General features: G+C 39.1%; 1 protein-coding gene across 1 annotated transcript; it reads right to left on the bottom strand.

Moving 5' to 3' along the window:
• Nucleotides 1-23,371: 23,371 nt before the first annotated feature.
• On the bottom strand, nucleotides 23,372-56,731 carry LOC127104090 (uncharacterized). The gene is made up of 4 exons (XM_051041303.1): nucleotides 56,552-56,731; nucleotides 25,060-25,093; nucleotides 24,762-24,872; nucleotides 23,372-24,678 (listed from the first exon to the last, which is right to left on the bottom strand). The coding sequence occupies exons 1-4, from the start codon at nucleotides 56,729-56,731 to the stop codon at nucleotides 23,372-23,374; spliced, it is 1,632 nt and encodes a 543-aa protein (XP_050897260.1).
• Between the last annotated feature and the right edge of the window lie 15,358 nt (nucleotides 56,732-72,089).

Below are 72,089 nucleotides of genomic sequence, written 5' to 3'. Positions count from 1 at the left end.
TATTTGGGTCAAAGAATAGGTATATCACATGAAGTGAAGGAAGGTAGTATACGAACGTATCATGGGATGAATGGGGTGAAGTGACCAAAGTCACAAAATTTGTATATTTGGTGACAAGTGACTGGAGAAGTATTGTTTGAAATCGAAAGGTGAAAGTGTATTGGAATCCATAAGAGAAATGAGATTTCTACCATAGAGGGAATCATCGTAAATCAATACGTGGACTAGCAGGCCGCCACTATAGAGTTTTGGCTAAAAAGGAAGGAATTAAGTGTTTGGGGTTGTTTTCCCAAACAACTCTAGGTAGAAAGGCGGACTATATCAGGTGTCCTAAAAGGGTGTATATGGAATCCTAAATAAAGTGTATTTCGATGTCAAAGAGACATTATGTCATTGGGTGAACGATTTATGATCGAAGGTAGATAATGGATAGTGAAAGATATGGATGATGTCCTAAGGCGAGGGAGGAATAATTAAAAAAATATGCTCGCCAAGGATTCACATCCTCGTGCCTACGTATTCTCATTGTGTAATGAGAAAGTCAGAGCAGTCGTAGTTCTGAACTACGAGAATAGAGAGGAAGAGAGATGTTTGTCTAAGCAACAAGGTCTCACAAGAAAAACACCAGGTCTAGGAATGATTGTGGTATTGGAGTGCAAGGAGTTGTGTGTCACTTGATGGGGAATCGACAATTCGAGATCAAATTAGGATAGTAGCTTGGATCCAAGAGAAGGATAGACTCTTAATCAAAGAGCAAAGTAGACATTTACAAATATGTGGACTAGCATGCCGCCACTATAAGGTAAAGCCAAAAATAAAGACTGAATTAAGTGTTTGGGGTTGTTTGCCCAAACAACTCTCGATTGAAGAGATGGACTGTCATTAGGACGTCCTAAAAGGATGGACAAGGAGTCCAAGGAGAATTATGATTGAACTAAAAAAAATGGTATAGTTGAGTGAATAGAGATTGATAAATAAGATAGCTCGCAAAGAAACTGGGTTCTCCTGCCTACATACCCTCATTGTGCAATGAGGAAATCAGAGCTTTCATAGTTCAACCCACTAGGGCTGAAAAGAAATTGATAAGAGGCAAGAATAAATGGATGATTGAGATTGAAATGATTAGAATTAGAGATTGAGAATAAAATAGAGTGAAGGATGGATAGACTTGATAGTTACTGGATGTTGAAAATCAGACTAACTTTCAAGTAGAGGGAGAAGACTATTTGTAGTTGTTTCTTATAGTGATGACGAAGACCTTATCGATCGTTTGATTCTAATTGCACTAAAGTCTATGAATGAAGGTGAATACAATGAGCACTGGGTCATACGTCCCACACCCAAAGATACTCAAAATATGGGTAGGAATACTCCAGTCCCACTCCTTCTCCATTACTTAAGGCTTGTATCATACAACTAGATTCATGATTGATAAGTTGTTAAAGTCCTTGCTTTTTGTGGGTTTTGCTTTGTGAATATAGACTTGTCAATTGTATTATTATAATTGTGCTAAAGTCTATGAATAGAGGTGAATACAATGAGCGCTTGGTCATACGTCCCATACCCAAAGATACTCAGAATGGGGGTAAGAATACTCCAGTCCCACTCCTTCTCTATTGCTTAAGGCTCGTGTCACACTCTTCTAACTTTGATTTAACAAGAGTTGAACATGACACCTTGATGTGCTTGAAAGTTGAAGACGCCATCTTTGATGTGCTTGAATAATCCACTGCTTGATATAACTGAGGATGCCTTGATTGAAGATCTTGTCTCGAGGCCTTGAGCTCCATAGCTTGAAAGAAAAGTCCTACTAAGTGACCACGGGTCTTTTGGTCACTCAATTAGACTGGGGGATTATACAAGTTCAAAGGATTTAATTAACCAAAATTGCTTTTGATCAATTTAATCGGGGGTTTTGTTTTAGTTTTGAAGGGATTTAATCCTGGATCTAATTGAAGTTTGTATTTGTCACAAACTATCCTAAGGGATCATGCATTAGAAGTTGATTGAATATTCTAAGTTAGAAGTTAGAAATCCTAAGGGAGCATGTACATATTGATCAAAATCATGATTAAAATTCTATTTTAAGTCCTACAATTATTAGGAAATGATCGAATTCTAATCCTAAGGGGAACATACAATTTTGACACAAAAATACCAAAATAAGCCCATCTGAAAAAGTGAACTGAAAAAAATGGAAGAATGAACTTCAATTCACAAGGCCCATGGAAAATCTCCACCTCATAGATGGGTGGTAGTAGTGAAAGGTGGGTGAGCCAGCGAAAACATCAATGGGCCTAATGAAGCCCGTTTTCAAATCTTTTTCTTAAAAGAACATGGGTGTATCAAGAACATGGGGCGTGGATAGCCATCTCACATGGGCCCTAATACTTAAGCCCACTTCTCACTTCTGTTGACTTGTCTAAGTCAACAGAACCAAAACAAATTCCAAAACGCGCGCTAATTTCTTCTAAGGGGTCACCGTCCGTCCGCCTTGAAGCACCGCGCCGGCGTCCGTCGTCGGTGTTGACAATGTGTAAATTCCTTAGGATTGGCATTAATTTTTTAAAACAAATAATGTAATCATCTTTGTTGTTTTAATATGTTGGGTTGAAGAAGTTCAACATCTGGACCAACATGTCATGTACGATGTCACGACATCATGCCTGTGACATCGTACATGTTTAGAAAACTGAATTAATTAATTCAGTATTTATTCTGGGATCAGCAAGGATATCTGGTGAATATCCTAACTCCCATGTGGAGGTCTTGAAGACTCAATCAGAATATATATAGGCTCTAAATATGGAGATATATATGGAGAGAGTTTAGGAACTTGAAGACCTTGTTTGTAGTAGAATTTTTCTGCTGAAGTTGTAACAGCAAAGAACAAGTCTGTTGCGACTTCTGAAGGCCCAAATCCAGTTGGGTGATTAGGTTATAAATAGCTGATTGTAATCTAGTCTTTGTAAGCCTCTTAGAATGAATTTTAGGGGTGTGTGTGAGGTAAACCTCCCAACCTGTGGGAAGGTTACCATGTGTTTCTCAGTGGTAAAAGCTGAGAGTATTTGTAACTCAAAGCCTGTAGGCAAGAGTGATTTTGTTCTTGAATGAAGCTGTGAAGCAAGTTCAAGGTGTGTTAACATTACAGTGTATTTGTAGTGATAGGAATGGAAACTGGAGGTTTCTATCTAGGAGTTCCTAGGAATAGATTGCATTGGGTAGGGATTAAGTGAAGAGTTGTAAACGGGGGAGTTTAACTCTGAATTAATACTGCTGATAGTGGATCTTCTTCCTGGCTTGGTATGCCCCCAGATGTAGGTCATGTTGGACTGAACTGGGTTAACAATTTCCTGTGTTTGTTTTCCTTCTGCATGTGTTTTTATTACTGTCATAACTCAGCAGGTATTCCAGTCAGCTTATCAAGATGATAACAGACCTGGTATATAGCCTTCTGTTTGAATGTCAATCAGAATGTTGTAACATTCATCAGTGACAGCGTATACTGAATAATAAGCAGGTTAAGTTCAGTTCAGTATTTATTTAAGTCTGTTCTTTTCAAGGATAACAGACCTGGCTGAAGGATCATTGTGAAACTGTCAAACTGGATGTTTTGACAGTTGATACTGAAGGCTGATACTGAAGTAGAGACTAGTTGGTCTTTTACAGTACAACATACTTAGCACAGTATGTTTCCAGGAACATAACCGAATCAGCATATGTTCTGGATGTCGAACTGAATGTTGTGACATTCATTCCCAACAGCAGGAGCTAAAGTGTAGGATGATTGGTTTTTCTGGTTCAATATTTTTCTCAGGCTATTCTTCATGGATTCAACAGCTGAGCTAAAATCCAGGAAACCAACTACTAACCTACAATTAATGAACCTAACAAATAGCCTAGTTGTTAGCAATCTAATAAGTGGAAATTAGATTAACGTGTTCAACCTTTAATTCAGGAAATACAAGTAAAAGACAAACACACTGGAACAATGTAACAGATGATGTCCAACATCAACAGGAGGACATCATGCTGTTAACTGTGTAAGAAAACAACAGAAGTGAGTGCTAGGATTGATCTCTGTTGAGTCTTTCTTCCTGATGCATAGAACCAGATGTTCATCCATTCTAGGGTGACATAGAATGAGATGTCGTGACATCTGTGAACGTGTGCATATTAGTACAGTGGTTAATAACTATCTTGATGTATTAGTTACAATGTTGGATCAGATGTCATGAATTGGAATAGAACATCTGAATTCTGACTACACCAGAAGTTCAATTGGTATCAGAGCAGGCATCCTGTTCTGCTTCTGGATGAGATCCATGGGTGATACTTTCTGGTATATTGCAAGAAGTTATGTTGGAACCAGTGGAAGGTTCTGTAATTTCCCTGAATGGTCCCTTGAAGTAGGTGGATGGACTGTTCATGACAGGAATGATGTGTACCTGTATCTGGAGGTTGGCAATTGGCCTTTGGATGGGACATCTGTGCCAGTATTGAATCACATTCAAAGTTGGTATGGACTTGGAGGCTGATCTGGTGAAAAGGGTGCTCTTAGGTTGAGTTGTATTATGATTTCCGCTGCATAATACCTGGCAAAACTCAAACTCTGATGTAGTTTTCCCTCAAGTGGATGAAAGAATGCTGAATTCAAGATTCCATCATACTCGAGTGAACATGTCAAAGATACTTGAGTCTCATCAAGTCCACTCTTCTTGGTAAGAATCACCTGATCACTGATTCTTGTACTCTCCTGGTCAGTGGATATGAAAACCTTGAAGACTTTCAAGGAGGGCCTGCTTCAAGGAGGTTAAACTGATGTTCTATGTGATGTTAGAACATGTTGTTCAACAAGTATGCAGCTACTGGTTGAAGAGCAGATGGTTTTAGGAGTCAGACAAAGGAATACCTTGGTTTGAAACCTACTCCTGACCTGGAAGAGGAGACATCTGTGTGAGCTTAGTTGACTAGGATAGGGTCAACTGTGTGTATGCTCAAGAAGGTCACTTTTAGAAGTTGGATCTCTAGAAGTGGAGCTGGTTGAAAAGTGACACTGTGTAATCCCTGCTGTGTGCCTTATCCCTGTAGATTGATCAGGGTTGGGCAGTTGGTTTCTGAAGTACTATAGTGTACCAGAAGACATGTCACCTGGATGATAGAAGTCAATAATAGGGCAACCTGACTGACTGCTATTCCATTCAAGAGGATTGGGACCAGGAATCTTGTTATTCAAACACCACGATCAGAAGTGGTCGTTCTTACAAGGAGTGAGAATATGAAGATTCAGAGGTTGGTTGAGGTAGTATGCTCTGGCAATGCATATCTACTATTGACTGGTGCTGTGTGTCTCACTAGTACTTACGGTTAGTTGGAGTCTGATTGGGGGAGTTAGTTGCCATTGGTAGGATAGTGCATGTCATGTTGAGACATTTGTGTACAATACATGGATATTGGTGTGGAGTTTCCATGATTGTTAATTTGAGGGGGAGTTTTGGTTAACCTCCTCAAGTTTGGTCAGCCTAGGGTCTGGTTGGCTGCTGACCTGTGTCACATGGGGTCTGGTGGTTGTGTGACACATTTGCAAGGAAGAATTCATCTCTCTCATTCCTAAGGGTGAATTTAATCTGAGAAGATTTTCAACACTGTTGAGGTGCTTGCAAGCAGAAGATGTTGACACTAGAAGAGTATGTTCAAAGTAGTCTTATGGTGGAAGTATCTGAAAGGAATACTGGGAAAGGATTTAAGATCAATGTCAGCTTGTACCAAGTACAAGTATTTAATTGATTATCCTTGGAGCTCAAGATATCTGATGTTCTTAAAGATGTTGGAACATCTCTTCTTCAAGACCCTGTGTAGAATCACAGGAAGGATAGTACATTGGTTGATGATCTATCTCTTTGGTGGCAGCAAAAGCATATGATCTCTGAAAAGGTTTCCTGGCAAGAAACATGTTCAACCTGGGTGTGTACAAGAAGAAGAAGACATCATAGTCTTGATGGTGGTCACTTGGATCAGTTTATCTCTGATCTAAGTAAGGAAGTGCATTGGCTAATGCACACTATGAAGTTAAGAACAAGTGGCAGCATTCTTAACATCATGAAGGGTTAGTTTCTAACTGGTCCTTCTGAAGACTCATGCATCAGAGTGTCTGATGTCTTTGGAGAAGAAGCAGTAATTCATCAAGGTGTGAGCTTGGATGACTTAACTGCAAACCTGCAGGATGGAGGTTGTTTACTCAAACTTGGTTCCACAATCAAGTCTATGAGAACATTGAACTCTTGTTCTGTGAAGGGAGGAAGTTCTTTCAAGTGGCAGAAGAAGGAGTTGAGTTCAACAGCTAGATGTCTAAACACAATGTTGTGACATTTGGTTTAACATCAGATTCTTAGTTGGTGAAGTGGCACATCAACTTAAGATAGAAGGGTCTACAGAGTTGTAGATTGGGTACTTCAAAAGGATCGTTCTCATTGCAGTTCTTAGGAGTTGCTGGTTGGAGAAGATGTTACATGTTCATGTCTTAGAGACCCTAAGCTTTGTTTAACATGTAACTTGAAGTTCAAATCTCACTTGGAAGGTTAGAATATCTTTGGGAGAAGTCTGATAAACTTGGGAAGGTCAAAAAGCAGCATTTGACCTTTTCATATGAGGATTCATGAAGGAGGTAATCAACCAGTGGCATTTGGTCTATCTCAGAAGTGAGTTCGAAGAATCAAGATAATCCATATATGGCAGCTGATTATTCTTGAGGAAAGTCTGAGACAAATTACTTTTGAGCAGAAAAGTAGTAAGTTGAAGACTAAAGGAGGTGTTTTCTATTCATCTCTTGGAGCTTGTGGTAGGAGTTCTGAGCTATCTATGGAAGAGTATCTCTTGTAATGGGATGACAATGTATATGTCCCAATGTATGTCTGGGTTCTTCTTGATCAACCCGGTGACTCAGTGATATCTGAAGACTATCAGATGGTGTGCCTTGTCTTGTTATGAAGGATGTCCCAGCTGATGTTAGGACTTCTTGTGAAGTGGTCTTCTGTTCTGGTTAGAAGAGAGATTGACACAGAGTGTGAATGTGTTCAGCTAAGAGGGCTGAACAGAGGGTGTGCTCTTGAAGACATGAAGATGCGTCTTATGTTTTCCATTCATCAAGTGGTCTGGATTCTCTTTGAATCAGGAAGTATGTGAAGGTCCAACTTTGGGGTGTTGGATATGCTCATGTGTGACCTCCAAGTGTTAAGAGGAGAGTAGGGTGTCCATGACAGGGGGAGTTCTGTCTTTGAAGCTGCAAGTAATTATCAAGCTTGTGGTCTTTGTGTACTCAGATAACTAGGTATGGCACCTTGTCAGTTATCAGGATGCTGTGATGTATGTCAAGGCTGAGTGAGCAGAAGAATGTCTGACCGGATGTCATGACATTGCCCTGGACAATGCTGCTAATTCCTTCTGAAATCTTAAAGTCAGTAGGAATTATGAAGGTGATGTGTCAAATTCTGATAAATCAGAATAAGCCTGGTGGCTACAGCTGTGTGGTACAGGGGGAGTAACCATCTGCTGAAGTGTGGGAATTTGACTGTAGCAGTACCAGATGTCAAGTCTCTACTGGAGGTATGACAGGAACCTTGGGAAATGTTGAATACTGGAAGAATGCAGGAAAAAGCCGCGTGGAATGTTAAGACATCGCGTGCAACGTGTCTGACTGCATATATGGAATAGTCTCCGTGCACTGGAACTGCTGTTTTGAAAAAGAAACAGTCAAGAGCTATAAAAGGTATTCAAAGATAGTCTGAGATTTTGTTGGTGATTCCCTGACTGTTTCTCAGCAAACATTAATGAATCTTGACCAAACATTAATTCCTACCTTTAATTCCTAAGCACGGGCTGGACTATTTAAAGGATGTAATAGCCATCTTCTTCTCACAGGAGAAACACTCCATTCCCTCAGAATCATGGGGTATGTTAGGGTTTGGGCAAGCTGCGCCTGGATCTGGTTTTGTGAGGGGTGCCTTTACAAATGTTTAGCTAAAAAGGGGGAGAGAAATACAGTCCTGGGGTTGAGAATGTACCAGAAGCAAGCTAACTGTGGTAGCAAACAGAAGTTGGTGTCAGGCACAAAATCCACCAACTGGGTATATCACTTGTGTCTTGTGATTTGAGTTAAGAGGACAGTTGTGTCTTGTGATCTGAGTTACATTATCTATGTACTCAGTATTACATATTCTTCCGGAAGCTCCCCTGTTGAGGGGAAGGGTTCTGGTACAACTGATCTGTGTACCTCTTCTTCCTCATGTACACCAACCTTGGTGTTTGTGGTGGTGGAGCCAATGACAGAGATGAAGAACATTCCCAAATTGGGATGTTTTGTCCAATGTATTGTTTATTTGTTTTAGCTAAAATTTGCCAAAGGGGGAGATTGTTAATTCCTTAGGATTGGCATTAATTTTGTAAAACAAATAATGTAATCATCTCTGTTGTTTTAATATGTTGGGTTGAAGAAGTTCAACATCTGGACCAACATGTCATGTACGATGTCACGACACCATGCCTGTGACATCGTACATGTTTAGAAAACTGAATTAATTAATTCAGTATTTATTCTGGGATCAGCAAGGATATCTGGTGAATATCCTAACTCCCATGTGGAGGTCTTGAAGACTCAATCAGAATATATATAGGCTCTAAATATGGAGATATATATGGAGAGAGTTTAGGAACTTGAAGACCTTGTTTGTAGCAGAATTTTTCTGCTGAAGTTGTAACGGCAAAGAACAAGTCTGCTGCGACTTCTGAAGGCCCAAATCCAGTTGCGTGATTAGGTTATAAATAGTTGATTGTAATCTAGTCTTTGTAAGCCTCTTAGAATGAATTTTAGGGGTGTGTGTGAGGTAAACCTCCCAACCTGTGGGAAGGTTACCATGTGTTTCTCAGTGGTAAAAGCTGAGAGTATTTGTAACTCAAAGCCTGTAGGCAAGAGTCATTTTGTTCTTGAATGAAGCTGTGAATCAAGTTCAAGGTGTGTTAACATTACAGTGTATTTGTAGTGATAGGAATGGAAACTGGAGGTTTCTATCTAGGAGTTCCTAGGTATAGATTGCATTGGGTAGGGATTAAGTGAAGAGCTGTAAACGGGGGAGTTTAACTCTGAATTAATACTGCTGATAGTGGATCTTCTTCCTGGCTTGGTATGCCCCCAGATGTAGGTCATGTTGGACTGAACTGGGTTAACAATTTCCTGTGTTTGTTTTCCTTCTGCATGTGTTTTTATTACTGTCATAACTCAGCAGGTATTCCAGTCAGCTTATCAAGATGATAACAGACCTGGTATATAGCCTTCTGTTTGAATGTCAATCAGAATGTTGTAACATTCATCAATGACAGCGTATACTGAATAATAAGCAGGTTAAGTTCAATTCAGTATTTATTTAAGTCTGTTCTTTTAAAGGATAACAGACCTGGCTGAAGGATCATTATGAAACTGTCAAACTGGATGTTTTGACAGTTGATACTGAAGGCTGATACTGAAGTAGAGACTAGTTGGTCTTTTACAGTACAACATACTTAGCACAGTATGTTTCCAGGAACATAACCGAATCAGCATATGTTCTGGATGTCGAACTGAATGTTGTGACATTCATTCCCAACAGCAGGAGCTAAAGTGTAGGATGATTGGTTTTTCTGGTTCAATATTTTTCTCAGGCTATTCTTCAGGGATTCAACAGCTGAGCTAAAATCCAGGAAACCAACTACTAACCTACAATTAATGAACCTAACAAATAGCCTAGTTGTTAGCAATCTAATAAGTGGAAATTAGATTAACGTGTTCAACCTTTAATTCAGGAAATACAAGTAAAAGACAAACACACTGGAACAATGTAACAGATGATGTCCAACATCAACAGGAAGACATCATGCTGTTAACTGTGTAAGAAAACAACAGAAGTGAGTGCTAGGATTGATCTCTGTTGAGTCTTTCTTCCTGATGCACAGAACCAGATGTTCATCCATTCTAGGGTGACATAGAATGAGATGTCGTTACATCTGTGAACGTGTGCATATTAGTATAGTGGTTAATAACTATCTTGATGTATTAGTTACAATGTTGGATCAGATGTCATGACTTGGAATAGAACATCTGAATTCTGACTACACCAGAATTTCACAATGGCCTAACCCTAAGATGTTACCACCAATGGACGCCCTAAGATGAGCTAAACACGGATATGGCGAAAGGATTGGGAGATGGTCTTTCAGGTGGTCGAATCGAGTAGATAAAGGGAAGAACCCTAACTATCTACCGGTTTAATTACATGGCTCATGGTGTGAATCAAACCTTAGTACCATGGGGATTCTACTTCCTATCATGGATACTACACCTTGGCGTGCTCAGAGCAAGAAAAGGACATGAAATGGAAAATGACATACCGGAGAAGATGATCAGAGAATTTGCCGGTAAGTTCCCTGAATCTGGTTCCTTTGTCTTCTTCTTCCTTCGTCTTCTTCTTCCTTTCTTTGGCTCCGAATGATGGAAGTGATGAAAAGTGTGGCTTAGCTCAAGAAAAGTTGGAGCATTAATGTGAAGCTTCAAATGCTTTTGGAAGGGAATAGAGCTCTGGTAAGGGTGAGGTAATAGGTTGCAGAGAGATTCAGTTCGTACAAATGGCCGAGGTGTTCAAATGATGATGATGAATGTGATTAAATAGGCATTAGGTTTGGATTGAGATAGGTTTGGAATTAGGATTGGATTCAGTTGGATTTAGGTTAGGAGTTAGTTAGACTCAACTCACTGGGTTAATTGTAAAACTCAGTTAGTTAGAACCGGCTCAGTTAGTTACGCTGGTTAGTGAATGACTTGAGGCTTGTGACTGGTTGTGCAAGTTGTTTACTTAAATGGAATTGGCCTTGAAGTTTGATTCTTGACCTGTTGAAAAAGTTTTTATCTATTGCCAGTTGTTAGTGATTTTAATTAGGAAGTGTTATGTTATGACTGATATGCTTTGCTTGGTTATGAACTAAAACAGGTTGGTGTTGTTGGGATGCAGGTGGACCAATGGCTTGGTGAATTGAGTTATGAACTCTGCATTTCCAATGGACAGGTACTGCTATGCTTGGGTGATTGTAGTATTTTGAGCATGGATGCATGAATACCTTATGCAAGTTTGGTATGATACAAGTATGTGACCTGCCTCTACTTTATGTATATCCAATCCCTCCAATGTCCTCAAAAGGACCTGTCTCTACAAAGTTAGTTTATGTATATCCAATCCAACACAACAAAGCATAAACAAACAATGGCATGAGATGAATTGAATCCCAAATCAAGGATTAAACCAATGTAAAAGAGGCAAAGGCACACACCATAAAGAAGACCCCAAACCAAGTCAAAGAATGGACCAAGAACAAACCCTAAAACTGGGTCATACTCTAGTACAAAGACAAGACTCAAAACCTAACCAAATGACCAATCCAAGACCCATCCTTTTGCATATCACACCTTCAAACACTCCCTCCAATGTCCTCAAAAGGACCAGCATCAAATCAATAATCAAGTATCTCAACTTGCTTATGTAATGTAATGACCAAAAATATGCACAAAATGAACTTCCAATTTAGAAAATTCATATCAAATAAGAAATGCATGCAATGACTTTGGGATTTTTTGTATGATTTCCTTACGCCATGAATGTCCAATATGCAAAAGATCAAGTCAAAAATGATGCAAATGCCATGTGAACAAAAATGCACCAATTCAATGTCAAAAATGTGACAATAACAGGTGAGAAAAAATCCAAACCAGTGACCAATAACTCATGTCATGTATGAATGTCATGTATGCAAAAGAGTGGATCAAAAAGCTCAAAATTGAGGATTTCACAATGCATTGAATGCACTAGGTCAATTTGGCACAATATTGATTCAAAAATTTCCACCTAAAAATCCAGACATCAAAAATTCTTGAATTCAACACCATAAAAAAGTAGACACAAATACAAAACTGTGAAAAAAGAATTTGGACTCAATTGGACAACTTTTGTATTTTTTATGAATTAAACAAAATGACCAAAGTAAATGAAATATGAAATGGAAATGGAGAGAAATAAAATATTTGAATTAAATCAGAAAAACAGAAACAATTGGATCTGGCGCGCATCTGAGATCAACGCTCCACATTCAAACAATGAAACACACCGTTTCATTAATTGATGTCATCACCCAGTCACCAATCAATGCTCGCGCGGCCTTGGTCAAAGGAATCTCACCCAATCACTCGTTCACGCATGAATCCACATGGCACACACATCAGCTAAACCCTAACATAACACAGACGCCGGAGCTCCGCTCCGGTCGTCTTCTCCGACGAGCCCCTGGTGGCTCCCACGGCGGCGCCACCCAAATTTTTTCCAAAAATTCACCAGACCACCACCATTCCACTCAGTTTTCAACGCTGATTCCAAATATCACCTTAGTTTCTCCTAATTCTCCATAGGTTTTGCAAATCGAAGAAGAGAAGTTTCTAGATCCAAACTTCCAGTCACAACTACGTCCTCAATTCTCACTCAATCTCAATTCTAATCATATATTCATGATCTACACAACAAGATCTATAATTCTATAACCTAAAATCAGCAAAAGGAGAGAGTGAAAGTGAAGTCACCTGGAAATGGAGACCTCTAAAATCACGATCTCACGAGCTCAGCTGCTCCAGATCAACTCCTATGAACTTCCTTTGAATTTTTATGCAAAAATGAATGGATGAAACCTCTTGAATGTGCCTCAATTTCCAAATCTGTTCATCATGATAATGCACTTGAGCTGCTCGATTTCTTGAGGAATTGCACCAAACGATGGATGATTCTTGATCAGTGAAGTATGAGGATCAAGAATATACAATGATCTTTGAGGTTTGTGTGAAGGAAATGAAAATTCGAAGAGAGATATTTTGAGATAATTTCTTAAATTCTAGATCTGAAAATGCAGTTATGGCAGTTATGATTAGGGTTTCTCTATTTATACTCCTTGCTAATGACACTGATAATCATATTATCCCTTTGCTAATCATGATTAGTGAGTTATCATGCCAATTGCAAAAATGCAAATTGAGCTCCCATGGCCATAATGCACGTGCTCAGCCCCATGCTAAGATTGGAATCCACTCAAGAACAACCAAGGGTCGTGATGGGAAGATTATTTTGCTTGCATCTTAAGCCAAGAATGAATGGTGAAGATTTGCTTCATTTTGAACATGTGTGAAACAATGAATATACATGCCTCCTTCATGCATGGAAAGGGCTCATTTTTACTCCAACATGGTCCATGAAGAAAGCTGAATTGAAGCCTTGCCTTGGTTCTTTGTAAATTTTGGTTTGTAGCATGATATCATCCTTAGAACAAATGTGAAATAATGTGACTTTTGACCATGATTCCTCTTGCACAATTGAGCCAATTGAAGCATTATATCAAAAGTTATGCCATTTTGAATTTCCATGCACACTTTGTGATCAAATGACCATAACTTCTCAACCATACATCATATGTACATGAATTAAGACTTTTTTTGGAAAGGGGAGACAAAGATCTACAACTTTCATGTTCACAAAAAATCCATTTGAAACTTCTTTGATATTGAAAAGTAAAGTTGAAGGTGGACCAAAAACATGCCAAATTTGGAAACTTAGAATTATAGGTCATTTTCCATTTTTAGTAACTTTTTCCATGACCTTTGAATCTTCAAGATGGATGTTTAGAATGATTAATAGACCCCATTTGAACATGATTGAGGTGTCTTAACTCATTTCCCCACCTTATAGCCCTCAGTTGACTTCATAGTTGACTTTTGATCCTCAGATGACCTTGAGATGTCTTGATCCACTTGAGCCCCTACCACTTGGTGAAATTGCTTCAAAATGAAACCCTAGCTCATGCAAGCTCCTTATAATAATAATATGCTCCTCATCCCAAGAAAATACCTCATCTCTTTGAGAAACCCTGATTGGAAGAACTGCATTGATTAGGGTTGACCAAAGGTCACAACCCTAATCCAGAGGAACTTGAGGATAAACTCTGAAACTCTTGATAATGATAGAACCATGATGATGGTGATATATCCTTGCAGATAAGATGATGCTCAAGACCTTTGAAGAATCAAGAAACCCTAATTGGAGCCCATACCCTCAGATGGTTGATGATCAATTCAAAGTGACCCTCAGGCTTGAATCACCTAACTTCTCCATCTTTTGAAAAGACTTTGGAGGATGATCCTCTTATTTTCATATGAGATTCAAAATGCAATGCCTAATTCCCTAAAACATGAAAAGCAATGCCCTAAACTAGTCTCAAGAAGAGGAGGGCAAATTTTGAGGTGTTACAGTAAGTGCTTGCATTGTTGATTGGTTGTGAACTGGTTCAATGTTACTGTTTGGAGGTTTTTTTATGTTAGTCATTACATGTCCATGTTTTCCATTGTCTGCACACGCCTATTGGATATGTTGCAGCTCCTGCTCATGATTCTGCTACATTATCATTGATGATTGTTTGATGCAATATTCGATTGATGTATGTTATTCTACAATCTTTAACTAACTTCCTTATTCTTTTGTACACGATGCTAATGCAAGAGGTTGGTTTATGTTGGTGATGATGCAGATGTGGTGCCCATGGTGGTTGATTACTGGTTGTTGAAATGCAAGCTTGGTGTATGAAGTGAAGTAAGTCCAAGTTTTGGTTTTGCTGTTGCATTTGATCTGTAGATTTGTTCTCAATTATGTTGGTGACATGCTTGACTGTTTGCTGTTCCATGGTGCACCATGTCTTATTTCTATTTAAGATCCATTACATAGTACTAACTGGTTTTGTAGGTTTTGTGCAAAGCTGTTGTGGTTTGGTGTAGTGGTGTGCTGCAGGTGCAACTATGGTTCTTAGTTGGCTCAAAAACATGCAATTGTATCTAGTAGGTTTGCTATATGTCTCCATTCATTTTTTTATGGTTCAGTTTGTGTTTAATGAAGCTTTGAACCAATGTATACTGCAGGGGAAGGTCTATCATGGCATTTTGATTAATAGCAATAACAGCAAGGTAATGGTATGTTAATGCGCAAGATGGTTCAAATGGTTTGCAACCTCTTCATTTCCATTTATGGTTTTGCAACAAGGTTCCTAACATCGATCATGCACCTAGAGGATGGTTGAACAAGGACTTACAATATGATGACCAAGAGTGGAGTTTGAAGCATTCATGACAAATGGCAAAGATTCAAAGGTTAAGGATCAAAATTTGCCCTTGGGATTAGAATTAGAAGTAGGACTTAGGGTTTTAGGATGAAGAGGGCTTGGGTTGAATTTTGTCAAAATTGACCAAAAAGTCAACTGTTGACCAAAGTCAACATTTGGTCAACATGTAATTTTTGTTCTTTTTGGGATGTAATGAGCATTGCAATGGGCTATGGGTGGTTATTTAAATGGAAATTGGTGTTTATGAATGAAATGAATTGAATTTGGCATTTGAATTGACATGAACCTTGAATGTATTGCCTTGTAAATGGATTGTAATGGATTGAAATTGGCTTTGACTTGATCTTGAATGGACATGATTTAAATGAACCAAGAATATGACTTTGGGTGAACATGAATGACTTGAATAAACCAATAACATGAATCAACTTGACTTGCATAGACAGTGATGAACACGAACCAAAGATCCATGAACCAAACACTAGGCATTAAAGATGTCATGAAACGGACTTGGATGGACTCCACTAGATGAAACCAAACAAATCAAGGGCTAGGCCCTTGAAATGTACAAATGAAATGCCATGGGATATAAGTAGAGGATGGAGATTCATAGGACCCGAGACTTGGGCTAGGACCAATGTCCTTAAGCACAGATGGATAGAACCAAGCCAAAATCAATATGAATGAGCCCAATATAAGGGTTTATGAGGGACAATGACCAAGCCAGAGTGTCAAACACACAATGGATGATGAATTGGGTGGAATTAGGGTTTTTAAGACCATCTAGATGAAAAGTCAGATTACAAGATTCCTGTATACCAAATCCTCCTTGATTGGGATTACTTGAAGCATGTTGAAGCTTTGAATCAATCAAGATGCTTCACAAACAAACCCAAAGCTTCAAGACCAAATATTTAAGCATTAGGGTTAGAGAGCTTTGACGATTTCTTGGCTACCCATACCTCCATCATCAAGAGATTAGGGTTCTGGAGGCCCATGAGCCTTGGTTCAAGTCCAAGTCACACCTTTCAAGTTGATACACAAGCCAATCCTAGCTCCACATGCCAAACATTTGGAATCCATGGTAATCCCTTGAAGGAATGAATGGTGTTTATGCATGAGTTATTAATGTATGCAACTGAACCCTAGCCAAGTGGTTGGATGAAGACATGAAAAAAAAATGGGGAGGCAAATTTAGGGGTACAACAGCTGCCCCTATTTAATCTTCTTGGACCTAAATACAAGAATTGCGGAAGATTTTCGGGTATTCAAGGTAGAAGAGGATTCAATACCTACGTGCCCGAAGTTTGTCGGACCAGGTGATTGGGTTTATTACCAGTGTGGAGAAGATGTTTTATGTAGTGCATGATGTATGCTTATTTTTTATGATGCATGTTTTTTCTTGCTTGTTGTATGTAGGGATAAGTCTTTATCGTGGTGTGAACTCCGACTCGTCATCAAGAATTAGAACATGATTTCCTAGAAGTTTTAATTGGTGCCAATGCTGCCATCACAAAATCCCCTGCCTATTAAGGAACACTGAAAGGCTAGAGTCCCCAGGTGCCCCAGTCGATTGACTGTCACAGGTATTCAAGTAAAATTATTGTTGAGTCACCGATCACTTACTAGGTTTACCGAGTTTCAACAGTAATGCAAATTGTTTCTCTTTAATGTAGCTTTTTATTGTCCCCCCGAATTTTAAAGTATAATGTGAGTAAGACAAGTCAATTATTTTGCATACAAAATATAGAACAAACACATTTGATGGAATAAACTGAATTTTATTGATATGGAATTCATACATATGTTGAGTACAAGGATGCAGACGCCCTTAATGAGGACGTTCCAAAAATTGGAAAAATAAATTGAAATGGAAATGGGAAATATTTTGTATGATTTTCTCCATTGATTACAACATTGGCTTTAGTCTACCATATAATCTGAATCCCAAGACCTTGCTTCAGCTGACGGTGATTGGATCGGTCCTCGACCCTCTAATATCTAGCTTGTAACGTGTAGACTCAGGGATCATAGTCAATGCCTTTATCCCTAATTTTTTCCTGGATCTTTTGATTCTTTTTGTCCACCGGGATGCTCCTTTTTGCCTAAGCCGCCCTTTCGGGTTTTCGGCTTAGCGAGCTTAATATGTGTTCCCTAACTTTTGCATGGACAAATCATTTTTTGGTCCATTGGGATATTCGTTTCTGCCTAGATTCACCTTGCGGAGGTTAATCTAGCGGGCTTTCATCATTTCTTTTTAGGCATAATACTTTTTGACTATGTCGGAATTCACTAGCGAGGGTAAATCTTCCCCATCCATTGTTGTGAGGATTACAGACCCACCTGAGAAGGCCTTTTTTACTATGAAAGTTCCCTCATAGTTGGGAGTCCATTTGCCTCGCGGGTCTGAGTGAATAGCAAAATACCTCTTGAGCACGAGGTCTCCAACGTGGTATGCACGAGGAAGAACCTTCTTATCAAACGCTTGTTTGAGACGTCTTTGGTAGAACTGACCATGACAGATGGCCGTCAAACGCTTCTCTTCCATTAGATTCAGTTGGTCATACTGAGATTTAACCTATTCAGCTTCATCAGGATTCGCTTCCATTATGACCCTGAGTGAAGGAATCTCATCTTCGATCGGTAGGACGACCTTCATTCCATAAACTAGAGAGTATGGGGTTGCCCCAGTGGATGTGCGGACTGAGGCTCTATAACCATGCAAAGAGAAAGATAACATCTCATGCCAGTCCTTGTAGGTTTTGACCATCTTCTGGATGATTCTCTTGATGTTCTTGTTAGCCGCTTCTACGACGCCATTCATCTTGGGCCGGTATGGAAAAGAGTTGTGGTGCTCAATTTGAAATTCTTCGCACAACTACCTCATCATAGTGTTATTCAGGTTACTAGCATTGTCAATGATGATCTTGCTAGGTATTCCATAACGACAAATTATCTCTTTCTTGATAAACCGGGTAACCACCTGTCGAGTGACATTAGCATATGAAGCAGCCTCGACCCATTTCGTGAAGTAATCAATAACGACTAGGATGAATCGATGTCCATTGGAAGCTTTGGGTTCTATCATCCCAATCATATCGATGCCCACATAGAAAAGGGCCATGGAGAAATTAGAACATTCAACGGAGTTGGTGGCACAAAGATCTTATCACCATATATCTGGAACTTATGGCATCTTTTCACAAAGTTGTAGCAATCAACCTCCATTGTCGTCCAATAATAACCAGCCCGGAGAATCGTTTTTGCCATAGCGGGACCCTTCGCATGTAAATCATTGCAGCCCTCGTGTATGGACCTTACGATTGTACTAGCTTCGTGTTTATCCATGCATCCAAGCAGTACAGAATCATAATTCCTCTTGTATAGTACATCACCGTTTAGGAAGAACTTAGAAGAGAGTCTTCTTAGAGATTTCTTATCGGTAATGGATTCACCCTCGGGATATTGTTGTTTCTCCAGAAACGTCTTTATGTCGTGGAACCAAGGCTTATCGTCAGGATCGGCCTCAATTGGTAGACAATGTGCTGGTTCATCTAAGTGGTCAATCTATATGAATGGTGCTACATTCTTCCATTTAACTTTGAACATAGATGCCAGCGTGGCTAGAGCGTCTGCTAACTGATTTTCTTCCCTAGAAATATGGTGAAAAGAGATTTCATCAAAAAAGGGTATCAGTTTCCAGATGTGCTCTTTATAGGGTATCAATTTCCTATCCCGAGTCTCCCAATCGCCCTTAATCATATGCATTTCTTGTCCAAATTGAGTGAATTTGATCTATTTGGAAAGGTGAGATCAAGAGGAACAACTTTCATGTTCAACACTTTTTCATTTGGAGCTTGGAACTTGGAGAAATATTTGGTGGAAGTTTGGAAATTTTTGACATCTCAAATTTTTTCTAAATGTCAAGCCATATGTCTCAATATTCCACCTTGCTTAACTTTTTATATGAGCTTCAAATGAGAACAGTGTCTTTATCAAAGTTGTATCTCTTTGAAATACATTCAAAATGGTCATCAATTTTATGTCATTTGGATTTGAAATGATAGAGTTATGCATTTTTTAAGTTTGGAAAAATCACTTAATCAATGGTATAGGTCAAAAGTGACCTATAATGTAACCTCATATCACATGCTCAAAAAAGTTGAATTAGCTCCCACTCCAAACATCAAAGTTGAAGTAGACCCATTTAATTTGATTGGGCATATTGGAAATATTTCATCTCATAAAAATTGAGCAAGTTATGGCCTTGGGAAGTTGACTTTCAAATTAGGGTTTAGACAAAATGACCTATAATGTTTCAACATAGAAAATGATTTTCCAAGAAAAAGTAGCTCTAGGTCTCAACATGAAAGTTGTTTGGAGTGTCATTTAGAGTACGTTTGCTCTTGGAACCATTTTCATATGGTAAAAATTATAGGAGATAGGGTCTAGGGAGACCCAGTTTTGATCAGATGAATTCGTCTGGCCAACCACCATCAACCAACATGCTAACTTCCAATTATCTTGACTTTCTTGGCTCATGGTAGATAATATATGCATAAGATGATGAATTTTGAAGTGTCCCTTGAGAAATTTGATAAATTGGTGAGATAGCTTGTTGGAGAAGTTACTCAAGATACCCAGTCAAACTAGGGTTTCCAAGGCAAATCACCCTCAAACTTTTGAAGATAACTTGATCAATATAACATGTAGAGAACATTAGGATTCATATATGACCCTCATAACCATTCTTGAATCAATTCTTGGGTTGTGCTCTTTGTTGATGAGGGTCTCAAACCTTATATGTGAACTTGATGAATCAATGGAATCATGCCCTTCCTACAAAAGAGTTAGACAAATGCAAAGACATATTTTTGGTATTTTGGTTAGTGAAATGATAAAATACAAGTATGATATAATCATAAAGTGCTTGGTGATTTCTCCCAAAACAAACCAAATGAATGAGGGGTAAGGAGGATGCCAAGGTATGATCCCAATGCTAATGCTTATGATGAAATTGCCTGAGGGATCTTAGGGTCAAAATTGAGGTATTACAGCTGCCCCTATTTAAGGACATTTTAACTGAGGAGGCGAAGGTTAAAATCTTCATGTCGACTCAGTAGAATGGGCTTAAATAACAACATATAGAAACATATTTGGTCCCTAAGAGACTTCATGATGCATATGATATGAATGTAAAAGTAAATTCTTTGTGGGGAAATATTGCCACAAAGGAAAAGAAATCAGAGAGACCGAACATCCGCAGGAGCATAATGCATTCCATAAGGAAAACTCATTGGAGAGACAGAGACTCTAGGGGGATAAAAAGGATTTATGCGTAGGCCAGGCTTCGACTTAAAACTACTGGGGGACTCGAGGAAATCCATATAAAAATGGAAAGACTCAGTCGGGAAAAACAACATCTCGAGGGGATACAAATAAGTCAGGATAAAACTGAAATATTTGACTCATGCAGGGAAAAACGATTTCACTAAGGAAATGCACACTCAACTCAACTGGGGAAGAAATAAACTTCAACACAAGAGGAGCAGAAATCTATTATCTATTACCTGTTACTGGGTAAGGAAATAATAAAGATATGACAGAGAGAACACCCGTTATCGGTTAGAATGAACATATCATTGATGGCTCGCTGAGGATTACCAGGAGGGAGTATTCATTACCGGTTACTGGGTAAGAGTAACCTTGCTAGGCAAAACTGCAGAAATTAGGATTTACAACTACCAGTTATTGGGAAGAAGACCAAGGGTGAGAGTATCCCTCATCGGTTAGAATGAGCATATCAAGGATAAACTCGACAGGGAAGAAAATACCTCATCGGTTAAGATTAAGATATCAAGGATAGACTTTCCTAGAAATGTCAATGAGGATACCCATCATCGGTTAGGATGAACATATCAAGGATATACCAACTGAACAAAAAGGGAGGAATTACATCTATCAAAAGCAGGATAGAAAACCTTCAGAGAGAAAATCTGTCACCGGTTACGATGAACATATCAAGGATTATCTCTACGAGGGGACAAAGAAGGATTTATAACTACCGGTTACTGGGTAGAAAATCAATCAAAGAGAAAATCTGTCACCGGTTAAGATGAACATATCAAGGATAGACTCTGAAAAGGGGAGTAAAAATAGGGATTACATCTATCAATTACTGGATAGAATACCAAAGGAGAGAAAATCTATCACTGGTTAAAGTGAACATATCAAGGATAGACTCCGCATAGGGGGAAAGTAGGATTTACAACTACCGGTTACTGGGTAGAAAACCAAAAGTGAGAATATCAGTCACAGGTTAAAGTGAACAAATCAAGGATAGCCTCTTGCAGGGGAAGAAAAGATATCCGTCACCGGTTAAGGTGAACATATCAAGGATATACTTCTTAGGGCCTCCACTGAAGAGAAAAAGGGTACTTTTGTCGGGTATTGGGCAAGAAGTAACAAACTGCAAACTAAGAAGAATATTACCAGTTACTAGGTAATAGACTCTTAGGGGACCAAAATATCTATCTAGGTAAGATCTAGAAAGAAAACGGTTAATCAAGACTCAACCCAATAAGGACATAACTCAAGGGGAGTAATTCCATCCATAAAATCTGTTGGAGAGGAAATTGAAATAATAGTCATCCACGAGAAAAGAAACTTGGTTGGGAAACAGAGAAAGGTTCAAGTCTTTCTGCTTAAGGGGCTGACACTCTACAACTGAAGAAGGACAGACACTAGCTTTGGTATGGGGATAAAGTACCGCCATAACAAAGAATAAGAATCTCAAACAAATGAGATATGAAGATGCATAATATGCAAATTATGAAATTATATGAACGTATATGTATATATGATGATTATGCTGACAAAATGATCACAAAGGATACAAAGGTGTCGCAAAGAATTTGAACCATCGGTACAATCCTCAGTCAATCCACACAAAATATGGAGACAACAGTCGAAGAACAGCGAGATCACCATCCCAAAGGCTCAACCCTAGCTGAGTACGGAGGAGATCTGCTAAGGATAGAACATCCAATATGTGGGGAATTTTAGGTCAACACCATAAAAATGGGAGACAACCCTTCAGAGAAACAAACATAACAAAGGCTGCTCAGAAACCAGGAGGAAATTCTGAATGGGAGCAAGTTGAGTGGTTATTGGTGGGGACACCAAAGAGATCTACTCCCTCCTTTTTTAATTATATGTCGTTTTGGAAAAAAAAATTGTGCCAAAATATAAGTCGTTTTGTAATTTCTATGTAGAATTAATTTTTTTCTTCCTAAAATACCCCTAATTCATCTCTTTTTTCTATAATTTTCATAATTCAGTGAATCTTGTATTCCAATGCAGAGTGACATTATGAATATTGTTTTTCAATGCATTAGTTCAACTTCTTATAGAAAAAGTCTTCCTCTCATAAAACTCTATATTAATTTGTGATTTTTTCAAAATTCCTCTCTCTTAAGAATATACTAACTCCCAATTAAAACTCATAAATATCTCTCCTCAACGTGAATTCTCAAGTTTTATATATTGTGAGTTTTTTAGTCCTTCTTCCTATCATAACAAAAAAATCCTTCAAAAAATTGGCAATGGAATATCCCAAAAATCCATCGATAGAAATAGTAGAAGATTCTATAGTTTCTGATAATGTTACCGATAAAGAAAATGATGAAGATCCAATTTTTCAAGAAATCATACAAGACTCCGAGGATGAACAAGACGAAGAAGATCCCATTGATTTAAATATCCTTCCGGATAATGGATTGATAGATTTAAACAAATTTCCAGACGAGGAAGATGAAACTTCAGATGAAGCAGAACACAAAGAAGAATGGAAGAAGTTACGCAAGATTTATCTTTCAAGATTTTATTAAAATTTAATATTGTTATAATTATCTTTGATTTGAAATGATTATTTTCATTTGAAGAGATTTTTAAAATCCTTATTTACTATAGTTACATTTCTGTAAGTCTTTATTCCATTGTTTTAGTTAATCAAGTGAATTAGAAGTACGTAATAATTTACTGTTCGGTTTAAAATATCCCATTATAAAGAAATTTTATAAGGAAAGAACATAACCCTTTACTTACTTTTTTTTCTGAATAACCAATTACAAATAGAGAAATTTTAAAATGGTTAATCATCAGCAACAATATCTAAATATCCCATAACATCTTGCACTAATTGGTTATCACATTTTAACCGTGATGGCAATTGATTTCTAGCTTCCAACATTTTTTTCTTCATATGTGGAATTTTATAGTTGTGGGAACCTCTTGCTTTCATAATTTCAATCATACATGATTGAAGTGTTAAAAATATATGATTTGATTTGGTAACTTCAAATTCTTGAAAAGACTTATCAACTGCACTCACAAGTTCATCAATAGAATTAGGAGACTCTCTATGTTGTAAGGCTTGTATTGAACTGAAAAAACCAAGATCTAAAACATTTAAATCAGGTGAATTTGGAGGTTGACACATTAATCGAATGTCAAATCCATCTTGTGTGGCGGCTAGACGAAATTCTTCATCTTCACAATGAAGGTGTGTTCTTGCGTTATCTTGCTGAATGAATATCGGATGACCGATTTCTTCCCTTGGCCATTTTTCTTTAATAGCGGGTAACACTTTCTGAATCAAAAATGTTCTCATGACATCTTTAGTAATTGACGTCATTGCTTTGGTCTCAAGTGTACCTGCAGGTCTATTTACACTAGATCTTCTAGCAGGCTTTTGTATGACAAAAGGATATACACCAATTAATCCGCTGAATGTTACGTTTTGTTGCAAATTAAATCTTGGCCTAGCTATGGCAACTAGAAACATAACTTTTGGTATAAAATTTTTACTTTTATAAGTACGAATGGGATCTTCTTCATCCTGTACCAAATAAAAATTTCTTGACTTTTCTTTCATATAAAACCATTTTTCGTCAATGTGAACAATGTTATACATTCCTTTAAAACGAGGATCATTATTATGTATGCTATCACTATCTAGCATATCAACGCAAAACTGTAATCTAGCTCTCTTATTTTCTTCTGTTAAATAAGGTTTGATAGCATTTGAATGTCTTCTTATTTCTCTCAACTTTAAAGATCTTACCAATGTGCTTGTACTTACTTCTAATGCGTGAGAAAGAGACCGAATAGAGGTTCTTTGCTTTAAAGGAATGTCACGCACTAGATTAAGGTCTATATGGACTCTTTTGCGTCCACAATTTCCTACCTTTTTATGAGTCACATCAGCATGCACTCCTCTGTTCTTAGCTAGTTTCCAAATACGTTGTACTGTGCGTATGTTAACTGAAAACAGTGAAGACACTAATTTGGTCACCCCTTTTTTTAATTTTCCATCAACACTTTTCTCTAATAAAGCCTCATATATAATCCTTCTCTCAGAATTCGACAACATCCTTCTCTGTGTGATTACTTCTGAATCTGTACATATGAGAAAACTAACATATTAATTACATTGATTAAAAAGAATAAATTTAAAAATATTAAAAGAGAAATTATGATACCAAATTCAGATTCAATGTTGACATGAATGTTATTTTCCACATCATTTTCTTCATTTTGTACGTTGTTGTTTTCCACATCATCATCATCATCATTTTGTATGTTGTTGTTTTCTATAATAACACAGAGAAAGTAGAAAACCCATATACCATTAGAAAAAAATGAAAAGGGTGAAAAAACACACAAAACTGACATGATAAGTAAGGAAAAAATAAACCAATTAAATTCTAGAGATTTTTTTAAGGGTCATGAAGAAACAAACAAATAAGGTGTAAAGAGCGTGATAATTTTGTTACTTACCAATGGGGTCATTAGTATCTTCTTCCAAAGATATCTGAGATATGTGCATATTTGGAATGGTATTAAGATCAATACTTTCTCCAATGTTGATATTTAAATCGGGTATGTCATACGGTGAACTGACTTTTTGTGTTTTTTAATCGCAATGTCGCGGTTAGCAAGAGTCGCCACCGACTTTTCTTTTATCCAATAAGGAAAGGTGGAAAAGAACAGGAAAGACCTTAATTTAGATTCTTAGGTTCGGGAGGTACATTATACAAAGGGAAGGTATTAACACCCTTTGTATCCATGGTTATCCATGGGCTCTTAATTGCTGAATCATTTATGTTTTTCTAGTCTGAAAAAGTGGTTGAGAAATGTGTAGGAAATGTTTTGAAAGGGAGAATTTAACTTTGTAATGATTCTCGTATGAATGTATACAAAGTGGTTATCTCGTTTAGTTTTGAAAATAGTTTAGAAAAATATAACTCGGCAATGATTCTAGTGCGAATGTATGCCAAGTGGTGATTTTCTAATGGAGGTTTTGAAAGGTGTAAGGTGTGAAAGGTAGTTTTAAATTGTGAATAAGCAATTAAGAGTTATACCTATCCGAGGTCTTTCCGGGCATTTCCTATCCTTATGAGGGTAAAATTGTCCTTACTGTTGAGAAGTAAGTAGTTTTATCCTTTGGATGTAGAAGGGTCATCGAAGGGTCATTGATTGGTCATTGAAGGCAACAGTTGTGAGGATACCTTAGCATCCGAAGGGACGATCATCATTTAACCGTAGGCTACACCGAAGGGTCATCGAGGGACAAAGGCAACATTCGAGGGACTATGATGATTTAACCGAAGGGTCTTGCTAAGTGTATCCCCATATTCGCGGGACATGACCGTAATACCGTAATCGCAGGGTAACAAAGAGAGGTCCAAGATCACTTATTTAAAGGCAATGTGTTATAATTAATTAGGTAGCCGTAATCAAGTAGGTAATTAGGTCCATATTAAAATCAATACATTAAGATCAATTAAGCCATTAAGGTGGATCTTCGCCATGAAATGACTACATTAAAATCAATTGAGTAATTCAGGATGAATCTCCATAAGGGTATCCCATACTTAAGGTGGAATACCTAGCCGGCCGTTTCTTCGAGAATATGTAAGCCTTTACACCATTTAACACACGGGTTAGAGCATTGAGATAAAGTATGATTTGACAATTGCACCATAAAATAAACATAACAGTCATGAACTCAGGCCAAATGATGCAGAACTATAATAAATCATGATTAGATAAATATAAGACAGAACAACAAAGAGACAAAGCAGCCACTGTCCCGTTCGCCTCTGCTTCGCCTAGCGAAGGCTCAGCGAATGCTCGCTACAGGCTCGCTTAGCGATGTGCTAGCGAGCGGCCACGGGTTTGGATTTTGACAGCAGCATGACCTCCGAAAACCTGAACTTTTATGGCATTTGATTACAGGAACAGCATGGACAAACATTCATGATATTCAAGCATATTTAAATTCGCATGTGAAATCAAATTACATATTCGAAACTTCAATCATGATGCTTTATGTATATATAGATTACCGATTAAAAGCATAAAACAATAGTGATGCGCAAACCTGCTTGCAACTAAGCTGCTATGTTGCAGAGACTGATCGCTTTTGGTATCGGATGGAGTTGGGCGGCGGTAGCATCGGAGCGGAGGAGCGGCCTTCAGGGTTCTTCACTCGGAACTCTCTAAAGTAGCCTCTAGGGTTTCTGTGCCAGGGTTTCCGTCCGTCTTCCCTCTGTTTTTCCGTCCTTCTTCGTCCGTTTTCGTCCCCCCCTTCCTTCGTGACTGAAGGCTTGGCTATTTATAGTGCTCTTGTTATGACCTAATGGGCTCAGAATGAAGCCCAGAAATTCTGATATTCGCAAGCTTCGCTAGGCGAAGGAGTTGCTCGCCTAGCGAGCAAGCTATTTTGGGCTTTTACTGGACCTGGTGCTTCGCTGGGGCGAGTGTCATAACGAAGTGTTCGCTAGGCGAAGGAATTGCTCGCCTAGCGAGCAGGCCAGTTTGGGCCATCTTCTGGATTGGGCCTGTTGTGAGTTGGGCTTTTGTTCCTTTGAGGTCAGTGTCTTGCATAACAAGTCGGAGTGTCTTGAAAAATGCCTTGGGCAAATTTTGGGGTATGACAGCTGCCCCTGTTCAATATTCTTGAACCGAGAGAGTAGAATGGTATGTGCACCATTCGTGGTCTGGAGGTGGAAGATTATTGAACACTAGAATGCCCAAAAATTTGCACTTGTCAATCAGGAGCTAGTCTTGATGGAGATAGGCTTAAAGATGCCATCCAGGGAATTTGATGATGAGAGCTTCAGAGTGCGTCGTACATTAGACGATATCTGAAGACATGGATGTCGTACCGGGTCATACGCTAGCCCGTATAGTGAGTTATCCATTATGCTGTCGACTTCGTTGGGGAGTCAGAGTGTGTTATACGCTGCTGGGGATAAGGGATTAGAATGGATCATACGCTAGATCGTATCTGAATACCAGAGTGAGTTGTTCATTGGGCGGATGACTTCGCTGAGGATGAAAAATTAGAATGGATCGTACGCTAGATCGTCTCTGAGTTGCAGAACGAAACCTCCATTAAGCGGGTGATTTCACTGGGGATAGAAGATCAGCCCGAATCGTATGCTAGATCGTATTTGAGTTGAAGATCCAAATGGGTCTTATGCTAGACCGTATTGGAGTTGCAGGATGAGTCGTTCGTTAGGTTGTGTCTGATGATGAAAGAGGGTAGTCGTACGCTAGACTACACTTCAGAAACGTACCGTACACTAGGTAGCATCTGAGGAGATAAAGGTCTAACTGGGTCGTACATTAAACCGTGTCTGAGCAGAATGAGCCGTCCATTAGGCTGAATCTGATTATAAAAGGGGGTAGTCGTACGCTAGACTACAATTCAGAAATGTACCTGTCACTAGGTAGCATCTGAGTAGATGAAGGTCTAACTGGGTCGTACATTAAACCATATCTGAGCAGAGTGAGCCGTCCATTAGGCTGAATCAGCTTATAAAAGGGGTAGTCGTACACTAGACTACAATTCAGAAATGTACCTGTCACTAGGTAGCATCTGAGCAGATGAAGGTCTAACTGGGTCGTACATTAAACCGTATCTGAGCAGAATGAGCCGTCCATTAGGCTGAATCTGCTTATAAAAGGGGTAGTCGTACACTAGACTACAATTCAGAAATGTACCTGTCACTAGGTAGCATCTGAGTAGATGAAGGTCTAACTTGGTCGTACATTAGACTGTATTTGAGCAGCATGAGGATGTCTAACTTGGTCGTACATTAGACTGTATTTGAGCAGCATTTGAAGGTCTAACTTGGTCGTACATTAGACTGTATTTGAGCAGCATTTGAAGGTCTAACTTGGTCGTACATTAGACTGTATTTGAGCAGCATCTGAAGGTCTTGAAGGTCTAACTTGGTCGTACATTAGACTGTATTTGAGCAGAATCTGAGGACTTGAAGGTCTAACTTGGTCGTACATTAGACTGTCACTGAGCAGAATCTGAGGACTTGTAGGTCTAACTTGGTCGTACATTAGACTGTCACTGAGCAGAATCTGAGGACTTGAAGGTCTAACTTGGTCGTACATTAGACTGTCACTGAGCAGAATCTGAGGACTTGAAGGTCTAACTTGGTCGTACATTAGACTGTCACTGAGCAGAATCTGAGGACTTGAAGGTCTAACTTGGTCGTACATTAGACTGTCACTGAGCAGAATCTGAGGACTTGAAGGTCTAACTTGGTCGTACATTAGACTGTCACTGAGCAGAATCTGAGGACTCGAAGGTCTAACTTGGTCGTACATTAGACTGTCACTAAGCAGAATCTGAGGACTTGAAGGTCTAACTTGGTCGTACATTAGACTGTATTTGAGTGGTTGAAGGTCAGAATGGATCGTACGCTAGATCGTATCTGAGTTGTTGAAGGTCGGAATGGATCGTACGCTAGATCGTATCTGAGTTGAAGGAGTCATATGTTGAGATGAATCAGGATGAACCGTACGCTAGGCTATATTTGATAGTATTTGTGTATGCTGTATCTGCGATAAATGTCTGGGATGAGCTTATAGATGCCTTCGTTAGGAAGATGTCAGAATGAATGTTGACACGGAGTATATCTGAAAGATGTATCTGAAGAAGAAAGTAGTCGTACGCTAGACTGCACCTCGGAATATACCGTACGCTAGGCAGTATCTGAGGGATATAGTTGAATCTTGAATGTAATTGATAAAGATGTTCGTCTGAATGGACCTTTGTTTTGACTGTATCAAGAGGATAATTAACCTGAAAAATAAAGTTAGCTTCATGCCATGTCATGATGCATGAGATGCAAATGTTGTATGCATGCGTGTGCTGTAAAATGATGTAATGAGTGAATTATGCGGCTGGAATAAATGAGAGCATTGTATACATGTATATGTTATGAAATGATGTAATGTATATGATGCGGAATGAAAATTGTATGTAGGTATGTGATGTGAAATGATGTAATGAATGCACTATGTGTCTGAAACGTTCTTCCAGGGGACTCTACTGGGGAAATAAATCTCAGTCTTCTGGTCGGAGATATTTGTATTGATGACCCTTCCTTAGCTAGGGGTATTTGACTTTTATCTGATGGCAGAGATGTTCAACAGAGCCTGGCTGGGGGTAGAAGAGATGACCAGTCTAGTGATGCCAATTTCTTCTGGGGAATAACTGGCGTTGCCGGGGAATCGAATTAGCAATGGATTCATTGGGAAGCGTGATTAGACCTTCTCCTCGATCCTGAAGTCGTGTAGTAACTGCTATTACTATTCTAGGCATGCATTTTTGGTAAACATTGATCATATTCAAATGCATAAATGAATTCAAAGTAAATCCATGGACGTTTACGCAAACAAAACAGAAAAGGTAAAACAAAAGCATCTTTTTGGAAATGAAATTGTATTGATTTTGAAAGAGGGCCTGTAAACAGGCAATTTGTGTACAAGGAGACAGAAATCCTAGTAAGAGGAAATTGTCAGGCAAACAAAGAGAAAGCTATGCAGAAAAAGTCCTATCGATTCTAATTCCACTACTGTCATTATGTCTTCAAGCATCTCATCTCCTGTTGTCGGATAGAAGTGATTGGCTTGTTCAGTCCCTTGAACTTGGTTAAAGCTGACTGAGAACGGGACATAGTCTTACGCTTTAATCCCTAATTTTTGCCTGGACCGCCTTTTCAGGTTTTCAGTCCATCAGGATACCCTTTTTTGCCCAAACCGCCTTTTCAGGTTTTCGACTTGCCGGGTGTATGTTTTTATATGTTTATCCCTAATTTTGCCCGAACCCTTTTGGTTCGCCGGGATGCCCTTACTTTTGCCTAGGTACGTCGACCTAGCGGGTCTCTTTTATGCGTAGTATTAACTATGTCCGCGTTCACAGGATGCGGGAACTCTTCGCCATCCGTTGTAGCAAGCATCATGGCTCCACCAGAGAATACCTTCTTAACTACAAATGGCCCTTCGTATGTGGGAATCCATTTACCTCTGGGATCACCTTGCGGTAGAATGATACGCTTGATCACCAAGTCGCCAATTTGATATACCTGTCTATTGACCTTTTTGTTAAATACATGGATCATGTGCTTCTGATATATCTGCCTATGACAAACAGCCGCAAGTCTCTTCAATCAAATTTATCTGATCGAGTCGAGCCTGAATCTGTTCATCTTCATCTAAGCCCGCCTCTTTCATGATTCTTAGAGAGGGAATCTGAACTTCCACTGGTAAGATGGCTTCCATTCCATAGACTAAAGAGAACGGAGTTGCCCCTGTCGAAGTGCGCACTGAAGTGCGATAACCGTGGAGAGCGAATGGTAACATCTCATGCCAGTCTTTGTACGTTACTGCCATCTTTTGTATGATCTTCTTGTTACTCTTATTAGCAGCCTCCACGGCGCCGTTCATCTTCGGCCGGTACGGAGAAGAGTTATGGTGTTTTATTTTGAACTGCATGCAGAGTTCAGTAATCATCTTGTTGTTCAAATTAGTACCATTGTCAGTGATAACTCTTTCAGGAGACAGCAGGTTTCTCAAATAGATATTTGATAGAATCCATCTTAGAAGTCAATAAAGTGGTATGATTCAACATATACTGTCTTAGTCGGCGAGCAGCCCAAGCCAAAGCACAACAAGCTTTCTCGAGCTGTGAGTATCTTGTTTCACAGTCGGTACCTTTTGCTAAGGCAATATATGGCATGCCCTTTTCGACCAGACTCGTCATGTTGCCCCAACACACACCTCATTGAATTTTCTAACCCGGTCAAATACATGATGAGAGGTCTTTCTTCAACTGGTGGTATCAGGATTGGAGGTTCTTGGAGATACTTCTTGATTTTGTCATTCATCATTCCATACCATCTCTTGATTTTTCTTTTTTAGTAATTTGAAGATGGTTTGCAGGTAGCAGTCAAGTGTGGAATGAATCGGGCAATGTAATTCGAGTGCCCCAAGAAACCTCTGACTTCTTTCTTGTTTATTTCAGTACCCAGATTTACAATTTCAATTGATTCCTCATGCGGCTGTATAGTCTTTTCTTCTTGCAGTAGTCGGGCAAGTTCTCCAGGGACTTCACAATCCTCCTCGCTTCCATCCTCGGCTTGGTAGATCGGATTTGCAAAGTCATAATGAACAGTAGCAGAGTCATTACCAACAGGATCCAGAGTGGATATGGATCGGCAAATTGTTACGTGAGTGTGTGCAAGAAACATAGCTTGTTTGAAAAATGACAGGAAAGATAAAGAGCGCAATATTTGAATGCAAAAAGTCCATTAATTTATTGAATATGAATATGCTTATGAAAATGACAAACCCTTGAAAAATTAGCTATTATGCCCCGGGTATAGACACAATGCTTTGAAATACTAAAATAGCAATAACAATTACTCTCGACTAAAAGAAATCGGGATAGTGTCTTCAGCCTTCCAATTATTGAGTCCGTCACCAATTGTTGGGTAGACCCAGCTATCCAGGTCGCAATCGCTGTCAGCATCCTCTATAGCATTAAGAGTTTTGTCATGATTAGGCAGAGGAGCAGTGATGACCTTAGGAGTCTCAGGCGGATCCAATTCAAATTTTCCGGCGTCGATCATATCCTGAATTTTATTCTTCAACGACCAACAATCGTTCGTATTATGCCCGGGGCTATCGGAGTGATACGCGCACCTGGCGTCGGGATTATAACTAGGAGAAGTAGTGTTGGGTTTTGCAGGAGGATCTCTGAGGGTAATTAAATTTGCTTTTAGCATACCCTGCAGTGCTTGTGCTAAAGTCATATTGATCTTCGTAAACTGCCTTCTTCCCGGGTTAATGTGCCTCACAAATTTCTTTTCTTTTTTCTTCTCGAGCAAGAGAGCCTTCAGTTCTTCCTGCCCCTTGGATAAGTTCAAGATCATCTCCTGGAGTTGAGCGTTCTGAGCATGGAGATCTTTGACAGTTTGTTCGAGGTCCATTTTTCTGTTTGCATGAAAACCATGAGAACATTGATCCCTTTAGAACACCTGTTGTGCAATGTTATGCTATGCAATGTATGAAATGTTTTCAAAGGACTTTTGGAATCTAACTTTGCATAAACTATCAAAAAAGGAAACTTTTTTTTTTTTTTTTTTTTTTTACAAAATAGAGCAAAGTTAAATCCCTAAGTCCTCGAAATGGTTAGTTCAATGCCATGATGTTATGATGATGTTATGATGTTATGATGTTATGATGTTAAATAAGTAACAAGCAAGTCACACAACAATCATTCCTAAGTTTTAAGGCTTGCATGAGTTCCATAGGTAAGTACCCTCCCCACTGAAGTTTGGTTGGTTCAACCTGTCCTAGAATAGTAACCGGGTTCTAGAAGGATCTCAAATCATCGACCTTTCTTTAAGTCCACTTCAGTGCAACACCAAGTGGTTGACCAAAGCTTCCCTAAAGTCCAATCTCAAAGAGTGTAGTATCGAGTCTCAACCAACCCCAGTCGGAACCGAAGCCAGTTATCTCACTACTTTCTAATGGCTAGGATGAGTCAATTAGGGTTCTAAAGGTCTGGTTAATGCTTTAATGACACCACGCGGAAGCCAAATTTTTCCTCAAGTGAACATGAGGAACATCAGGACATCCAAAGTGTCACATTAACCGTAGCCATCATTTTAACCATTCCAGTATACGCCGGATAGTCGCGATGATCTATTGCTACTTACCTAAGGTACACTAGATCCGGGTGTAGGATCTTTCACTCAAGCATAAAATACCCTCAAAAGAAGGAACAGTTTAAAACATAAATGATTTTTAAGGTGACCTCTCTTTGTAGTCCCCAGCAGAGTCGCCAGTTCTGTCATACGGTGAACTAACTTTTTGTGTTTTTTAATCGCAATGTCACGGTTAGCAAGAGTCGCCACCGACTTTTCTTTTATCCAATAAGGAAAGGTGGAAAAGAACAGGAAATACCTTAATTTAGATTCTTAGGTTCGGGAGGTACATTATACAAAGGGAAGGTATTAGCACCCTTTGTATCCATGGTTATCCAGGGGCTCTTAATTGCTCAATCATTTATGTTTTTCTAGTTTGAAAAAGTGGTTGAGAAATGTGTAGGAAATGTTTTGAAAGGGAGAATTTAACTTTGTAATGATTCTCGTATGAATGTATACAAAGTGGTTATCTCGTTTAGTTTTGAAAATAGTTTAGAAAAATATAACTCGACAATGATTCTAGTGCGAATGTATGCCAAGTGTGATTTTCTAATGGAGGTTTTGAAAGGTGTAAGGTGTGAAAAGTAGTTTTAAATTGTGAATAAGCAATTAAGAGTTATACCTATCCGAGGTCTTTCCGGGCATTTCCTATCCTTATGAGGGTAAAACTGTCCTTACTATTGAGAAGTAAGTAGTTTTATCCTTTGGATGTAGAAGGGTCATCGAAGGGTCATTGATTGGTCATTGAAGGCAACAGTTGTGAGGATACCTTAGCATCCGAAGGGACGATCATCATTTAACCGTAGGCTACACCGAAGGGTCATCGATGGACAAAGGCAACATTCGAGGGACTATGATGATTTAACCGAAGGGTCTTGCTAAGTGTATCCCCATATTCGCGGGACATGACCGTAATACCGTAATCGCAGGGTAACAAAGAGAGGTCCAAGATCACTTATTTAAAGGCAATGTGTTATAATTAATTAGGTAGCCGTAATCAAGTAGGTAATTAGGTCCATATTAAAATCAATACATTAAGATCAATTAAGCCATTAGGGTGGATCTTCGCCATGAAATGAATACATTAAAATCAATTGAGTAATTCAGGATGAATCTCCATAAGGGTATCCCATACTTAAGGTGGAATACCTAGCCGGCCGTTTCTTCGAGAATATGTAAGCCTTTACACCATTTAACACACGGGTTAGAGCATTGAGATAAAGTAGGATTTGACAATTGCACCATAAAATAAACATAACAGTCATGAACTCAGGCCAAATGAGGCAGAACTATAATAAATCATGATTAGATAAACATAAGACAGAACAGCAAAGAGACAAAGCAGCCACTGTCCCGTTCACCTCTGCTTCGCCTAGCGAAGGCTCAGCGAATGCTCGCTACAGGCTCGCTTAGCGATGTACAAACATTCATGATATTCATAAGACAGAACAGCAAAGAGACAAAGCAGCCACTGTCCCGTTTATGGCATTTGATTACAGGAACAGCATGGACAAACATTCATGATATTCAAGCATATTTAAATTCGCATGTGAAATCAAATTACATATTCGAAACTTCAATCATGATGCTTTATGTATATATAGATTACCGATTAAAAGCATAAAACAATAGTGATGCGCAAACCTGCTTGCAACTAAGCTGCTATGTTGAAGAGACTGATCGCTTTTGGTATCGGATGGAGTTGGGCGGCGGTAGCTTCGGAGCGGAGGAGCAGCCTTCAGGGTTCTTCACTCGGAACTCTCTAAAGTAGCCTCCAGGGTTTCTGTGCCAGGGTTTCCGTCCGTCTTCCCTCTGTTTTTCCGTCCGTCTTCGTCCGTTTTCGTCCGTTTTCGTCCCCCCCCCCCCTTCCTTCGTGACTGAAGGCTTGGCTATTTATAGTGCTCTTGTTATGACCTAATGGGCTCAGAATGAAGCCCAGAAAATCTGATATTCGCAAGCTTCGCTAGGCGAAGGAGTTGCTCGCCTAGCGAGCAAGCTATTTTGGGCTTTTACTGGACCTGGTGCTTCGCTAGGGCGAGTGTCATAACGAAGTGTTCGCTAGGCGAAGGAATTGCTCGCCTAGCGAGCAGGCCAGTTTGGGCCATCTTCTGGATTGGGCCTGTTGTGAGCTGGGCTTTTGTTCCTTTGAGGTCAGTGTCTTGCATAACAAGTCGGAGTGTCTTGAAAAATGCCTTGGGCAAATTTTGGGGTATGACAGGGTAGATTAGGCGCTATATTTGCATTTTGTTGATAAACATATTCTTCCTCTTCCATTGGAATAATATTGAGATCAATGTGATTTAAAGCCATTTTAATATCATAATACAGGGTGAGTTAGTCTAAATTTATAGAAAATGGATAATACAAAAAAGAAGTACAATGAAATATTTAGAGGGAAATTTGAAAAAAAAATAATGAAGAGCCATAAGAATTTGGAGGGAAAAATTTAACAAAAAAAAATCTTAATTTTTTCTCCCAGAGTGCTCTAGCGTATGTTTTGGTGAGTGATGGAAAATTTGGGAGGGAGAAAAATAAGGAATTAGTGTAGGATAGAAAAAGACACGTATAAATTTAATTAATTTAATGTTTTATTCATGGAATATATTGGAATAAATGCAATCTAGATATTCCATCAACAAATCATAATGATTAATCTGGTATATTTTGAAACAAGAGATTTTGAGTGTTTTTAAAAAGGATAATATTGGAATACCCTATAATATATTTACAAAATTAGCAAAAGTTAATAACTTCTTTGGTATCTGTAAAAAGTCTAAAACGACTTATAAAAAAAAACAGAGGGAGTACTAGGGAAGATCAAACATCTCTGAAGATGAACCTTACTGAGGAGATACAAGCTTCACTGGAGAAGGCAGAAACTACGTTGGGGACAGTAGAAATTCTGTCGGGAAAAACAACATGCCGCAAGGTATCTGAATCAGCCAAATCAGCTGAGGATAAAGAAATTCCACCGAGGATCAAACACTCTACCGAGGAATTTAATCAACACTAATGTCTAGGGATACCCAAAGGGTTAACTACTTGGGGAACCTCTTATGCTTTACACTTAAGGACTTGCTATCCATTAAGATGATGTTGGTATTCCTTTTACTTGCTTTGGAAAAATTCTTTCTTTTATATATTAACGAAAACTTGACTTTGATTTAAAAATTTAATTTCAAAATGATCATAATAAAATTTAAAACTATTGGCTGAAGTAAATAAGAGTAGAAACAATTGGATAAAAGCTCAACAATATTTAATATGATGGTAGTCTGTAAATGAAAAGACTCCATAGATTTTACAAAGTTGAAAATGGTAATTTACATGGAAAAGGGTTACATTGAATACAAATGATCCTTAATACTTCTATCAACTCTTGAGATCCACTATGCTCTTGACCGCTGCTGGAGATGAATTAATGTCAACCCTTATTCTCAACCAAGTCTTCAAAACACTGAAGATCAACAGAATGCAGTTACTGGCCATAATCCCTAATTTTTTCATAAGTTGCCCCGAGATGGGGTACTTAACTTATCGGGAAATTCTTTCTGTTTTATGTCTATAATTTTTGCCCTGATCGCCCTTTCGGGTTTTCAATCCACCGAGACGCTCATTTTTGCCTAAGCCACCCTTTCGGGTTTTCAACTTAGTGAGCTGTTCTTTTATTTTTTAGGCGAAGTATTTCTTGACTACATTTGCATTCACAGGACGAGTGAACTCTTCACCATCCATAGTTCTAAGAATCAATGCACCACCTGAAATGGCTCTCTTAACAACATATGGGCCTTCATAATTAGGAGTCCATTTTCCTCTGGAATCTGGCTTGAACGTCAAAATCTTCTTGAGCACAAGGTCACCTTCTCTGAATACATGAGGTTTGACCTTCTTATCAAAAGATTTCTTCATCCTTTGCTGATATAAATGACCATGACACATGGTAGTCAATCTCTTCTCTTCAATTAAATTTAAATGGTTAAACCTAGTCTGGCACCATTCAACTTCAGTCAACTTGGCTTCCATGAGCACACACAACGAAGGAAACTCTACCTCTACGGGGAGCACTGCTTCCATGCCATACATAAGAGAGAAAGGGGTTGCCCCTGTTGAAGTGCGGATGGATGTACGATACCCATGCAAAGCAAATGGGAGCATTTCATATCAATCCTTTTACGTGACAACCATCTTCTGGATAATCTTCTTCATGTTCTTATTCGCAGCTTCAACATCCTCATTCATCTTGGGTCTGTAGGGAGAAGAATTATGATGTGCAATCTTGAAGTCTTTACAAAAAGCTTCCACCATATTATTATTCAAGTTCAATCCATTATCAGTAATGATCTTACTTGGCACACCATAACATCATATGATCTGATTCTTGATAAACCTTACAACAACTTGCTTGGTCACATTTGCATATGATGCCGCTTCAACCCATTTTGTGAAGTAGTCAATTACCACTAAAATGAAACGATGTCCATTCGAAGCTTTCGGCTCAATCATCCCAATCATATCAATTCCCCACATGGAGAAAGGCCATGGAGAAGAGATAACATTCAATAGTGTCGGAAGAACATGAATCTTATCGGCATAAATTTAACACTTGTGGCATTTCTTCATAAACCTACCACAGTCAGATTCCATTGTCATCCAATAGTAACCTGCTCGCAACATTTTCTTCGCCATTGCATGTCCATTGGAATGAGTACCAAAGGAACCTTTGTGCACTTTAGTCATCAACAAGTCTGCTTCGTGTCTATCCACGCATCTGAGAAAAACCATGTCGAAGTTTCTCTTGTACAGTATATCACCATTCAGGTAGAAATTACCGGATAATCTTCTCAAAGTCTTCTTATCTTTCAAAGATACCCCAGGCGGGTAAATCTGACTTTGGAGGAAACTTTTGATGTCATAATACCACAGCTTCTCGTCTTTGATCTCTTGAATAACAAACACATGAGCTGGCCTATCAAGATGCATCACAGATAAATTGGGAACTTCATTCCAATACTTCACTACAATCATTAATGCCAATGTTGCAAGAGCATCTGCCATTCGGCTCTCATCTCGAGGGATATGATGAAACTCAACCTTTGTAAAGAAAGTTGAAATCCTCCTCGCATAATCTCTATATGGTACCAAACCGGGTTGATTTGTTTCCCATTCACCTTTGATTTGATTCACAACCAAAACGGAATCACCGAAGACATCCAAATATTTGATTTTGATATTCATGGCCTCTTCAAGCCCCATAATGAAAGCTTCATATTCTGCCATGTTATTCGTACACTTGAAAGTCAATCTAGCTGTAAATGGTAGATGCGTGCCTTGAGGAGTAATAATCACTGCCCCAATGCCATTTCCATATTAGTTAACAACTCCATCAAATATCATGCCCCAACGGGAACCAGGTTCTAGCCCTTCTTCAAGCAATGGTTCATCACAATCTTTCATATTTAAGTACAAAATCTCTTCATCCGGAAAATCATACTGTACTGACTGGTAATCTTCAATTGGATGGTGAGCCAAATGGTCAGCCAAGATACTACCTTTGATCGCTTTCAGAGGTCGGTATTCAATATCATACTCTGATAACAACATCTGCCAACGGGCAATTCTCCCAGTTAAAGCAGGCTTCTCAAATATATACTTGATTGGATCCATTTTGGATATCAACCAAGTGGTATGATTAAACATATACTGACGCAGACGCTTAGCAGCCTAAGCCAATACGCAACAAGTTTTCTCAAGCATAGAATACTGAGTCTCACAGTCGGTGAACTTCTTACTGAGGTAGTAGATTGCAAATTCTTTATTTCTAGTCTCATCTTGCTGACCAAGAACACAACCCATACTATCTTCGAGCACAGTCAAATACATGATCAACGGTCTTCCTTCAACAGGTGGAGACAAAATCGGAGGCTCAAGCAGATATTCCTTGATACTGTCAAAAGCTTTCTGGCAGTCTTCGGTCCAATCACAAGACTGATCCTTCCGAAGAAGCTCGAATATAGGCGCGCATATGGCAGTCATGTGGGAAATGATTCTGGAAATGTAATTCAAGCGGCCGAGGAAACCTCTGACTTGCTTCTCAGTTTTGGGCGCAGGCATCTCTTGTATTGCTTTGACCTTGGCAGGATCATCTTAAATACCCTTCTCGCTGACAATAAAGCCCAACAACTTACTAGAACAAACACCAAAAGTACACTTATTGGGATTCAAGTGGAGTTTATACTTCCTCAAACGCTAGAATAACTTTAACAAATGTCCAACATGTTACTCTTCATCAATTGATTTAGCAATCATGTCATCGACATAAACTTCGATCTCTTTATGCATCATATCATGAAAAAGCATAGTCATTTCTCTCTTGTAAGTTGCACCAGCATTCTTTAGACAAAAAGGCATCACTCTATAACAGAATATTCCCAGGGTGTAATGAATATGGTTTTCTCCATATCTTCGGGTGCCATCTTGATCTGGTTATATCCGGAAAATCCATCCATAAATGAAAAGACTTTGAACTTAGCAGTATTATCTACCAACATATCAATGTGTGGCAGAGGGAAATCATCTTTCAGACTGACTTTATTCAAATCTCTATAGTCAACACACATGCAGACTTTTCCATCTTTCTTCGGCACAGGCACAATATTGGCCACCCATTGCGGTTACTCAGCGGTCACAAGGAAACCGGCGTCAATCTACTTCTGAACTTCCTCTTTGATTTTCACAGCCATATCAGGATGCGTTCTTCTCAATTTCTGCTTGACTGGCGGGCATTCTGGCTTCAACGACAGTCTATGCTCTACAATCTCAGAATCCAACCCAGACATGTCTTGATAGGACCAAGCAAACACATCTGAATATTTTCAAAGAAGATCAATCAACCCCTTATTAGCATCTTGACACAGTCGAGACCCAATCTTGACTTCCTTCGCATCATCCTCGGAACCCAAGTTGGCTAGTTCAATCTGTTCTTCAAACAACTGAATAACCCTTTCATCTTGCTCAAGAAGACGAGATAATTCCTCACTTACTTATACATCACTTTCCTCCTCGGCCTCAAACACATGGAATTCAAAATTTGGAGAAGGAGAAGGATCATTGTGTTCAATGGGGTTAGGAACCATCCTGCATAATGATTTAATATTTTGATTTTAGAGAAGTGAAGTTGTGACCAAATATTATGCAGATGGATAATTATATTGTTTATTTATGTTTTTTATGATTACCATTTTCAGAATAAAGCAAAAACTAAAACAAACATCAAAGATGTGGATGAATAGAATTAATTTTATTGATGATCAATTTAAAATGCCCAAACAATGTTCACTTCTCCCTTAGGCATAGGAGAAGGATTTTAAATATAAAAGCAATTACTTAGATCGATGCAAAATAACAGGAATATCAACAGTAGTCCAATTGTTGCATGTCTTTCTATGCATTACAAAGTTGGTGCAGTCTTCCTCTTCGTTATCTTTTAGCACATCAGCTAAGTGTTGTTCAATGCCATGAATGAACCCTCCGCTACAGAAGCTGAGTTACATATCTTTAGATCTAACAGTTGATGAGCCTTTCTGGAACCCCAAACTGGTTCTGCCTTTGTTTTCGGAGACCTCTACCATGCGCCCCCACTGATCAACAACACCCTCTTCAACAATCTTCTGAGCATCTTTCAGAAAGGACATAGGTGCCCTAACTCTCTTCTCAGCAGCAATAGATAAGGCTTGGAACGGAGTTCCAACCTCATCCTTAGCTTCTAATACGAGAAAGATGACAGATGGCTAACCAATAGCGCTTTCTCTCCTCCGACAATCACAACTTTGCCATTCTTGACAAAATTGAGCTTGTGGTGCAGAGTGGAGGTAACAGCCCCTGCCTCATGAATCCATGGCCTTCCTAATAAATAGTTGTAGGTCGGGTGGATATCCATTACTTGAAAAGTAATCTGAAAATCACTCGGACCTATCTTAACTAGAAGGTCCACTTCACCAATTACCGTTTTGCGCGAGCCATCAAAGGATTTGACAATTACCCCACTATACCTCATGGGCGCTCCTTGGTAAGATAGCTTTGACAAAGTTGACTTCAGAAGGACATTGAGTGACGAACCGGTGTCAACAAGCACAGTTGACAGAGCATCTTCCTTACAGTTTATCGAAATATGCAAAGCCAAATTATGATTTCTTCCCTCCTTAGTGAGTTCTTCATCGCAGAAGCTCAAATTATTGCATGAAGTGATGTTAGCCACAATATGATCGAACTGATCCACAGTAACATCATGCTCTATGTATGCCTGTTCAAGAACTCTCTGCAGTGCTTCTCTGTGTGCTTTGGAATTCAAAACAGAGACAACAATGAGATCTTTGAGGGATTCTGGAGCAGCTGCTCAACCACATTAAATTTGCTTCTTTTTATAAATTGGAGTACCTCATCATCATCATTGGCTTTCAAGTTGTTGGATTCACCAGGCTTATTCTTTGAACAACCAACCAGATCTACATTAGGTACCTCCACCTTCTTACCAACAATCGTTTCCTCTTTATTTTCTGGGACCACCGACCCAAACACTCGACCACTACGGGTCACCTTTGTTACATCAGCAATGCTCACTACTGAACTAGTCGTAGGTAATGGGACCTCTTGACCATTCTTTATCATTGTAGCATTGTAATGGTACAGTACAACCTTATCAGATGAATATGGGACTGGGCTCGCTAATCATATTACCAACGACGATATTGATCTTTGAATGACATTATTAATGTTGCTGCTATCATACTGAATTACCAACCGCTCTTATTGCTTGAAAACGGGCACTATGACATTAACATCGTTATCTACATGACAGGATTGAACAATCTGAATCATGCCTTCATCCATTAGACGTTGGATGTCCCTTTTCACTACATCACACCCTCTTGGGTTCACGCTACAAACAACACAACCATCATGGTCATGTTCACAGTCACTCACCAAACAGATATCTTTGTGCATCTACACCAAAGATCTTCGGATAAACCGGACATCAAAAACCTTGAATTCTCTAGCATAACCGTCTACCATATTCACTGAAGAGTTCCCACGAGCGGGAAAATGGGTAGCTTTCAGATTTGGCGCGCGGTCCTCAAAGGAAACCATACCACTCTTCATAAGCTTTTGAACCTCATACTTCAATGGATAATAGTTTTCAATATCATGCCCGGGTGCACCCTGATGAAAGCCCAACGACGCTCCGGTTTATACCACCAGGGGAGTGGTTCTGGGATCTACGGTGGGTTCCTCGGTTGAATCAAGTTCTTGAGAACTAACGAGGGATATAGCTCTGCATACGACATAGGAATCGGGTCAAAAGAGACCTTTTTCCTCTCGAAATTCTGCTGATGATGATTGTTGTTGGTATTTTTGTTGTTGTAGGTGTTCGTTCTTTGTTGCGGTTGTTGTTGTTGTTGAATTGGTGTTGCTTGTTGATTAGAAAATACCAGAATTACTGATGATACTTGATGATGATGATGTTGACGGGTTGATGGATTTCTTCTGATCTAAGGCCTCCTCTGCCTCCCACTGGAAATTGCATTTGTCTCATTATCCTTCTTCTTGCTGAAACTACTACCATACCTCTTACTTGTTGACGCCTCATCTTTTGACAAACGTCCTTCACGGACTCCTTCTTCAAGTCTCATCCCCATATTTACCATTTCGGTAAAATCACTGGGGGCACTAGCGATCATGCATTCATAATAAAATGAACTAAGGGTTTTCAAGAAGATCTTTGTCATCTCTTTCTCCTCCAAAGGAGGAGTGATCTGGGCAGCCAACTCCCTCCATCTTTGCGCGTACTCCTTGAATGTCTCTTTGTCCTTCTTAGACATAGACCTTAACTGGTCTCTATTCGGCGCCATGTCCACATTATACTTGTATTGCTTCACAAAAACCTCTCCCAAGTCGTTGAAAGTGCGGATGCTTGCACTATCCAACCCCATATACCAACGGAGTGCAGCATCAGTCAGGCTATCCTAAAAGTAGTGAATAAGCAATTGGTCATTATCTGTCTGAGTTGAAATCTTGCGGGCATACATCAAAAGATGACTAAGCGGACAGGAGTTCCCCTTATATTTTTCAAAGTCAGGCACTTTGAATTTCACCGGGATTTTAACATTGGGTACCAAACACAATTCAGCAACACTCTTCCTAAACAGATCTTTACCTCTCAGCGTCTTTAATTCCTTGCGCAACTCAAGAAATTGATCTTTCATTTCGTCCATCTTCTCATAAACATCCGGACCCTCAGATGGCTCAGAATGATAGATGGATTCCTCTACGCGAGGCAATGTATGCACAACGGGAGGTGGCACAGACATGATTAGGATAGATGCCGGCATGGAAGCAAATGTAGACGCAAAGCTGTAAGACCCCAATTTTGTCCCTAAGATCCCTCATGGCATCATATCATATCATTCATTGACTCAAGGATCATTGTACACCTTGCTTGCTTTCCTGTGGATGGGTTATCTTTTGAGTGTGGTTCTTGATCACCAAGCATGTTTGGCATATGTATATCATTGCTTTTCATTTGTTTACTAACCAAAAGTACAAAAATGTGTCATTTAACCTTTGCCTTGCAGATGAAGCAATCTTAGGTCAAAGTAGTCAAAAGCAGTCAAAGGCAGTCATTGAGTAGGAGATGGTGGCCATTCTTGATAATTTGGGCACCATAATCATTATCAAGAGTTCATATGAGTTATGACATTATTTTGAATCAAAATCTCAAGTGGTAGAGGCTTGAATCTCATCAAGGCATTCTTCAGTCAACTGAAGCCCTAGCCAGTCAACTGCAAAGTCAATTGTGATTTTTGGAGGTGGGAAGAGCCTAGAAATACTTCATTCATGTTCAAACAAGTCTCATTTGACATTTCAAACATCAATATTGAAGAAAATAAAGTCAGGTCAAAATTTGCCAAAAATAGAAAGTGACCTATAATTTGAACTTTCCAAAAATGGAAAGGTTTTCTCCTCAAGATTACATCACCAAAAAAGCTTCAAATGAAATTTTGTTGAACATGAAAGTTGTAGATATTTCTCTCCCATTTCCAAAATGTCCAAGAACATCAATTTCTCATTTGTGGTTGAAGAGATATGATCAAAACATGGCCAAGTGTGGATTGAACTTCAAAAGTGCATAACTTTCAAACCATTGCTCCAAATCATGTGGCTCTTTTTGATAAATTCTTGTCATGACCTATAATTTCATAATCTTGCATAACATTGCATCAATTCCCATTTCATGAACATTTGCAAAATTTTGGATTTTTGGAGGGGATTTCTAAAATTTGAAATTGGTGCATAATTCAAACATTTTGCCATTTCCAATAATTTTTAAATTGCATTTTGAGTGAAATTAAGTAATTTTCGTGCACTGTTCATGCACCATTTTCATGCAAAGGTGAAAATCCCAAATTTGTCCAAACACCTCCATTCTCCCTAATTTTTCATTAAGCATTTGTTAATCTTAATTAAACATGACTAATTAGGAGTATATAACCTCAAACCCTAACAGAAAATGCTAACCACAACTCACAAATTCAGATCTAGAATTTTTCTCTCAAATTTCTCTCAAATTTTTCTCTCATTTCTTCAAAGAAATTGCATAATTCTTGATTCATTCATCATCTAGCATCATCACTGATCATTATTCAAGCAAGGTTCAAGTGGATTCGTCCAAATTCAAGTTGCTCAAAGCAAGAACATCAACAATGGTGGATTCTTCAATCTGTTGAATCGTGCTCAATTGGACATTAAGAACTCCTCCAATCCACTCCACAAGCTTGCTAGAGGAAGATCTAAGCACTACAAGGCCAGGAACTCGTGGATTTGAAAGCTGCTCTTCAAGAGGTGTGGAAATCGATCCTCTCTTTTCTTAATTTTATTATGCGATACTTGTAGAGCTTGCTTTTGTGATCATGCTGAGCTTCGTTTCACTTAATTCCATGCTATATTGAGAGAGAATCGAAGATTTAAAGTTTCATGATGATTTTTTCTTTCATTCGATTCATGCATGTTGTGATGTTTTTTGGATGAAATGCGTGTTGATTCTTATTATATGATGTTAGATCTACACGTTGCCATGCTTAATTGTTGATTCTGGAATTTTTATTCATCATGATTCTTGCTCTGTTTACTGTTCCTTGGCTGTCGCGCGAAGAAGATGATGCAGGTGCTATGGCAACGGTTTTCCACTTGTTTTACGCAACACTTTTCTGTTTCCAAATGTTCCTGAAAACCGTTGCCAAAATTGCTAGGGTTTCACGCTATTGGTGCATGGCGCTCTCATGCTCGCGCGCTGATTGGCTGATGCGTTTCTAAGTGAAACGCTGCGCTTTGGCTCTTGGCGCCAAACTCTCCATTCAAATTAATCCCATATATTTCATTTAATTCTATTTCCATTCAATTTTTATTTCATTTTTATTTTGCATCTTCAAAAAATCATAATAAATCAAAAAATGATCCAAATGACATGGGGATTTTTGCTATGGTTTCCTTTTTCTCTCTACTTTTTTATCAGCATGATAATCAAAGTTGTGCCTGGCCTGGATTTATTTTTGTCTAAGGTTCTTGTTCATGTATGCTATTTTGACATTGCTTGCCTTTTCCTTTGTGAAATAATGTGTGTTGATCCAATGCTTCTGGAATTTTTCATGATGAAATTACACTCTTTGATTGATATTTTGGTGTTGAGTTTGCATTTTTATCATTTGTGGTTTCTGGTTTGTGAATTTTTTAAGTAGGTGTGACAATTTGTGTCACACCTTTGCATGTTCATCTTGTGCTATGTGATTACCCTATCAAATGATGCTCAATTATTCTGATTTTTTGCATGCTGATCATATGAGATGTCTTGAATATGCATGATTTTTTCCAGACTTTTGTGAATCATTTCTGATTTAATTGAGATTTATCTTTCTGGTTGATCACATGTGGACTTTAAAATTGTCTTGAACTTAGATTGATCATGAGATACATTTGGTAAATGATATTGATGTGAGACTTTCTGCTATGTGTCAATAATTGTTTGAAGTTTCATCATGTCAAATTTCAGCTTTTGTTTTAATTTTTTTCTTATCTTTGACCCTAGGCTTTGACCTAGTGGTTTGCCTATCATGTTTGAAGCTTTGTTTCAGGTTACACATTCAAGTTACACAATTGATGATGCCTCATCTTGAGAGCATTTGATATTTGATTTTGATTACTAATATGTGTTTTGTGGGTTGATGTTGACTCTCTTGAGCTTGACTTGTGGCTTATGCCTTTGCCTATATTGGTTATCTGTTGCATTAACTGTTGGTTGATTGTCTGAGTTGTATACTGATTTGTTTGATGTTTCCACAGGTACATTAGTTGCTTGAGTTCATTTTGAACTTGCTTTTGCTTGGTTGCTTAACCACTTTAGGTATAAGCTCTCTTCTTCATGTAGTCTGGAAGACCTGGCCTGTTATGTGGCCAGGCACCTGTCTGAAGTCCTCCTTAAGAGGCAATGCTTGTGATTGTTTACTCTTTGTGCCAAGCAGGAAAAGTCCTTTGATAAGGCAATTAATAGATAAAAGAAATGTGTAGTCCATCTCCTACTAGTCAGTGTGTCATCCCCTTGCTCACATAACATGTTGATGCATTGTGGATACTAACCCAAGATCTATAGAGTCATTCATTTGTGGAGAGAGTTCCAACTTTCTGAACTCCCACACCTTCTATTATTCATTGCTCTCCCTGACCAGGGTTAGGAGCTATGAGGCACACCCCTCATCTCCATTTCATCTGCTTCACCTTAACTCTCAATGTTAAGGTTAAGAGCACAACTTACCCCATTCCAGTTGACTTTAAAGTCTAACCTTGCTTGAGCCAAATTGCTTGTATATAGTGTGTGCTAATTGACTTGTGTGTTTGCTTACTTAATTCACCTGTGCATATTTGTTTGAGTATGCCTTAGTGCATTTATCATCATCAATTGTATGTCATTTCATAAACTTTGTCTTATAGCATTTTTGCTTTGTCCATGGAGGAGACCACCATAAGTCCATTACTTGGCAGTTGTTCCTATGATATGGTGTGAGACTAGTATAAGTCCATTGATTGGCATCTGGTATCATTTGTTTTATTTTAGGAGATTGGTGTAAATCCATTGATTGGTATCCGGTATCCATGTTTGTTTTGTGAGACTAGTATAAGTCCATTGATTGGCATCTGGTATCATTGTTTTGTTTTAGGAGATTGGTGTAAATCCATTGATTGGTATTCGGTATCCATGTTTGTTTGTGAGATTGGTATAAGTCCATTGATTGGCATCCGGTATCATTGTTTTGTTTTAGGAGATTGGTGTAAATCCATTGATTGGTATCCTGTATCCATGTTTGTTTATGAGATTGGTATAAGTCCATTGATTGGCATCCGATATCATTGTTTTGTTTTAGGAGATTGGTGTAAATCCATTGATTGGTATCCGGTATCCAGTTTTGTTTTGTGAGATTGGTATAAGTCCATTGCTTGGCATCCGGTATCACCTTGCTTTGTTCATTTGCTTATTTGCTTGTTGCCTCATTCCAAAGGACACACTTGAATCATCTTCCATATGATTTCAAGAGGTGAACATCTAAGAAGTTTTACTTCCTCACCCTTCCATTTTTGTGTGTGTTTTGAAAACTCCCTTTTCACATGTTAATTCAAAAACTTTGAAATATTGTGCAAACATTGTCATCTCTTTTTCAAATTAGAAACCTAGGCTTTAGGCCTTTGATTTTTTCAAACTCCATTTCATAATACTTCTTTGAATTGAATTCTAATCATACTTTGACCATCTTTTTGTGAATAAATCCTAATTGATTAATCCAACTCATACAATTGTTTTGTGGCTTTGTCCATTCTTGATAAGTTTTCATGCATTAGCCATAGGTTTGATTTATCCTAGTTGGTTGATATTAATCTCACCTTCTTGTCCTTAGTGATTGAATTGTAAGACTTCCTTGCTTATTATAGGGTTAACCCCTTACTAGCAAGTTGAAGCTTTTCTCACGTGGTGGACTCGTTGTTTGTGTAAGGTTGAGTTTTCTCCCGTGGATAACGAAAGACCTTAGGGCTTTTGTTTTAAAATGAACCCACTCATATTTTGGAATTTTTTTAGCCGAACTACGGCGTTTTGATCCTTACCTTCCATGGAAAGGTACGTAGGCAACGGGTTCATCCGTTCAAACACAAAAATAATAACTTGTATATTCTTTTCTCATCTTCCCAATCATGTTTGCACAATATGTCATAAACAAATAAACTTTTTTATACAACAAGTGTGAAAAGGGCTCCCTAGGAGTACCTAGGACGTTTTGGGTTCCTAACACCTTCCCATTGCGTAATTAACCCCTTACCCAGATTCTCTGATCTTTTCATTAGTTTTCTATGTGTAAAACTTCTTAGGCTTTTGTTCGCTTTTTAACCAATCCTTAGGATAAATAAAAGTGCGGTGGCGACTCGATTTCTTTGTATGCTTTGCTTTTGATTTAATCAATCAATTATAAAGTGACGAATACACCGCTACAAAAGCCTTCTAGCACAAAGTTGGACGGCATTCCCCACGGGAATCCGGTAGGCATATTCGGTACGAAGTGGGCGGTAGCAGCAGGCACGGTAGAGGTAATCACTTCTGAAGTAACAGTCCTCACGGGAGGAGTTGCAGGCGTTGGAGAAGCTTGGCATTCAGGCGGGCGATCTCGTCCTTCAGCTCTCTATTCTCTTGCTCCAAATGTTCCATAATTCTCAGATGATTGGCTCGGGTATTTTACCGGTGAGTCATCTTGGCTAAAGCCCAGAAGAAACACCAATCAGACACCTGGCAAAAACCTGCTTATGCAAATGATGCATGAAATGCGATGCTTGATTATTTTTATTTCCAAGGAACTTACTATATCATTTTCAAATATATAATGTTTAAATGGCAATTGCAACAATTTGATATGACCAAAAATCTCTTTTTATTTATATAAATTGGAAGGATTACACTAAGTACAAATTCAGAAACCAATAAAAAGATACAAGGGAAAAGGAGACTAGTCATCCTAAGGATCCCTAACTACAATATTAGAAGATCTAGCTGAAGGCGCGTACTTCCTTCGAATGCGACAGATCCCGGTCTCAAAAGAAGCCTTCATCTGATTCTTCTCGAAGACAAGCTGATCAACAATCTTCTTCCAGACAACGGAAGGCTAAGGCATGCTAGAAGATGAAACCTCTTGCTCTCTCTGTCTCTTCGTCACTCGGTCTTCAAGTAGCTCAATAAGTGCATCTTTTTCTTTAGACTCCAACTATAACTCTTCATGCTTCTTGCTCAAAGCACAGAAACACTCTTCCTACATATCCTTCTCTTGCTTCATCTTGGCGAGCGCGTCTTCCAACTCCTCTACATCTTGGTTAGGGAGAGTTAATGGCTCAACCACAACCATAGACATGGGTCTTTCATATCGATAAGGCATCTTCAACCCCAAAGTTCTCTTATTCACCCAAAGAGTGTAAGCTTCCAAAGCTACACAATTCTGCGGACCAAGCTCGGATTTTCCTTTCCTATGCACATTATGCCAAGGATGCATAATCTTCTACTTCAAATGTTGGGGATCTTTACCCTCTTGATAGAAAAGACCTTCTAACAAGGTGTTATTAGGTTTGTCTCTCAAGGGGAACCCAAGTTATCGACGAGCCAAAGCAGGGTTGTAATTAATTCCCCCTTGTGTGCCAATGAGAGGCATATTAGAGAATTCACCACAACTATCAATAATCTCCAAACTGCTTAAAGACAAATCATACCAAACTATATCATCATTAGTAAGAGACATAAGTCTCTAAGACCACCTTAGACATTGTTTATTCTCCATAAAAGCAGGCGTTTGAGGCAAGTGCGAAATAAACCACTTGTACAGAAGAGGAATGCAACAGACAATCGTTCCACCACCTTTAGAATTCCTTAGATGCAAAGACAAGTACATATCACCCAACAAAGTAGGCACATGATTCCTAATCAAGAAAATTCTAATGTCGTTAACATCAACAAAAACGTAAATGTTAGGGAACAAAGCTAATCCATAGATGAGTAACACAAAGATAGCTTCAAAAGCATCCACACTACCGGCTTGAGCAAAAGCAGTAGCTTCCTTTATGAGGAAAACAGATGGCAACCCAAATAACCCTCCTTTCTTCACCCAATGAGCCTCTATCTCAGACTTCTTCAAGAGAAGAGCTTCAGCAATAATACTAGATCAAGGAATCTCCTCCAATCCACTAAAAGGCACTCTACTAGAAACAGGTATCCCCAAAAGATGAGAATACTCCTCCAAGATAGGCACAAGCTGAAAATCTGGGAAAGTGAAATAATGGTAGAGAGGATCATAGAACTACACTAGCACACTCAAGAGTCCTTCAACCACATCAGCAGCCAAAATGGACAAAAGCTTCCCATGACGTTGTTTGAAGTCCAAGGGATCTAATACAAAATATGCTAGCTTCCTTAACTCTTTCAAGTCGGGACATCTAAAACTGTACTTCTTAGTGTTCCTTCGTCCATAATCCATGGTCTGAACATATTTGCAAATAATACCTCAGTTCCTTGAAATTTTCGTGTGATGAATGTTATGATGCGCACGAATGCATGAATGCAACAATCACAAATAAGGGATAACACACAAGGCAAACAAAGGTCAAGGGATGAATCAAGTCATTGTCAAGATCAATCATCCATTTTGATGGATTATGGTTTACACCTTATCAACACCCAAGTTCCATTGATATTGACAAGACTTGATTGGATCAACCAAGAATCAAGGGTTTGTTGCAAGTCACGAGCATGGAGTCTGAGTAAGAACCATCCCAAAGGAGTGAACTAAAGATAAAAACCTGTAGATCATGTTCTAAAAAGTTCCCAGAGTCTTAATTCCATCTATCAGATATTATAGGTTAAGATGACTGACTCATCGGCCCATAATATTCTCAAGAGAAACTCGTCTAAGTGTAGTATCGTGTAACAACTGTTATCAAGTCTACACTTGAACAGTTTCCGCACTACGTCCTAAATAGGCCAAGATGGGTTAAATGTTCTAAGGTCCTCAGCTTCTCGAGCCCAATTAGAGATAATAATGCTTAACCACAAATACTTGTGTGACATTTCCAAATCCAAAGGAGTCTCCACTGAGCAGATGGATCTCAAGCTAACTTGTTAAGGACTACTCCACATAAGTCAAACATGACTATACCATCCTCATATCTTAATTGCACTCAAGTTCGAGTTAGAACTTATCTCACCACTCAGAGATCACCAAGCACAACAAGCAGATTATATCACACATACATATATACAAACATCACATATTTACAAATATATACACAAAAAAAGTAGGCTAAACCCACTGGAGACTACACCCCAAGAGAGTCGACACCGCGCTTTTATTGTTTCCAAGGGAAAAGGGAAAAAGTATGAACAAAACCCAAAAAGTAAGAAGTTTTCAAATAAAAACTAATAAAAGTCAGAGATCACAGGGAAGGGGGTTGGTTACACAGAGGGAAGGTGTTAGCACCCAAAGTGTCCTAGGTACTCCTAGGGAGCCCTTTTTGTGTGCATATGTATTTTGTACAAAGTGATGTTTACAAATAAATAGAATGGGGGGATGAGAAAAGAATTTATTAATTATATTTTTGTGTTTGGCAAGACCTCCGGTCTTGTGCCTACGTACCAACATAAAAATGAGGGATCAAAACATCGTAGTTCGTGATACAAATTTCAAAATGGATGCATTTCTTTTAACAAAAATTTAGTTTGAAAGGCACAAAGGCCTAAAATGATTTGAATGAGTTAGTTCTTTTTGGCTTTTTGAAAGTTTAAGTCAAGTATAGTTAAGTTTATTTACAAGTTTGATTTAAGAAAAGAAGTTTGAAAAATGCAATGGCATAAGGCCAAAGTTTCTATCTCTTTGCAAAGTGGTCAAAGTTTAGAACAAAAATAGTTCACACAAAGAAGATTTTGAAAAAATGGAGGGAGAGATTTTGAAATTAAAGAAATAGGGAGAAGATGAAGAGACTATCCTATGTACGAAAATTAAAAGTTTAGAGTTGAAAAAATCTGACCAAATGGGTAGCAATCCAATAGACAAGTATGTCAATAGAAACCCAGAATTCCCTTGAACTTTTAGAATCAAACAACACACAAATGCACAATTATATTATCTTGAAGAGCAAGTCATCAAATAAAGATGGCCTCATCCAAGCTTATCCATTTCATGATCTTCTTCAAAATAGCCCATGTAACAGATGAATTCCACAGGTCACAGGTTTAACATAACAACTTCACAATGATCATGTTGCAGATGAACTTAGAGAGGTCTTCAAAGATATATCAGATGAAGTTCAAATTGCAAGCACTTAGTTCTTCAACAAGTTGGAATTGACCAAGTCCATTAGCCTAGGAAGGTTGCCTAGATTCTAAGTCCATTTGTCCAAGATCAAGCCAACAATCCACTTAAATGTTTTTTAGGGTTTTTCTGATTATTATGTACATTAATGGTCTAAGACCATACAAACAAGCAAAGTATATACAAACAAGAAATATCACACAATATGGTCCAAGTGTACAAAGTGAAAATTGCATTAACATAAACGATTAGAAAGATACGGACAATGGCAAATGAAATAGAGTGCTAAAAGTAAATTGTATTAAAGTAAAAGATCGAAATTAATTGTTAGTAGTTAGTAGGTTAAGAGTTAGTATTGTTTTGTTTTTTCTTTTCATTTCAAGACATTCTTTGGAGAACACTTAACCCACTTATCACAAGCATAGGTCTTTGAACCAAAACATCTTCGAAAAGAAGGAAAGAAGGCCAAAATTCCACACAATACCATGAAAGAGGGGAGACTTACAATCTCACTAACTATAATGCTTATGCCTTTTATGTCACAAATTTAGTGTTATGTTAAGCAATCGTAATTGGACTTATGTAGAAGTCACGACTATTTGAGGTCGGGAAATAAAGTTTTGGTGTTAATGCATGTTTGAGACATAGTATAATGGACTATGCTCATGAAACATACCACACACAGAAAGAATATGCAAAAGTTGTGGCATAATCTCATCCATACTCATGTTAATTTTTCAATCAACTAGCATTAGGACTTTGAGATGTCATAGGCCAAATGGATTGAATGAATGAAGAAGGGGAATAAGATGAAGTGGGAAGGGAAAGAATGAAATCACAAATTGGTCAAAGGAGGACTTTTAAAAATTAATATCATTCATTCATTTTGGGAGATGGAATGTACATTCCATCAATCCCGTAAATTCAATGATATTAATTTGACAAAGTCAAATCAACCTTGACCAAGGCCCAACAACAATAAGCAAACTCAAACAAGTCAATACAAGTGGTCAACAAAAATAATTGACATTTATTCAATTAAAAATAATAAAATAGTGCATTTAAATCAAATATGGTTTGTCCAATTCCCAAAAAGTCATCAAAACACCAAAGAAATGGCCATGAGATTTATCATAGGTCAAACAATGTCAAAGGACCTTGGAGAAAAAATTTCATAATTTTTGGAAATTTAAAAATATTTTTAAACAATTAGAAACAAATGCAAAATCAAATAATTCATGAAAAATATTAATAATGACCCAAAGAATAATTTTAATTCAGAATATGAAAGAGAAAAATATTTGAAATTTTTTGGTGAAAGTCCCATATTTTTTGGATCAATATTGAATTTAATATGAATTATTGAAAATAATGCAATTAAAATAAAAATTCTGAAAATCAAAAATACGTGGACCACTTGATCTCCCTCATTAATTGAGGTGGAAAATCAAGTGGCCAGGAGTGCGCTATCCACCATAGACCTTAGTCAGCGCGTGGCATCTTTGGTAATCAAAACCAACACTTAGGAATAGAACAGAAAGAATGGATCATGTGGTTCAGAGCCTTGCCAACTCATCGCCGGAGCCAGAGCTCTGGTCATCTTCTCCGGTGGACCTCACCGGACTGGTCCACCACCAACCATCACCAAAATGAAAAACAAGGACATGATCTTAAAGGAAAAATGACACTGAGCTCGAATCTGACCTCAATTCACTCTAACTCCAAGTATATTGAGAGATACATGGAGTTGAAATTTGAGGTACATGGACTGAGTTTCTTCGATTTGGCCTCAAAGCTACTCAATCTTCTTGCCTACATTGGTAGGACTTCAGACAACCAAAGAATCAATAGAATTGAGCAAGAATTTGAGAGAATCGAAGAGTTCAAAATTTCTGGAAAATACCTTCAATGTAGGTCTGGATTGAATGGATCTTGATCTTGCTTGTGCTTGATCTCACTCCACTTGCTTACAGGAGAAGGATTGAATGGTTACGAAGTTGTGGATTCTTGGAGAATTGAATTTCAAAACAGTGGAAATTCAATCTCAAATTCAAGAGAATTTTTCATGCTTATCCTTTGCAAAGTGAGGGTTTGAAATGGGGGATCAAAGCTGGCGCTAATATGTGTCCAATTCGGAGCAATTGAAGCTCTATTTATAGCCTAAGCAAGTGATAATTGAACTTTCAAATTCACTTTCCAATTTTGGAAAATGGTGATGCAAGTGTGCATGGGCGCGCACAGGCCCATGAAATGATTGTTTGAGGTCCACAAATAAATATCAGATGGTCTGATGTAAGCTTGGATTGCAAGGCAAGTGAGCATTGATGTTTGAAGTTTGATCCTTGCCAAGTGATGTCACCCTGTTTAAGCCATGCACATCCTGTGTATTTCTTGTACAAAATGAGTGAACTTGAGCTCTTTGAAAAGTTGAGATCAAGAGGAATAACTTTCATGTTCAACACTTTTTCATTTGGAGCTTGGATCTTGGAGAAATTTGAGGTGGAAGTTTGGAAATTTTTGACATATCAAATTTTTTCTAAGTGTAAAGCCATATGTCTCAATATTCCACCTTGCTTAACTTTTTATATGAGCTTCAAATGAGAAAAGTGTCTTCATAAACATTGTAGCTCTCTCAGTGAAATTCAAAATCGTTACCAATTTCATGTCATTTGGATTTGAAATGATAGAGTTATGCATTTTTGAAGGTTGGAAAAATCACTTGATCAATGGTATAGGTCAAAAGTTACCTATAATGTAACCTCGTATCACATGCTCAAAAAAGTTGAATCAGCTCCCACTCCAAACATTAAAGTTGAAGTAGACCCATTGAATTTGATTGTGCAAATTGTAAATCTTACATCTCATGAAAATTGAGCATGTTATGGCCTTGGGAAGTTGACCTTCAAATTAGGGTTTAGACAAAATGACCTATAATGTTTCAACATAGAAAATGATTTTCCAAGCAAAACTAGCTCTAGGTCTCAACATGAAAGTTGTTTGGAATGTCATTTAGAGTACGTTTGCTTTTGGAATAATTTTCATATGGTGAAAATTGTAGGAGATAGGGTCTAGGCAGGCCCAGTTTTGATCACATGAATTCATCTGGCCAACCACCATCAACCAACTTGCTAACTACCAATTCTATGGACTTTCCTGGCTCATGGTAGATCATATATGCATAAGATGATGAATTTGGAAGTGTCCCTTGAGAAATTTGATCTATTGGTGAGATAGCTTGTTGGAGAAGTTACTCAAGATACCTAGTCAAACTAGGGTTTCCAAGGCAAATCACCCTCAAACTTTTGAAGAAAACTTGATCAATATAACATATAGAGAACATCGGGACTCATATATGATGCTCATAACCATTCTTGAATCAATTTTTGGTTGTGCTCTTTGTTCATGAGGGTCTCAAACCCTAGATGTGAACTTGATGAATCAATGGAATCATGCCCTTCCTACAAAAGATTTAGACAAATGCAAAGACATATTTCTGGTATTTTGGTTAGTGAAATGATAAAATATAAGTATAATATAATCACAAAGTGCTTGGTGATCTCTCCCAAAACAAACCCAATGAAGGTGGGGTAAGGAGGATGCCAAGGTATGATCCCAATGCTAATGCTTATGATGAAATTGCATGAGGGATCTTAGGGTCAAAATTGGGGTCTTACATCATGGCGGTAGGTTATGTTCAATAATGTCGGTGTCTAACCCTGGCATATCTTGATATGACCAAGCGAAGACGTCAACATATTCATGTAACAACTCTACCAACTCGGCGTGTACATGCTTGGCAAGAGTTGCCCAACCCTTTACCTCTTTTTTGTCAGTTTCAGAACCCAACTTAATGAAATCCACAGGTTCTTTGTATGGCCGAATCTCTTTCTCTTCATGCTCAAGGAGTCGTGCTAGTTCAGCGGGTAACTCGCAATCTTCCTCACTGTCGTCTTCAACTTGGTTGATTGGAAATCCAGATTCATAGTCGATTTTAGCCATATCGTAATCAATGGTTTTATTTGCTCTGCATATGATGAGCTCATTTTAGTATGCTTCTTTTTTTTTGAGAAAAAGTGGAAAGAGAAAAATAAAACTTTTGTCATTTGCTTTTAGTGAAAACGGAAAAATAACTTAAAGAAAAGGGAACACAAGTTTCGCATGCAAAAAGTACTTTTATTTATTCACATAATACTTTTAAACACGGGGGCCCTTACAAGCTATCCTCTCGTCTCGGGAAGGGACGAGGGACGGAGAAAACAAAATGCATTACGTTTCTTCTGAGTACACCATAGGGATCACGGTGGCCGTCCAATTGGGAAGCTTGAATCCTGGAGGACATCTGCGAACGAGGATGGGTGCTTCTGGCTTGTTACCACTAGACTCTCCAATAACCGCCACAGTATGCTCACTTTGATAGTCGGCGCTTTTGAACTTGACCGGGTTGAATTTTTTTTTTCGGACTCACCTTGCGTGTTGCCGGGTGATAACCGATACCAAACCTGTCGCGCTGTTCTACCACATTGACAACCTTACCCCAACCATGAAACAAGCGTTTCTCCAATGTCTGCTTGGCACTCTTTGCTTGTTGTTGGTTGATGCGGAACTGACATCTTCAAATTCTAGACAGTGGAGCGGAACCTCGATGATCCCCTAATTTGTTTCAACATATCTGAAGGAGGAGAGTTCACTGACCAACAAATCTTCTTCCCCATACACAATTACCAGTTTGTCATCTATCAAGTACTTTAACTTCTGGTGCAAAGTAGAAGTGACTGCCCCAGCGGCATAAATCCATGGTTTACCCAACAGACAATTGTAGGTTGGGTTGATGTCCATGACTTGGAATGTGATATAAAACTGGTGTGGTCCAACATAAATAGGCAAGTCGACCTCCCCAATTACCTGCCTTCGGGAACCGTCGAAAGCTCTAACAATCAATGCATTGGTGCTCATTTCAGGCCCCTTGAACTGTAATTGGATTAATGTAGATTTTGGCATTACATTAAGTGAGGATCCAGTATTATCAAGGACTCGGGTTAAGAGAGAGTCAGTACATGTGACCGAAATATGTAGTGCTTTGTTATGGGTCTTTCCCTCAGGAGGTAACTCTGCTTCATTAAATCACAGATACCTACTGGCGGTGATGTTGGCAACCATGTCGTCAAATTGATCGGCTGTGATATCTTGCATCACGTAAGCGGTATTTAGAACTTTCAACAATGCTTTGCGGTGACCCTCAGAACTCAATAGCAAAGACAAAATTGATATTTTGGAAGGCGTTTGATTCAACTGTTCAACAATTTTGAAGTCACTTTTCTTGATCAGTTTGAGGAATTCCTGGCTTTCCTCAGAGGTGATACTCTTCTTGTGATCATCAGATTGTTCTATTTCAACCATCGACCATTTACCCTTGGACGCTTCCGCCTCGACAGCTTTGTCATTGTCAATAACTTTCGTCAATACTGGAGTAGTCATCAAGGTCGGGGTGGCGAGTACAGTTGCCCCTGCCTACGAAGTTGGCGTAGGAGTTGCCTTCTCTTTAGGCGAGACAACTATGGGTGCTGGAGACACCCTAGGAGTGTATTTAGGAGCGAATACACGGCCGCTTCGAGTCATGCCTCCTGCTCTAGTGATGTTCACTATTTCTGTATTAGGAATGCAGATTTGTTTCCATCCCAAATACGCTGTGGTCTCATAATTCCAAGGCACTGCCCTGGTATTCTGATACGGAAACGGAGTTGGAACACGAAAATGAATCGGTTGAATCTTCTTGGGAGGAGCTTCAACCGTCTTCTTCCTACATACAATTGTTATTGGTTTAATTACGGCCACCTCTTCTGCTGCTTGAGATTTGGAGAACTATATTAACCCTTGGTCCATTACTGCCTGCACGCACCCTTTCAACTGATCACAAATATCTGGATCAAACTCACATACTGTGCAATCATCATGCACCTCTTCTAAAAACCCAACCTATTCAAGCTTTTGTAATACAACGAACATCATAGTCTTCACCTCTTCAACTTTCAGTATGACTTCGGTATTTTCCTCTGCAATCAAGGCGTTGACTGACGCACCACTATGATTTGGCAAAGGATTTGTCTTTACATTCGGTTTTTCTTTGGAGAGGGTCAGGATGTTCTAGTTGATTAAGTCTTGAATCTTGTATTTAAGTGCCCAACAATTTTCTGTAGAGTGCCCTATGAATCCGACATGATACGCGCATGAAGCATTAGGATCGTGGTTGGCGCAGAATGGAGGAGTGGCCGCGAGCAATTCTTTTGGTATGATCGCCCCTACATGGATTAGATAGGGGAATAACTCGGAGTACGACACCAGTATCTTGTCAACTTGGGGTCGGTTCCCAAAATTGTTCCCTCGGCTTTGTGCTCGATTATATTGTTGGTTTGGACTTCTCTAAGTGGGTGTTGATTATCGATTGTCTTTCTACGATTAATACTGGAAAGGCGGATGTTGGTAATGGGCTGCGGCAAAGTATGGATATGCATAATTTGACAAAGGGGCTGTCGGAACTCGATATCGGGGGCGAGCCCTCGCCGTCACAACGTTTGCTTCCCCCTCCTTTTCTTTGCGAAGCCCCCATGCGGTCTGTTGTTGATTGTCTGCTGTGTGGTCGTGTCTGTTATCTTCCCTGATTTCATCCCACTCTCAACATGTTCCCCAATAGTAACCATGTCAGCAAAATTTGTTGATGAACTGCCGATCATCTTTTCGAAATACATCCCTTGCAGTGTACCCATGAAGATGTCGACCAACTCTTTGTCAGATAATGTTGGCCGAACCCTAGACGCCATTTTGCGCCAATGTTGAGCATACTCCTTGAAGGTTTCATTAGATATTTGCGACTGGTTCTGTAACTGAAGCCTTGTCGGAGGCATGTCAAGGTTGTACTTATACTGTTTGAAGAATGCCTCGGAGATATCCCTCCATGAACGGATCTTCGAGCGCTCCAAACTGATGTACTAATCCAAGGAAGCCCCAGTCAGGCTATCTTGGAAGCAATGAATCAAGAGGTTGTCATTATCAATGTGCGAAGCCATCTTCTTGCAGTACATATTGAGATGACTGCGGGGACAACTAAGGCCTTTGTATTTGGGTAGTTCAGGCACCTTGAATTTTTGGGGCAACGCCATGTTCAAGACCAAGCAGAGGTCTCAAGCGTCTATGCCAAAAGAAGAGAAGCCCTCAATGGCCCTTATTCTGTCGTCCAAGAGCTGGTAATCCGTGGGTCTAGATCAACAGCGGGAGGAGCGACCTGACTGTCCGATCAAGAGGCTTCGGGGGCGATCGGTACAGGCATGTTCGGGTTGAACCACATTGGCGTGTAGGAGAAACCTGGTGGCACGGTCTGAGTGGCAGTAGCAGGTTGAAAGTATTGCATTCCAGTTTGAGCATTGTGGGCCTGAGGTGCCCCTGTTTGCATGTACTGGGATGTATGGTTCATCATCATGGGCATAGAGTTTGCCCCTAGGTTGCCAAAAGGGACGGTCGGGACCTGACCAGCGCTCGCAACTTGAACAGTCTGACTGGGAAGTTGAAAGTGGAGGCGCGAGCCTCGGTAATCTTCTTCATCGTTAGGGAGGTCGTCAGGGACCTGACCCTGGTTGTCATCCGGATCAACAATAATGACTGGGGTAGTTTGGAGAGTGGGGAAAACCCAAGGGAAACCAATGTTTCCAACAACAACGGCAAGGGTCGGGTGAGGAATGAAAGCTCCCCCACTAGCGAGACTAGCAACAAGGTGAGGGGGCATCCCCCACAGGTAGGCAGCAGCAAGCCTAGCAGGGTCTGTGGGGACTACCTGGCGGTTCCCAAAGTTAGGCACCACAGTTTCCGTCGGAGGGTCAATGGTAGTGCCAGCAGCGATATCAAGAATGGTCACCCCAGTAGCACGGGTGACGTTGGCAGCAGCAGAGCCAGGAATCCTCTGAGACTAGAGGATCTTGAGGATGGTCTCCATGTTGCCCTTGAACAAGTTCATTTCTCCTTGCACCTGGACAAGGGATTCACGGACAGCAGCGTTGTCAGCTTCATATTCGGCCATGATTCTAGATTTGCTGGAACGTGTGTAGTACAGGTGACGAGTCGTCGTTGTTGCTGCGGCAAAACAGCGAAGGTAAGCATTTTGTTTTCTAACAGCTTTTGGCAAGTAAATGTGTGGGTGCATGTATGTATGCAAAAAAGATTTGATATGCGCATTCAACATTATTATTATTTTTTTGTAAAGGAAACAATTCCAAGGAATCCACGAGTTTATTTAACACAAGCAATTATGAAGCGAATAAAGAGAGACAGTTTGTGAAGCCAATAATTGAGAAACTCTTTTATTCAATGTCAATAAAACAGAATACAGATACATCGAGGAAAATCCCATCGTCTACAACAAGATCACATCGGTCCTATCAGACCATAATCTAGTGAATTACAAGCAACTAGAAGCAATTGGATAACAACTTGTCGTAGTAAGCTTGAGATTTGGGAGACAGGCAGGCGCCCCACTTTCCCAACATCGCACTCCCTTCAGGCAGGGGGTCGTGATCTGGCTTGCTTTGAATGTTGTTCACGATTGTCTTTCCTCGGTTGGAGGGGTCTTCAGGATGCTTGTTCAACTGTATGTTGTTGCCTTTCGGGTTCCCATGTGATTGCTCCTTCAGCTCTTGGATCTCTTCTAGCCTCTAATTCAGCTCGTACTTGTTCTGGCGAAGGGTGACTTCTAGCTATTTGTTGCGGCTTCATTCATCCTTCAACTCTTTCTTACAAGCTTCTAGAAGGCTTTGAAGTTTCTTTATTTGCTCCATGTGTTCTAATTCTGCTTTACCGACTCGGTATTGGGCTTCGGCTAACTGCTTCTCTTTGGTCGTCAGACTGGCATAAGTTCCTTTGAGGGTGTCACCCACTTTGAGTCTTTTGAAAACCTCTGTCTGTACCTCATCATCAGCTTGACCAACTCGGTCTCTCTTATGATTCAGATTGAATTTCAAGGTCTCTTTCTCCAATGAGATCTTAGCAAGCTTAGATTTGAGATCGGCATTATCTTTCTCTAGAGTCTTGATAACCTTCTTCAATTCATCCATCTCAGAATTTGGCTGGTTCTCTGGCTCAGGAGATTGGAGGTTCATGGATGGTTCGTGCAGGAATGGCAACAATACCTCACTAACTCTGCTCTTGACCCAACTGGTGTAAGCTTCCTTGGCGATACAATTCTTCTTACCCATCTTTGCTCTCCCTTGAGGACAAATCGACCCCCAAGCCTTGACAATCTTCTTGATCAACTCTGGCTCTTCGACTCCTTCGTATAAAACAAAACCCTCTACACTTTCGAGATCAGGTTTGTCCACCATAGGTTATCCAAGTTGTCGCAATGCTAACCTCAGGTTGTAGTTGATCCCTCCTTTTGTACCAAGAAGAGGTACATTAGGAAAATCCCCACAATTTAAGGACATGATCCTCTGGGACCATTTCAAGTTATCTTTGTTCTCAACGAATGGACCTTCACTGGGTAAATGCGAAATAAACCATTTATATAGTAAAGGGGTGCAACAGATGATAGTCCCTTTCTTCTTCTGGGTTCTTACGTGGATGGAATAGTAAGTATCAGCAAGAAGAGTGGGTATCGGGTTCTGAGTCAAGAAGATGTGAATGGAAGCCAAGTCTAAAAACTCATCCATATTTAGAAACAAGACAATCCCATAGATAAGTAAAGCTAGATGGACGTTGAAGGCCATCCAGCTTCCAACTTCAGCGAAGGTAATAACTTTGTCTACGAGAAACATAGAGGTGAAGCCATGGATTCTACCCTTTGGTTTCATGTCCAATTCTATTTCCTTCTTTCCCATATGCAGAGCTTCAGCAAGTTCTTGATATTCAGGAAGTTCCTTAGTTCGGATTTAGGGCACTTGGTTCTTAATCCTAATACCCAAAATATGAGAATACTCTTCCAACATCGACGCTAGCTGATAATCTTGGAAAGTAAAGCACCTTAGAGGTGGATCGCAGAAATGAACCAAGGTGTGCTCAGCGGTGATGTTGACCTCGGTGTTCAAAATACCCAGCAGGTTACCATACGCTTCCTTGAAGGCGCCTTTATGAGTCAGGTCTAAACATGCCCTAGGTCCTCTCAACACAGCCAATGGAGGTTCCACAAACTTGTAATTGTGGATTCTCTTTCTCTCAGGATTCATGTTTCACTTCAATTGCTTGGTAAGTAGACTGGACTCTTGGATTCCTGGAAAAGACAATCATATGCAAAAAAATTGGTCATGATGAATGATAATGTAATGATGATAGGATAATAAGTCACATGGGATCGGAACTCTGGCAAGTTCTGGACAATCTGTAAGTGCCACATGTTGCAAGTTCAAAAGTTCGACGTAGAATGAGTATCAAGGTATGTAGAGTCTATGGTTTCCTGCAATGAGAACCTATATCCCCCTCACAGGTTTGGACTATGCTCCAAGGTGGCCCCTAGAAGGTCTCCCAAAGTCATCGACTCGACATGAAAATACCCTGCCGTAGTGAATACTTACAGGACAAAAGTACTTCCAAGTGAATCTAGTCTGGGTGGGGTTCTCGTGACACCCAACACGCGAAACGCAGGTGAACACGACTATCCACGAGTCTAACCTATATGTATACTAAGCTCGGGTACAGAGCTTTCCTCTCATGTAGTCTAACACATCCCAACAACAATGTAACAAATATATCCATAATATAAAGCGAATAAGAATAGCGATAAATAAAAGCGAGTATAACTATGAGTTAAGCACCTAAACTAGCGAGGGAACAACCTAAAATAGGCTCGACTCCTTTTAGCGACTAGGAAATACTCCCAGTAACGAAGTGTCCCCAGCAGAGTTGCTAGCTGAAGCTAGCGGAAATATACCCGAACGTATTGCGCGCTCGAACATACAATAGAGTCGCCATCGAACTTTATTTATCCCCAAAGGGAAGGGAAAACATCTATAAAACCCAGGGGAAAGAGATATACTGGGTAAGGAAGTCGGTTATGCAAGGGGAAGGTATTAGCACCCCAAACATCCATGGTACTCCATGGGAACCGTTTTGATTATTCTCGCTCGAATAGGTGTGATGACTAAAGATTACTCGCAAAAAAATGGGGAAAGAAAGGGAAATACATATAGTGCTCGGTGAGGATTAGGGCCCTCATGCCTACGTATCCTCATAATGCAATGAGGAATTCAGAGCTTCGTAGTTCAAGGAACTAGAGGCAGGAGGTGGAAAGAAGTGTGATAGAAGGTATGATCTGAACCAAAAGATTGTGTTGTTTGAACTCCAACAAGGGGGAAAATGTGAACCCAAGAGTAAAACTGGTGTGAACCAAAAAGTGAGGGTGTATAGCACTTGTATCATTGTATTGGAATGATCGAAAAAAAAGGGTTGCCTAAGTACGGCTGCAAAGTAATTAAGGATATGTTTGTCTAAGCTATAGGGTCTTACAAGACAAACAAATCGGCTCTTGGTTCACAAATGGGGTACAAGATGGAGCATAAAGGTATAGTGTATTTAGCTCAAAGAATAGGTATATCACATGAAGTGAAGGAAGGTAGTATACGAATGTATCATGGGATGAATGGAGTGAAGTGACAAAATTCACAGATCTTGTATATTTGGTGACAAGTGACTGGAGAAGTATTGTTTGAAATCGAAAGGTGAAAGTTTATTGGAATCCATAAGAGAAATGAGGTTTCTACCATAAAGGGAAACAGTGTTAACCGATACATGGACTAGCAGGCCGCCGCTGTAGGGTTTTGGCTAAAAAGGAAGGAATTAAGTGTTTGGGGTTCTTTGCCCAAACAACTCTAGGTAGAAAGGAGGACTACATCAGGTGTCCTAAAAGGATGTATAAGGAATCCCAAAGAAAGTGTATTTCGATGTCAAAGAGACAGTATGTCACTAGGTGAACAATTTATGATCGAAGGTAGATAATGGATAGTGGAAGATATGGATGATGCCCTAAGGCGAAGGAGGAATAATTAGAAATATGCTCGCCAAGGATTCACATCCTCGTGCCTACGTATTCTCATTGTGTAATGAGAAAGTCAAAGCAATCGTAGTTCGGAACTACGAGAATAGAGAGGGAGACAAATGTTTGTTTAAGCAACAGGGTCTCACAAGACAAACACCAGGTAAAGGAATGATTGTGGTATTAGAGTGCAAGGAGTTGTGTGTCACTTGTTGGGGAATCGACAATTCGAGATCAAATCAGGATAGTAGCTTGGATCCAAGAGAAGGATAGACTCTTAATCAAAGAGCAAAGGTGACATTTACCAATACATGGACTAGCAGGCCGCCACTATAAGGTAAAGCCAAAAATAAAGACTGAATTAAGTGTTTTGGGTTGTTTGCCCAAACAACTCTCGATTGAAGAGATGGACTGTCATTAGGACGTCCTAAAAGGATGGACAAGGAGAATTATGATTGAACTCAAAAAGATGGTATAGTTGAGTGAATGGAGGTTGATAAATAAGATAGCTCGCGAAGAAACTGGGTTCTCCTGCCTACGTACCCTCATTGTGCAATACGGAAATCAAAGCTTTAGTAGTTCAGCCCACTAGGGATGAAAAGAAATTGATAAGAGGCAAGAAGAAATGGATGATTGAGATTGAAATGATTAGAATTGGAATGATTTAGAATTGAATAGAGTGAAGGCTGGATAGACTTGATAGTTACTGGATGCTGAAAATCACACTAACCTTCAAGCGGAGGGAGAAGAGTTTTTGTAGTTGTTTCTTGTAGTGATGACGAAGAACTTATCGATCGTTTGATTCTAATGGCACAAAACTCTAAGAATGAAGGTGAATACGATGAGCGCTGGGTCATATGTCCCATACCCAAAGATACTCAGAATGGGGGTAAGAATACTCCAGTCCCACTCCTTTTCCATTACTTAAGGCACATATCGTACAACTTGATTCATGATTGATAAGTTATTGAAGTCCTTGCTCTTTATGGTTTTTACTTTATGAAGATAGACTTGTCAATTATATGATTAGAATTGTGCTAAAGTCTATGAGTAGAGGTGAATACGATGAGCGCTGGGTCATACATCCCATACCCAAAGATACTCAGAATGGGGGTAGGAATACTCCAATCCCACTCCTTCTCTATTGCTTAAGGCTCGTGTCACACTCTTCTAACTTTGATTTAACAAGAGTTGAAGATGCCACCTTGATGTGCTTGAAAGTTGAAGACGCCACCTTTGATGTGCTTGAATAATCCGCTTCTTGATATAACTGAGGATGCCTTGATTGAAGATCTTGTCTCGAGGCCTTGAGCTCCACAACTTGAAAGAAAAGTCCTACTAAGTGACCATGGGTCTTTTGGTCACTCAATTAGACTGGGGGATTATACAAGGTCAAAGGATTTAAATAACCAAAATTGCTTTTGATCAATTTAATCGGGGGTTTTGTTTTAGTTTTAAAGGGGACTAATCCTGGATCTAATTGAAGTTAGTACTTGTTAGAAACTATCCTAAGGGATCACGCATTAGAAGTTGATTGAATATTCTAAGTTATAAGTTAGAAATCCTAAGGGAGCATGTTCATATTGATCAAAATCATAATTAAAATTCTATGTTAAGTCCTACAATTATTAGGAACTGATCGAATTCTAATCCTAAGGGGAGCATACAATTTTGACACAAAAATACCAAAATAAGCCCATAAGGGGCAAAATGGTCAATTATGAAAATATGTCTAATTTTAATCGTGGCCTAAAATTGTTTAATCCTAAAGATTGAATTCTAATCCTAATGTTGAAAATAATGAAGTTCTAAATTTAAGCAAAGCATAATTGTTTCTAATTTCAATCTAATTAAAATTCCTAATTAAATTAAAATGAAATCTCAACAAGCCTAGTTAAAATCCTAACCTCCTAATGAAGATCCTAATATGCTAAAAATCAAGACTAATTGTCAATTATCAATCTATCCAATATTGTCCTAATTAATATAATATTCTAAATCCTAATTAAAATCTGAATCCCTAATTCTAATTATTTCTAATTACACTAATAAACCTAATTAACTAAATGCTCATCTCAACTCCAATGACTAATTGCACACAAACAGCACATGCAGACCCAAAAAAGGAATGGGCCCAAAACAAATTTAGGCCTACACGCTCCAACGACCTAACCGAGGATGCAGGGAGCAAAATTCTGGTTGGGCCTTTGTTGTTTAAAGCCCAGCTGAAAAAGAGAATTGAAAAAAATAGAATGGACTTCAATTCGTAAGGCCCATGGACAATCTCCACCTTACAGATGCGGGGGTTGTAGTGAAAGGTGGGTGAGCCAGCGAAAACATCAATGGGCTTGATGAAGGCCGTTTTCAATTCTTTTTCTTAAAAGAACAGGGGTGTATTAAGAACTTAGGGCGTGAATAGCCGTCTCACATGGGCCCTAAAACTTAAGCCCACTTCTCACTTCTGTTGACTTGTCTAAGTCAACAGAACCAAAACAAATTCCAAAACACACACTAATTTCTTCTAAGGGGTCACCGTCCGTCCGCCTTGAAGCACCGCGCCGGCGTCCGTCGCCAGCGCCGACCATGTCCTAACTCTAAGATGTTACCACAAATGGACGCCCTAAGATGAGCTAAACACGAATATGGTCTTTGAGGTGGTCAAATCGAGCAGATAATGGGAAGAACCCTAACTATCTACCGGTTTAATTACATGGCTTATCATATGAATCAAACCATAGTACCATGTGGCTTCTACTTCCTATCATAGACACTACACCTTGGCGTGCTCAGATCAAGAAAAGGACACTAAATGGAAAATTACATACCGGAGAAGATGATCGGAGAATTTGCCGGTAAGTTCCCTGAATTTGGTTCCTTCGTCTTCTTCTTCCTTCGTATTCTTCTTCCTTTATTTAGCTCCGAATGACGGAAAGGATGAACATTGTGGCTTAGCTCAAGCAAAGTTGGAGCTTCAATGTGAAGTAGACACTTGATCAATGGTATAGGTCAAAAGTTACCTATAATGTAGCCTCATATCACATGTTCAAAGAAGTTGAATTTGCTCCCACTCCAAACATCAAAGCTTAAGTAGACACATTGAATTTTATTGTGCAACTTGGAAATCTTTCATCTCATAAAAATTGAGCAAGTTATGGCCTTGGGAAGTTGACTTTCAAATTAGGTTTTAGACAAAATGACCTATAATATTTCAACATAGAAAATGATTTTCCAAGCAAAACTAGATCTAGGTCCCAACATGAAAGTTGTTTCGAATGTCATTTAGAGTAATTTTTCTCTTGGAATCATTTTCATATGGTGAAAAGTGTAGGAGATAGGGTCTAGGGAGACCCAATTTTGATCAGATGAATCCATCTGGCCAACCACCATCAACCAACTTGCTAATTTACAATTCTCTTGACTTTCTGGGCTCATGGAAGATCATATATGCATAAGATAATTAATTTTGAAGTGTCCCTTGAGAAATTTGATCAATTGGTGAGATAGCTTGTTGGAGAAGTTACTTAAGATACCCAATCTAACTAGGGTTTCCAAGGTAAATCACCCTCAAACTTTTGAAGCAAACTTGATAAATATAACATGTAGAGAACATTGGAACTCATATATGATGTTCACAACCATTCTTGAATCAATTCTTGGTTGTGCTCTTTGTTCATGAGGGTCTCAAACTCTAGATATGATCAATGAATCAAGGAGATCATGCCCCTACCTACAAAAGAGTTAGATAGATACAAAGACATATTTTTGGTATTTTGGTTAGTAAAATGATAAGATACAAGTGTAATATAATCACAAAGTGCTTGGTGATCTCTCCCAAAACAAACCCATTGAAAGAAGGGTAATGAGGATGCCAAGGTATGATCCCAATGCTAATGCTTATGATGAAGTTGCATGAGGGATATTAGGGTCAAAATTGGGGTCTTATAGCTGCCCCTATTTAAGGAAATTCTAACTAAGGAGGTGAAGGTTAAAATATTCGGCTCGACTCAGTAGAATGGGTTTAAATAACAACATATAGAAACAAATTTTGGTCCCTAAGAGACCTCATGATGCATATGATATGAATGCAAAAGTTAATGCTCTATGGGGAAATATTGCCACAAAGGAAAAAGAAATCAGAGAGACCGAAAGTCCGCAGGAGCACAATGCATTCCATAAGGAAAAAAAAATTACTGGGGAGATAGAGACTCCGGGGGATAAATGAGTTATGCGCAGGCCAGGCTACGACTTAAAACTACTGGGGGACTCGAGGGGATCCATATAACAATGGAAAGACTCAGCCGAGGAAAAACAACAGCACCTGCAGGGGATACGAATAAGTCAGGATAAAACTGAAGTATTCGACTCATGCAGGGGAACAACGATTTCACATAAGGAAAACGCGCACTAGACTTGACTGGGGAAGCGTTACACTTCAACACAGGAGGAGTAGAAATTTATTACCTACTACTTGTTACTGGGTAAGGAGTTAATAAAGATATGATAGAGAGAACATCCGTTACCGGTTAAGATAAACATATCAAGGATGACTCACTGAGGAAAATCCAGGAGGAATATTCATTACCGGCTACTGGGTAAGAATAGCCTTGTTGGGGAAAACTGCAGGAAATAGGATTTACAACTACCAGTTATTGTGCAGAAGACCAAGGGTGAGAGTATCCGTCATCGGTTAGGATGAACATATCAAGGATAAACTCGACAGGGAAGAAAATCCGTCATCGATTAAGATGAACATATCAAGGATAGACTTTAATGGGGATGTTAAGAAGGATACCCATCATCGGTTAGGATTAACATATCAAGGATATACTAACTGAACAACAAAAAGGGGGAATTAAATCTATCGAAAACTGGATAGAAAACCGTCGAAGAGAAAAATCCGTCACCGGCTAGGATGAACATATCAAGGATTAACTCTGCGAGGGGACAAAGTAGGATTTACAACTATCGATTACTGGGTAAAAGACCAATCAAAGAGAAAATCTATCACCGGTTAAAGTGAACATATCAAGGATAGACTCTGAAAAGGGGAATAAAAGTAGGGATTACATCTATCAGTTACTAGATTGAATACCAACAAAGAGAAAATCCGTCACTGGTTAAAGTGAACATATCAAGGATTGACTCTGCACAGGAAAAAGTAGGATTTACGACTACCAGTTACTGGGTAGAAAACCAACAAGGAGAAGAAAACCCGTCATCAATTAAGATGAACATATCAAGGATTAACTCTCTGAAGAACCAAAAGTAGGAATTACAACTACTTTTTTACTGGGTAGAATACCAAAGAAGAGAATATCCGCCACTGGTTAAAGTGAACATATCAAGGATAGACTCCACGGGGGAAGAAAAGATATTTGTCACCGGTTAGGATGAACATATCAAGGATATACTTTTTGAAGAAAAGATCCACTAGGGATACTGCTGAGGAAAAAAAGGGTACTTTTTTCGGGTATTGGGCAAGAAGTAACAAACCACAAACTAAGAAAAATATTACTAGTTACTAGGTAAAAGACTCTTAGGGGACCAAAGTGTCTATCGAGGTAAGATCTAGAAAGAACAATCAATCAAGACTCAACCCAATGAGGACATAACTCAAGGGGAGTAATTCCATCCAGAAAATTTGCTGGAGAGGAAACTAAAATAAAAATCATCCACAAGGAAACAATCTCAGTGGGGAAACAGAGAAAGGTTAAAGTCTTTTCTGCTTAGGGGCTTACACTCTACAATTGAAGGAGGACAGACGCCAAATCTGGTATGGGGATAAAGTACCGCCATAACAGAGAATAAAAATCTCAAAAAAATCAAATGTGAAGATGCAAGATATGGAGATCGTGAATTTATATGCACGTATATGTATATGTATATATGATGATTATGCTGACAAAACGATCGCAAAGGATATAGAGGTGTCGCAAAGAAATTGAACCACCGGTACAATCCTCGAGCAATCCACAAATCATGGAGACAAACTGCTAGAGAACAGAGAGATCAACATCCCAAAGGCCCGAACCTGGATGGGGAAAGAGATTTGCTGGGGATAAAACATCTAAACCATAGGGAATTTTAGGTCAACACCATAAAAATGGGAGACAACCCTACTGGGGAAGGATCAAAAAGCTGCTCAGAAACCAGGAGGAAACTCTGACTGGGAGCAAAGATGCGACAATTGGTGGAGACACCAAAGCGATCTACTAGGGAGAGATCAAACATCTTCTGATGACGATCTACCTGCTGAGGAAATACGAACTCCACTTGGAAGGGCGAAACTCTGTTGGAGATGGAGAAAGAAACTCCACTGGGATGTACAAACATCTTGGTAACGTCACTGGAAAACAAAACGCCACATAGTATATGAATCAACCAAACTCAACTGGGGAAAAAGAAAGAAGCTCCATTGGGGGATCAAACACTCCACCGGGGAACTGAATCCGCTATCTGGGGACAACAACATTCTACTGAGGAAATGAATCAACACATATGACTAGAGATATTCGAAGAGTTATTGCTTGGGGGAACCTCAGATTCTTCGCACTTAAGAACTTGCTTCTTACTGAAATGTTGTTCATATTACTGTTACTTGCTTTGGAAAAGTTTTTGCTTTTATATATTTAAGAAAATTTGATTTTGATTTACCAATCTAATTTCAAAATGATCATAATAAAATTTAAAAATATTGGCTGAAGTAAATAAGAGTAGAAACAATTGGATAAAAGCTCAACTTTATTTAATGGAATGGTAGTTTGTAAATGACAAGACTCCATAGATTTTAAAAAGTTGAAAATGGTAATTTATATTGGAAAAGGGTTACATTTAATACAAATGATCCTTAATCCTTTTACCAAATCTTGATATCCACTATGCCTTTGACCGTTGCTGAAGATGAACCAACGTCAACCCTTGTGCTCAAACAAGTCTTCCAAATCACTGAAGATCGGCAGAATGCAGTTACTTGCCATAATCCCTAATATTTGCATAAGTTGCCCCAACGTGGGGTACTCAACTTATTGGGAAATTCTTTCTGTTTTTATGTCTCTAATTTTTTCCTGGATCGCCCTTTCGGGTTTTCAATCCACCGAGACGCTCATTTTTGCCTAAGCCGCCCTTCCGGGTTTTCAACTTAGCGAGCTGTTCTTTTCTTTTTTTAGGCGAAGTATTTTTTTACTACATCTACGTTCATAGGACGAGTGAACTCTTCACCATCCATAGTTGTAAGAATCAATGCACCGTCTGAAAAGGCTCTCTTAACAACATATGGGCCTTCATAATTGGGAGTCCATTTTCCTCTAGAATCTGGCTTGAACGATAAAATCTTCTTGAGCACAAGGTCACCTC

This window comes from Lathyrus oleraceus, chromosome 7 (assembly GCF_024323335.1).
Source record: "Lathyrus oleraceus cultivar Zhongwan6 chromosome 7, CAAS_Psat_ZW6_1.0, whole genome shotgun sequence".
Lineage (NCBI taxonomy): Eukaryota > Viridiplantae > Streptophyta > Magnoliopsida > Fabales > Fabaceae > Lathyrus > Lathyrus oleraceus.
The sequence above is the reverse complement of the archived record's forward strand: the minus strand, read 5'-3'. Positions and strand labels throughout refer to the sequence as shown.

What these genes read in the sequence shown, in the direction of transcription:
- LOC127104090 (XM_051041303.1), bottom strand. Translation starts at nt 56,731, where the DNA reads ATGGCTAAAATCGACTATGAATCTGGATTTCCAATCAACCAAGTTGAA. An exon ending in CTGAAACTGACAAAAAAGAG is followed by an intron (nt 25,094 to 56,551) that starts GTAAAGGGTTGG and finishes CACATATCTCAG; the next exon opens with ATATCTTTGGAAGAAGATAC. An exon ending in CAACATTGAATCTGAATTTG is followed by an intron (nt 24,679 to 24,761) that starts GTATCATAATTT and finishes TCATATGTACAG; the next exon opens with ATTCAGAAGTAATCACACAG.